Source organism: Glycine max, chromosome 10 (genome assembly GCF_000004515.6).
Source record: "Glycine max cultivar Williams 82 chromosome 10, Glycine_max_v4.0, whole genome shotgun sequence".
Classification (NCBI taxonomy): domain Eukaryota; kingdom Viridiplantae; phylum Streptophyta; class Magnoliopsida; order Fabales; family Fabaceae; genus Glycine; species Glycine max.
In genome coordinates, this window is record NC_038246.2 from 30,669,834 (window position 1) to 30,741,922 (window position 72,089).

Genomic DNA, 72,089 nt, shown 5'->3' on the forward strand with positions numbered 1-72,089 from the left:
CAAGAGAAGACTCAATTAAGATAAGTATTAAAAGAGTTTTTCAAAATATTGAATAACATAATTTTGTTCAAGAGAATTTTTCAAAGAAAAATCTTTTACCAAGAGTTTTACTCTCTGGTAATCGATTACCAGAAGGCAATAATCGATTACCAGTAGCCAACATTCTTTTCAACTGATTTTCAAAGCTGTAATCGATTACCAAAATCATGTAATCGATTACCAATGTTTTAAAATGTTAGATTTCAAATTTCAAGAGTCACAACTTGTGATAAAACATTTTCAAATCATTTCAAACTTGGGTAATCGATTACCAGTGTTTCTAAACGTTGGTTTTCAAATTTAAACATGAAGAGTCACATTTGTTGATGTGTAATCGATTACACTACAATGGTAATCAATTACCAGTGATTTATTTTGAAAATTAAATTACCAAAAGTCATAATTCTTAAAGTGACTAGTTTCTGAAGATTTTTTAAAAGTCACAACCTTTAAAGTGATTAGTTTTCAAAAGAGTCTCAACTTTTAAAGTGACTAGTTTTTAAAAGAGTCACAACTTTTAAAAAGTGACTAGTTTTGAAGAAATTGCCAAGAGTTATAAACTTTTAACTTGAGTCATCAAATGACTATAAATATGTGACCATGGCATGAATTTTAAAGTGACAACTTTCATATTTCTTTCATTCACTCAAAGCATTCTTCTAAAAGTTTTTTGTTCAAAACTTTCTTTATTCAAGAAAAGTTCATTGGCCAAAAACTTGTGTTATTCTTCTTCTTCATTCCTTCTCTCTCTTGCCAGAAGAATTCAAAGGACTAACCGCTTGAAAATTCTTTTGATTCTTCCTTCTCTCTCTTACCAAAAGATTCAAAGGACTAACCGCTTGAGAATTATTTTGTTTCTTCCTTCTCCCTCTTGCCAAAAGATTCAAAGGACTAACCGCCTGAGAATTCTCTTGATTCTTCCTCTTCCCTTTAAACAAAAGATTTCAAAGGACTAACCGCCTGAGATATCTTTTGTTTCCCCTTACAAAGATTCAAGGGACTAACCGCCTAAGAATTCTTTGTCTTAACACGTTGGAGGGTACATCCTTTGTAGTACAAGTAGAGGGTACATCTACTTGGGTTGTAATACTGAGAACAAGAGAGGATACATCTCTTGTGGATCAGTTCAAGTGGAGGGTACATTCACTTGGTTGTTCAAAGAAAACAAGGAAGGGTACATCCCTTATGGATCTTTGCTTGTAAAGAATTTTACAAGGTTATTGGAAATCTCAAGAATCGGTGGTTGCTTAGGGACTGGACGTAGGCACAGGTTGTGGCCGAACCAGTATAAATCTTGTATTTGTCTTCTTCTTCCCTACACTCTTTATCTTTCCACTATGTACTTTTTATTTCCGCTTTACTTTTGTCTAAGTTATTGTTTCTGCTCTTTACTTTCTCATAAATTAGTAGTAAAACTTAATTGAATCTAGTAACATTAAGAAGGATAAATTTTTAATTAGTCAAGACACATTCATAATTAATTCAACCCCCCTTCTTAATTATTCTGAGGCCACTTGATTCAACACATGTGTATTGAGATATTGTACGCATTGAGTTGTGAGATATGAATTGTACAATCACACAACTATAAGACCCTTTAAGAACGACTAGTTTTATGATGGGTTCCACTGTGGGAACCCAACAAGTCAAATCACTTTGAGGCGCGACAAGTTAAAATAATTTTGAAAACAATTGAGTAGTTGTGTGTATTGCATAGTTCACAGGTAAAGTCTGTGTTTGTGCCATGTATATATTAATATTGTGTGATGTGTATATGATTTGTGAGGTGTGATAACATGTTGCTTTGGGATTATAATATTGTGATTGAGATTGAGTGTGTGTGATAAATTGAATGTGTTGAATTGTAAGATACATGTGTATTAAGATATTGTATGCATTGAGTTGTGAGCTATAAATTACACAATCACACAACTGTAAGACCCTTTAAGGACGATGAGTTAATGCGCAACGAGTATTATGATGGGAACCACTGTGGGAACCCAACAAATTGAATTACTTTGAGGTGCGACGAGTTAAAATTATTTTGAGAAGAATTGAGGAGTCATGTGTTTTGTATAATTCATAGATAAAATCTGTGTATTAAAATGTTTTTTGGGTTGAACCTGAATTAGGAGGGATAGGCCCTAACAGACTCTTCGGAGTCTAGACCTTGGTGGTAAATACACTCGGTTTGAGTGCTCTTCTAAGCCCATGTTGATCTCATATGGTTGGAGGATTCTTGCAAAACAACATAGCACTGACTGGTCTCCCTATGATTTCACCTAGTGAAAGTGATCTGACTTCCAATGTGTGGTCCATCTTGTCATATACTTCTAGGCACCCCGTGAAGTTTTTCATTGACATTGTACCTCATTGCATATAGGATTGAGTCTTAGTATATCTGTTGCATAACGTCTGTGTAATGATTATTGTGACTTGTTATGTGATAGTGTGTAATGAATTGTGTAAGTGTGGAATGCGGTATTGTATTTCAAATGTGTTGTCTTGAATATGTCATCGTGAAGGCATGAAATGTGATTAAATTCTAGGACAAGTGATGTTACATGATGAGTGTTGAAATGATGAAAATTATGCAAAAGTTGACCCTTATTATACCTATATTGTTGTTATAATTATATTATTGTTATATTTATATCATACTTGTATGCTTTCGTTTATCTCTATTCGTGGAGAAATGTGATGATTCCTCGTGTGGTTTTTGTATTTGGATCCTGTGATGATATTGAACTTTATGTTTGTGGAAGCAAATGGCTAGGTGAATTGCTTTAAGGAACCCGTACTGGAGGACAATGAGACACAATGCTCTGATAGGATGTGAGATTGGGGGCATGAGTTTTTGTTTTAATGGCACGATGTTTCGAACATGTTATTTTACTTTATTTTATTTTGTTGCTTAATTTGGAGTGAATAGACATTTTGGTCCCTGTCTTTGTAACCATTTTGCAAATTAGTCCCTATCTTTTTTAAATGTAAAAAATAGTCCCTATCTTTACATCCGTTATGCAAATAAGTCCCTATTGTTAAAATTCAATTTCCACTGATAGTCATATGTCTATGTGGCAAGTAGCCACTTACCACTTACCACCACGTGTAGTAGTGGGGTCATTGGTGATCCACGTGAGTAAAGCCTCATTTCAACTTCCAGAAACCAACCCAAACCCAAGTTCCTTACTTTTTTGGGTGATTTTCAATTTTCAAAGGTTTGGATTTGCAGACGTTGTTGTTGTTTGTTCAAAACTGAAAGAGTGATGATGGGTATGGATTTTCACGGCATGAAAAGGAAGAGGCTGCAGGCTTTGTGCAAGAAACATGACATCCCTTCAAAGACATAAATGTGGAAATGATTGATTTGGTGACTCCTGGCCCGGGTTTAGAGAAAATGAGTGTTGTTTCAGTTAAGAATTTGAAAAGTTCAGAGATTGAAAGGTTGGAGTTTGAAACAAATTTTTCCCGGGAAATAACAAGGGGAGATTTTGGAATTTGTAGAGTTGAGGAAGACATGAAAAGTGGACTCAATGAGGAACAAGTTGTTAACAATCAAGGAGGTTTGCATTCAGCACCAGTTGTAGTTGTTGTAGAGGAATTTAACAACCCTCTGGTGGAGGGAGAAGGCGAGCATTTGGGTGGTGAAAATAATCTTCTTGAAGATGTTTGTGAAAATGGAAAGGAAAGAGATGAAGTTGTAGAACAAGGAAACCACAATAGCCCTCAAGGGTCAAACATGAAAGATGCCAACAATACACCTCACTAATGGGCGTTACTTTCAAATTTAACAAGGACTATTTTGTAACACTTATGCAAAGATAAGGATTATTTTTTACATTTAAAAAAGATAGGGACTAATTTGCAAAATGGTTACAAAGACAGGGACCAAAATGCCTATTCACTCCTTAATTTGAGTTCTTTTGTAAACTTTAGCGACCTTGTTGTGAATCGGAAATGTTTCTGATAAATTTTATTTGGTAACAGTGAAACAAATGTTGACCTTTTTTCCACGTGGATTTACTTACAATTTTATTAAATAAAATTAATTTTGATTAGATTCCGCATCTTATGTGTTTTTTTTCATTTATATGCATGTTGGGATACATGGTGTCACACATAACATAATGCTTTTGCATATGAGGTGTTTCAATGTTCATAAGTGTATCTTGACCATTTATAATTGGTTTTCAAACTTATATATGAAAATATTATTTTATTTATTTTATTATTATTATTATCCATTATTATAGTACAATCATATCAATACTGTTGGATGTATATTTTATATTAGTTTAAGAAAATTATTAATATTGATTAGATGTTTATTCTCGAAAATTGTATGCTCATTATTTTCATTATAATTTTGAGCAATTATAATTCTAAATTTAAATATTTGAAAGATTATGAATATATTTTGAGATATATTATTCAAAAAAAATTGATTAGTATTTTCATACCTTTAATGTGCTCCCATAGTAGAAATATCAAGGAAAAATAACTTACGAAACATTTGAAGTTTATTTCTTATATACTCGTGAAAAAAGCTATAAAATTTATATGAAAAATCATATCACTACTTTATTCTTATTCGTTATTATTATTATAGATGTAATTAACAATGATTATTTATAATTTAAATATTTTATATGGATTACTTTCGGATGACTTTATATTCACGCTTATTTTCACATTATGATTTGATTCATTCTTTTGTCAGAAGACATATTATTTGACTTAAAAGATTTGTAAATTCAGGTAATCAATAGCGTATGTATGTGTATATGAATTTTATACACATGTTTTTGAAAAGTTTTTCTTTGAATTGGTTTGTAAACTAATGTATAAAATGTGATGCTTTTAACTGTGATCGAGATTCAAATTATTTTGTGCTTATATATGATTGTCCGTGCTATTTATAATCCAAAATAAAATTTTGTCATCTTTATATTTAGAAGTGCATTCAGTGAGTTATCATAATTAGTTTTGTTTCACACGAACATGATTAATTATATATTAAAAGAAATATGAATTTGATTTAAAGTTGTATTTTGCGCATGATTGATTTCATATAGGTTGAATGCTTTTCTTTGAATGACATTATTGATTTATAAATATGTATGCATGATATGCACTGTGTCTTTTATATAGAACAATGTCAAGAAAAATAAGAAATAACTTGAGATATATTTTGTCTATCTCAATGGTATAATGACTCACAAGACAAGATACCAATGTTAAAATTGTACTACACATTTATCGGTACAATTGGAAAACATATGATTATAAACCAAAAATTTACAAGACAAAATAAGTTTGTTATTTGGAATGACCAATTGAGCCATTCCAATTTATTATGATGCAAAAAGTAGTTAAAAAATTGATGTGAACACCCATTGAAGAGTCAAAAGAATCTTCAGTTTAATGATTTCTGATGTATTACTTATTTCCAAGAGAAGTTAATAATAAAACCATCACATGATAATGCTAGTGTGTTTACATCTCATGATTTTATTGAGTATTGTATGACTATTAGAATTTATATTGCACAAAATGAACTTGCAAAATCACTTACTAAAGATTTAAAATTGATTGCAAGACCATTGCTCATTAGATCAAAACTATGAATGTCTTATTGGGGAAATGCAATCCTGCATATTGCAATATTAATTAGCATCGAGCTAATAAGTTATAGTTAGTTCTCATCTCTTGAAATTGATTTTCGGTTAGCAACCTTATATTTTCAATTTAATATATGTCTTTTCTTCAGATGTATTATATATGTTGTAAATATGAGTCTAATTATTTGATCACAACACATTGAGATGAGTCCTCAAAGAAGGTTGCAAATATATGTTGGGTATGAATCTTCATATGCAATAAAATATGTTGAATCATCAACAATAGGTTTATTTACAACTCAGTTTATCGATTGTTATTTTGAATTAGTTTTTCCAACATGAGAGGGAGATAGTAGGAAGTTGGAAAAATGAGATTAGTTTAAATGGATTGTCATTATCTTGATGCTTGTGAATCAAAAATTCAAAAGATAATTCATTTACAAAGTTTAGTAAAAAAAATGACTAAATCGTAGGTATCAACTGCTAATGCTCCAATAAAGTTTGATGTCCTTGTTGGACATGATAATATTAAAAAACAAGTCTTAGATACACATGAAGCATAATAGATCATTGGTTTCAAAGATAAAAATTCTCAATTAAGAAAGTAAACTAGAAGTAATATGACCAAATTGAGGTTATGAGGATGTTAAAAGATTCCTCAGACATATTTATATATTTTAGTTCTAAAAGGACTCAGTTACTTGAAATTAGTGAAATTAAAGAAATCTCATATTGTGTCATGAGTGAAATATGATGGAATGAAAATAAAATCAACTTTGACAATATATTTGCATATAATGTAGTGTTCAATGAAATACATGATAATGATAATGATAATGAGGAATAAGAGTAAGTTTAAAAAAGATTATAGACAAAGAAATGATTAACCAAAATAGAAAAATTCAATTGAGGAAAAATTAGACTCATTTTCCAAAGTGAATGATTTTTGGACCTATAGTCAATACACTTGAAGATGTGAAACACAATTAGGTTTTTGGACATGTAGTCCATAAACCTGAAAATGAAAAACTAGTTAGATTTTTGGACATGTAGCCCATATACTTGAAGATGTAAAATCAATTAAGTTTTTGGACTCGTAGATTATACACTTGAAGGTGTAAAAATAATTAAGTTTTTGGACTTATAGGTTATGCACTTGAAGATGTAAAACCAATTGGATGTAAATAAATTTTTGTGCAAAACGAGAATGATGAAATTGTGAGATATAAAACATGATTTGTTGCTCAAGAATTTTCACAAAGACCTAACATTATCTTTGAATACACATATTCACCTGTAGTGGATGTGAAACTTAATCAATCTAGTTACACATGAAAGGTTTAATTTACATCTAATGAATATTGTTACAGCCTATTTTGTATTGGTATATTGATAATGACATTTGTATGGAACTTATTAGTGGATATAATTTGCCCAGTAGTGCAAATTATTGAAAAGATTATCCTATCAAATTGATCAAGTCAATGTACGAACTAAAACAATCTAGATTATGAAGAACTCCTATAGGATTTAATCTTCTCAATAATATTTGATAAAAGAATGACATAAAATCATCTCGTTTGTCTATGTATTTTTACTAAAAGCATGAAAATAAATTTGACGTAATTATTTTATATGAAGATGACATAAATACTTTTGGAACTTTTGAAGAACTTTCAAAGCTATAAATTGATTAAACAAAGAGTTTGAGATGAAAGACCAAGGAAACACAAAGTTTTGTTTGAGAAATTGGATACTTGAAGAATAAAAAATTTTGTGCATCGGTAAGCTTTTATAGCAAAGGTGCTTAAAAGATTTTACATGGGAAAATTACATTCATTGTACACTCCAATGATTGTAAGGTCTCTAAATATTAACTATGATTCTTTTAGATATTGAGAAAAGAATCAAGAAGTATTTAGTTCTGAAGTACCATGTCTTAGTGTATCTTACTATGCATACATGACCTGATATATCATTTTCCACTAATTCACTAACAAAATATAATTATTCACCAGTACAAAGACATTTATGCATGCACTTTTTTATTTTAGAGGTTATTTATGTTGAACCAGCAGCCTCAATAACTTAAGAAGGATAGACTTAGAATGCAGAAGAAGCAACAATCAATTTAATAATGTTCTTTAAACATGTAAGACAAAATTGATTGCAACAAAATAAATGAGATAAGAGAAGAGAGAATGCAAACACAGTTTTATACTGGTTCGACAAAGTCCGTGCCTACATCCAGTACTCAAGCAACCCACTTGAGATTTTCCACTCCCTTTGTAAAAATCCATTTACAAAGTCTGAACCACACAGGGACAACCCATCCCTTGTGTTCAGGAATTCTTACAACTTAAAGATCCTCAATCCCTTAATCAATCTCTTTGAATGAAAAGAAAGAAAGAAGAATTCTCTCTTGAAGAGAAAGATATTACAATTGAAGTCCATGGAGAAACTCTTAATGAATTTGCAAGTGTTTGCCCAAGAGTTTCTTTTGAGAGAAAATTTGGCAATGAAGTTCTTTTGGAATTTTTCTCATTTCCTTTTGAGAGGATAAAACATTTTGAACAAGCAAAACTCTCTCTTTAAAATTCGTGCCCAAGTCACTTATTTATAGGCCTTTGATGACCATTCACAAATCCAATCAAAAGATGTGACTATTGACAGATTTTCTGAAAACTCTCTACTGGTAATCGATTACAATGTTTGTGTAATCAGTTACACAGCTATAATTTGAAGGGTCATGACTTTTGAATTTGAATTTCAGGAATTTCGTTGCTGGTAATTGATTACAGACATATGATAATCGATTACATGTTCAAAATTTAAATTCAAAACCCTTTTCAACAACTCTTTTTATTCTCCCCTTCTGGTAATCGATTACACTTCCTGGTAATCGATTACCAAAGCCTTGCATGACTTTGAAACCCTTTGTTTTGAAGCAAGGCTTGGTCTTGAAGAAATCTTGAATCAAGGCTTTGTTTGTTGAAGAAATCTTATATTAATCTTGAAGCAAATGTAATAGCCTTGTTTGATTCTTCTTTGACATCATCAAAATCATGTATACATATATTCACAATTTATTAGATCCTTACAATGATATATCATAAGTTTACATGAGGTGTTACAATAATTCCATAATAATACGTGAAACAAGCCAAAATATGCACATCAGCTAACCATGTAGAAAATTTAGCTCAACATAAGGAAAAATGACATCAACGATCACATGTGAAGACAATGTTACATGTATTGCTTAGTTGAAAAAAATGATACATGAAAGGAGATAAAATAAAACATATTTTACCCAAGTTATTTTTCACCCATGATCTCCAAAAGAATGGTGATATAAATGTTCAACAAGTTTGTTCGCGAGAAAATCTAGAAGATCTCGCTACAAATCCATTGACAAGGAAAACCTTTGAGCAACTTGTTAACAAGATTGAACTTCCTGGCAAGGTTTTCAATGAGATAGGTGATAACGTACTCAAGAATGATGTACTTTTTTCCTTCACTAGATTTTTATCCCACATGATTTTTTCTAATAAGGTTTTAACGAGGTACATTTTCAAATTAATGGGCATCCAAGGGAGAGTGTTATGAATAATCTTTTGTGGATGTCATTATCTTCCCTTATCCTTATTTGTATATATCTTTATTTGTATTTATCTTTTGTAATGGTTCAAATACCTTTTGTATCTATAAATAGGTTACTTCTTTTAGAATGAATACACACAATTATCATTCTCTCTAAACTATCTTCTCTGCTTTCTCTCTATTTCTTCATGTTATATTTAACCACTTTTAAAATAATTATAAATTTCAATAACCTTTTAATATTTTTTTTACAACCTTATCATATATTAAGTCTATGATCGAATCTACATATTGAATAACAATTTTTTTATATTTTTAAAATATTATAATTAAGTTTTATGGAAAATTAAATTTATATAATTTTATGTAATTTATTTGCATTCGTTCGGATATTATTCAAGTTTGATCTTTGTCGAAAATAATTATTGATCAGATTTTACTTACCTTTTGACTAAACTTCAAATTAGTCTGAGTTTATTTTTCCTAATGAACTAGAGGGTTAAAACATTTTTTTTTCTTTGCATCAAAATTATTTTATATCCTATTTGGTTTAAATTCTCCCTTCTCAAGTAAAGCCTCCATGCAATCACATAAAAAAAAACCTCCATGCAAATATTATTTGTTTTAAAAAATTTCTCTTATTCTTCTCTTATATTCTTATTTAAATTCCTTCATTTCTTTACTTGATTCTTTCATATCTCCCCTAATTTCTTCTTCTCTTTCTTATCCAATTTTATAGAGATTTTCTCTAATTTTCTAGGATAAATTAATTATTCTTATATATTATAACCTGCATACTAATTTAAATTTCTTTATATCATATTAATTTATCTTTTTTCTCTATTTAAACTATATTGCCTTTCTCATCTTTGATGTGTTCAACAAATATCCTCCTCTTTTACTATCATTTCATTCATTTAAATAAATATTTACATGAATCATTTTATATATATTTTCTTTAATTATATAATATGGACAAATTTTTCTCTTTATGATATATAATTATAATAAAAAATTATATATTAGATTTGTCTTGTACATTGCACACTAAAATACTAGTTATAAGTTAATAAATGTATTTAAAATAATGTATTTATGGCGTTTATCATAAATTAAAATTAGAATACACAACTTATAAAAAGTGGAACTTTCACATTCCTCACTATTCTTACTATTCTTAATATTTTTTTTCTTTAAAATGTGCTTATGTTTAAGTGTCCGATTGATTCTCTATCAAACAATGCTATAAGGGAGATATTCATAGAAGAAGAAAACACAACTACTAAAGTCAGTTATTTCAAACTACATTATTTTTATATTTATTTATATATTTAGTTTTTCTTAATTGGCTACTTTTTTCATTATATTCTATTTCTAAATTAAACTTTAATAATTTTTAAAAATACCAACAATTAATTTTTATATTACAACTAAAATAACTCATTATAAATTTAACATATAATTTATATATTCAGAATTTTTTTTATCTAGACCACAAATATTTTGAAAGTATTTAACATAGATTCCATACCTGTATAATCTTTTTAATAAATATTCTTTTTAAGTATTTAATTCAGATCCCACACTATCCGCGTGATCGTGGTATTCAAAATATTTATTTATTATAAAATTTTAATTATATAAAAACAATTTTTGATTGAAAAAAGAAACTATCCAAAAAACCCTTTTAGCACACGTTCGTACACCGCATTGGGGTTTATTGTGACGAAATTCCTGAAACGTCCTATTCTTCCGTGCGCGAGCGAGCAACCCTTCTCACTAAAAAAGTCACGGTTTTTGCTTCTTCACATTGCTCACTCTCACTCACTAAATATATATACACTCTCTTACACTCCAATTTTTTCTTTGTCTATGAATTTCTTTCTTTTCTGCGTCTTTTCCTTCTTTCAGCACAACAATGACTCTCATGACTCCTCCTCCAATGGATGTAATCGATTCTTTCTTTCTTTTTCTTTCTTTTCTGCCTCAACTGAATTCGATTGCATTCACCGTACACCGTTCTTGCATTTGATCTTTTTTTTTTCTTTCTTTTTTTCTGCGATTTTTCTATTGCGCGATTGCTAGGGTTTTTGATGTTTTTGATTTTGTTGTGTTGTGTGCAGCAGCAACAGCAGCAGCAGGAGCACGATGAGATGCTGGTTCCTCGCTCTGACCTGCCTGAAGGTCCTCAACCTATGGAAGGTAATTGTTGAATTTCGGTAATGCTTGTTGTTGGAGACTCTGAATGATCGTGTAAACTTCTATTGAATTTAGATTTTTTTTTAATTATACGTGAATTTAGTTTTTTTGTTTAAAGTTTATCGGAGGTGGCTGGTGCAAGTTTTTATGAATGTTTGGAAATAGGAATTGAAGTGAAAAACTGAAAATCAAGTGAAATTTTTGTAATTATCAGTGAAAACAGAAACTATATTTTGTCTTTGAACCGAATAGGTCCTCAGATAGTGGGGCCATGAGGGCAAGGGATTGAAAGCTAGGGAGCCTGTGGGAAAGGAATTCTCAGAATATCATATTTGATGATTAAACATGAAAAATGAGTACAACATTGCTCTTATTTATTGTGAATGATGAACACAAGAGTGAACAACTGATTGCCAACATTATTAATATCTCTGTTAACTTGTTTATAGGGTTGGTTGTGTTAAATGAATGAATTCAATAGAAATGCAAGCAATGGGGGATGGTGATGTTCTTGTCTTTTGTTCATTTTGTTGGGATTAATGTTATGTGTTGTCAAGAAGCATGAGTTTCTATGGTTATTGGGGTCGAGTTGAAGCTTTATTTGAAGTGGTGCTTCATTTTGATTGGGATAGATGGGTAATTTGAATATTGGGATTCTTTCTTTGGTTCTTCCAAGTGGTGTGTGAAAGTGACAATGATTTTTTTTCTTTTTTTGGTGAAGATGATTTAACACTGCTCTGATTTTTTTATATTTGGCATAACTGAGTAATGGTTAGGTTTCTTTTTATTGTTTTGCTTCTTGGTTTTTTATCCTTTCGATTTCAACAGCAGCCCAAGCAGAAATCCCAAGTACAGTGGATGCTCCAACAGTGGATGCTCCAACAGTGGATGATACACCAACTGCAAAATTCACTTGGACCATTGACAATTTTTCTAGTATTTCCCAAAAACTATTTTCTGACATTTTCTGTGTAGGGGGCTATAAGTGGTATGTCTATTTCTACCTCTATACATCAATGTCTAATGTTAATTAATTATGTGTATGGGTATCAAGTTATCTTTGTTACAAATGTTGGTCCTGACTAACATTAATTGAAATGAGCAGGCGGATACTTATATTTCCAAAGGGAAATGGTGCTGGCCATCTGTCAATGTATATAGATGTTGCAGATTCAGCTACATTGCCCTATGGTTGGAGTAGATATGCCCACTTCAACTTGACTGTTGTTAATCAAATTCATAGTAAATATTCAATAAGAAAAGGTAATTTCGTTGCAGCTGTTATTCATTGAAAGCTTTTCTCTTTACCAAGTTGAATAAGTAACAGAGGAATTATATTTCTTTTTTATATGGGTTGTTATATGTTTGAGAGAACCAATATAATGATTCTGTTTGTGGACATTAAATAATTTAAGCTAGGTACTAATGACCCAATATGATAGGAACCCAACCCTCAAGGTCCCTAAACCTCTTTAGGTTTACACTTGAAAGCCCAAGAATAACTAAGGCCCATAATTGACTGTATGCGAGAAGGTAGTGTGGGGAGTGGGGACATACTATGAGTAGACCTATGGAGTCCTAATAATTTACACTGTTTCCATACTATGTGTAGACCTATGGAGTCCTAATACAAGCTATATTGCAAGAATTAGGCATCCATAGGTCTGGATTTGTCTAGATACCCCTCCACAAAAAGTAACCTATAGAGCAATTCCCCCGAGTACAAAACCCGACCCTATATTACTAGCCCATGAATGAAAAGGGATGTCAAATCCTTTTTCCAAATTTTTGAGCCATATCTAGCAGAAAAAAAAATGGTGTCATCCATCAGCTTTTGACCGTTGAAACTTTCATTTGAGAAAACAATCTTGTTCCTATGATACCATATGCACCAAGTCAAGGAAATCCACCATGTTTGCCATCTCTGAATTCTGATACCCTTGAGATAACTGTGAGAATGTTGAAGGAAGTGATCTTTGGGCGCTTCCGGGGAAACACCAATTTTTTTTTTATCAGCAAAGATATTATATATATTGATAAATTGAGTACCAGAGGTACTAAAGTAAGCTATTTAAATACCCTTACTCTGGTTCCAATACAGACTAAATGGAGTCTAGTGAGGAACCACAGCCAGGCCATACTATGGTATTAAATTCTACTATTAATCTATGATTATATCCTCTACTGATACATAAACCCTTCTCTAAGATTACTAGACCAATGATTAAAATGAGTTACAAAATCCTTCTCCAAATTTCTGAGCCATGTCCACATGAGGAAAGCTGTCTCATCCATCAATTTGTTGTTGTCGAAAGAGTCATTGGAGAATATTATGTCATTCCTTTTCTTCCAAATAGTCCAAGTCACAGCCAACCACCAACATCTCCACCTATTAATCCTTAATCCATCAGCCGCTATCGATCCATGTTGGAGGAAATGTTGTCTTGGATCTTGTGGGAAAACTCCCACATTGTTCACCCAAGACAAGGATTCCCACCCAAGACAAGGACTCCCACAATGTTTAACCAAGAAAGCGCTTCCCACAAGATTTTATCACAGCTGAAGAAAAGGTGGGACATGTCCTCCTTGCTAGTTCTACAAAATGGGCAATATACGCCATTCAGATTCACATTCCTCCTCCTCAAATTGACCTTTGTTGGTAGTCTATCCCGAATCAACCTCCTAGCAAAGTGTGACGCTTTACTTGGGACTTTGAGCTTCCATAATTCATTGAACACGCCATCATTATTTTCATTTGACGAATGTCTACTGAGCAGTTTGTAAGCGCTGCCCACTATGTATCTCTTGCTAGGATCCACCCCCCAACACCAACTATCTTGCTTGTTAGTTTGCATTACCACCCCCTCGATGTCCTCCATGAATTTGGCAGCTATGTCTATCTCCGCTTCCCTAAATAATCTCCTCCAATATAGTTGCCATTCCTGTCTTCCGACTGATGCGACACCCAATTGCTAGACAAATTGATTTTGTTGTTGAGACATGCTATACATGAGCGAATATTTCTCCATCAACAAAAACCCTCCATCCTAGTCATCCATCTTCCCAAAACTGCACCTTTGACCCACATCTGATTTTGCATTTTATTCTACTTCTGAACCATCTCCCTTCCTCAAATGAATTGCAAACAATACTTAAATCCCACCACCAAATAGAATCTCTACTATTCCTTCTGGGTTCATCCAAACACCTCCAACTTCTATATCTGGAGTCCAATACTTTTGCCCACAATTTTCCCTGATGGTGGAAGAGGTTCCATCATTTTCCAAGTAAAGCATTGTTGAATTTTACTAAATCCCACACGCCCAATCCACCATTCTCCTTTTGAAGACAGATTTTCTCCCAGTTCACCCAGGCGATCTTCTACTAATCTGAATTTCCCCCTCACAGGAACCACCATTGCAGCCTCACCAACCTCTCGACCACCTTCTTTGGAACCCTGAAAAAAGAAAAGAAGAAAATAAGGATTGAATTTAGGATTGACTTTATCAGAGTTACCTTTCTCCCAAAAGATAGGTATCTTTGATTCCATTTTGATAGTTTTCTCTCACATCTCTGGACTATAGAATCCCATGTCTCATTACACCAATAGGGATACCCAAATACGAAAAGGGTACGGACAACAATCTGCAACTTAGATAATTGGCTGCATTTTGTATCCAATGATTAGACATTCCAATTGTCCCGAATTTGCTTTTGGCAAAGTGTATCTTCAATCCCAACACTAACTCAGCTTCTCTGCATGACCTTAATTGCTTTTACATTCGCTAGCGACGTTTTCCCAAAGAATATTGTGTCATCAGCATATACTATGATAAGCTGATTTCCACCTCATTCCTCCCTACCTTAAACCCTTCAAAGAAATTCTTTTCCTGAGCTTCTCTCATCAATCCAGTTAGACCCTCAGTTACAATATTGAACAAGAATGGGGCTAGTTGCCTGAGACCTCTCTGAGGAGAAAACTCGTCTGTGCGGCTCCCGTTTACCAATATAGATAATGAGACTGACTTTGAGCAACCCTCAATCCACTTAACCCATTTGGTGCAAAATTCCATCCGATTCATCATATATAAAAGAAAATCTCAGCACACTCCTTTTCGTAGTCAACTTTGAACACTAGACAACTTTTATTGCATCTCTTTGCTTCTTCAACGATTTCTTTAGCTATAACCGTGATGTGCAGCAAATGTCTACCCTCCATGTAAGCAGATTGACGTTCATCTATTATACAAGGCAACACCTTCTTAAGTCTTCTAGATAGCAATTTAGCCACAATTTTGTACATACAACCTATTAATGAGATAGGTCTGTAACTATTGAGGCCTTATGGATCATGTCCCATTTGGTCTGTATCAAGTAAATTTTTGCCCCACACTAGGCATGTCCTCAACCTCCAAGTCGCCAATCCAGTCATTAAATTCCTTCAAGCTACCCCCGCCCTGTATCCATGACACACACTCCCACTCTTTATGAAGGCCTTCTAATACAATTAAAGTCTCCTAAAACCTGCTTCTCCATTTTGAAAGTTTTGTCACTCCAAATACAGAATAATCCCCCAACACTATTAATTGCTTGTTGCATTTCCCATCTGACTTCAACATCTCCCCACAAAGCTTGACATAGAGCCTTGTCTATCACTTCCTTCTTAGTCTCTTGTAGACATAGCATATCTACATGTTCCTTCCTCATCAATTTTTTGATTGGAGTCCATTTTAACCCCCACCCTGGACCCCTTATATTGTAGGTAACAATCTTCATCAAACACTGGCACTGCTTCCCTTCCTCTGAATTATACCCTTGTCCCTTTCCTCCAGGTTGACTAGTTTAGTTATAATTGTTTCCTCCTGCTTGCTGAAATTTACTCCCAAATATTTTGCCATTTCCCAATTGCTTGCTGCCTCTTTCACCATCTCACAGCTTTTGGGTGTTGAAACAGAGCCCTGCATTACCTTGTATTTTCCTTCCCACGTGACAACCTCCTTCAGCCCACTGCCTCCATTTTGTTTAGGAGATGCTGCCTGAGTGTAATTCTTTGGGACTCTACTTATTTCCTTTTTTTCTTTACTGTCTAAGTGCGTTTTTTGTCCCTCGTGCTAGTCTATTTTTTCAATGGGCTCAATCTGCTTTTTACACCCCTTGTTTCTTGTATAAACCTTCCATGTGTGACTGGGCCCATTCAGTTTGAGGCCCAAATCATTGAACTTCTCTACTGTTTTTCCATCAGCTACTTTTACAGTGGGACCCGATAATGGGTTGTCCTTTTCCCACTCTTGTGTTAAATCACGTGCCTCCCTATACAGTTCCTTTAATTCAAATTTTGTCTTCAGGTGTGGGTCCCTTTCTTCCCCACTTTTACCCTTTTTGTTATTCCTTTCTCCCTCATTAGAAGGGGTAGCATCTGCCTCCTCTACATACTCAACCTTTTCTGTCTGGCCTTGCTTTGTATTATCGTCCCTGTCCCCATCGCAGTGATTTTCTTCAAAGATTATTAGCTGACTTCCACCTAAAGCATCGATCTCGTCAGCTTTTTGTTCAGTTCTTTCCTCACCTAACCCAAACTGAGTGGGGTCACCATTTAGTGAGTATGACCTCCTGGCATAATTGTTGATCATGGTTACATAGTTTGTGTAATAACCAGCGGGCAATTGCTGCAACCCAATGTTTCTTTCAGGTTCGTCTCCTTCTGCACCCGTTGCTGTGTTGGTTCCTGGAAGCTTGCCGTCAACCTGTGCTTCCTTAGACAGAATATCCATCCTGACCTCACTCCCTTCTCCCCCTCTGTTACAGTTGCATCCCGACCCCATTAATGGACGCGGTTACAGTGCGGTTAATTGTAGGAGGCCATGGTGTTTTGATTAAAACTCGTGCCCTATCCAACCTTTTTTGAAGATCATCTACGTCTTCGTCCACATCAACCATCTCCCTGATCCCTTCCACGATCTTTGTGATGTTTTCCGCATCCCATGCGTGTAACAGAATCCCCCAGCACATCACCCACATCAACCTGAAACCAGGCCTCAAACTTGGACTCCATTTCTCCAGAGTATGGAACATAGATAAACCACTTTCTACTCCTTCTCTACGCAACTCTTCTGCTCTTGTGTCATTGAGCCCCATGAGAAGCACCATGTCATCGCCAATGTATTTTGGTTTAATCTCTTCACCTCCATCCCTCATAAGTTCTTCTTAAAGTCTATCAAATGCAATGTTGTTAATGACGGATGGCGGACAAAAACATATATGCATATATATATATATATATATATATATATATTATATATATGTATAAATATAAACAAAACAATAGATAAAAAATAACTATAAATAAAAAATTAAAAAAACAATGGATTGCATTCAAATAAACTAAAAAAGTTTCATGAGTTCACACAATAACCAACACCAAATAAACTCATTCAAGAGTTCAAAATAACAAAAGGATAAAAGCATAATGTGTGATGATGGTTTAGCCATTGTAATTAGTAGAAAAGGGCTGAACAGAAACAAAAAAAACAGAACCAAAAATTAAAAAGAGTGTCAAACAGAAACAAAAAAAGCAGAACAAAAAAAAAACAGAACCAGGGTGTTGTCGTCGCCGTACGTTGCTTGCGTGCGTGGTGTGTGGTGCTCGCGTGGTGCTGTCGTCGACTTCGGGTGAGACCGTGAGAGAACTCGCGCTGGTGCGTGGTGCTTGTGTGGTGTCGGCATCGACTTCGGGTGAGATCGTGAGAGAACTCGCCTGGTGGTGGTGCCGTCATCGACTTAAGGAGTTTGGGAGTTCGGGTGGTGCTCGTGTTGGTGCGTGCTGCTCATCCCATTTTGATTCCAAAAACTGGGTTTAGGGTTGGGTCGGGTCAGCCTAAGACGGCCCACTCTGTCATTTAGGGAATTTTTTTTTAAAAAAAAGTTTCTTTATCGCCATTCCGCCACCATTGTTAAACCTATGGAGGCTGCCATTTGAAACCCGCAATGCCATTGCTATTTGGTGGCGTTTTTTCAAAAATCCACCACGCCATGGCGCCGTCATAACCGCCATTTGACAACACTGATCAAATGCCATTAGGTTCCTCAGTCTACCTATCCAAGCTTTGGTTAGCCATGTCATCTTATTCGTTGATCTTGTTATAGTTGGATAGATGAGCAAGAGGTCATATTTGATGCTACGCATACTTCGGTGTCCACCGTTTTGCCACATGCTTACTGCCTGCTGCAATCATATTTGCATACGATCTGAAAGCTGTCGCTCGTTGGGGATTCTGCTGCTGTAATCCTGTATTCAGTGTCATATGTTCTGCTGTCCCCTTTCCTTTACCTTTGTCTCTCTCTTCCACCTTCTCTATGGCTACCTCCTCCTTTTGCTGGTGTTTCTTGTTGACTGTCTTTGTCGGATTCTATTCCCTTCCATGCTTCAGGAGATTCATGTGTAGCTTCAATCCTCCAAGAACTAGGTTATCCAGTTGTCTCTTTAGTTTCCTTGCATTATCAACCCATTTGAATCTCACGAAGCCATATCTACGGCCACTCTTATTTTGATTCCTTGCGATGAATACCTCCCTAATGTCACCCCACTTCTTGAACTCAATCCATAGTTCTTTTTCTCTCATGTCTTCTGGGAACCTTGTGAAGCAAAATGATAGTATGTCCGATGCATCCCTCTATTTTTTGCTCCTTCCTTTCCCCCATCTTGTGGCTGTTGCCGTTGCACCATGTTGCACGTACCCCTTCTCGGTGTAGTTGAGGCAGGGCCTATCACTCACGCTCTCTCTGTTTCTCTCTCTACCTCACTCTCTCATCTCTACCCCGGTACTGAATACTGGGTTGCCAAAAATGATGGCTGGGAAAGGGGAGAGTGGGTTCAGCTGTTCAGAGAAGAGAAGAACAAAAATGTAAGAGAAAGAAGAGAGCATTGATGACTTTTCTCTTCTAAAAAGCCCATAGGCTGCGAAAAAACAAAAAGCCCTTAACCTGCCCTTTGCAATGTGCAAACTTTTAGGTTGTTTTGAAGCTTTTGGGGCCACCTCCCCTGGTGTGGGCTGTAGCATGTGTCAGGTGTGATTGTGGTTGTTATAACTGCACCATCAATCTGTGACGTGTCGGCTGGAGAATCGTGGAGACCCTCTGCTTTGCCCTGCACTGTTGCTTTAGAGCTCACATCATAGGTGTGATTACACTTGAGTTTTTCTATTTGGACCCTTAACAATGAAGTTGTACACAACTCAGCAGCATTTTTAGGTTTTTAATTTTTTTGTGAGGACTTTCGTTTTTGTTAGGACCTTTTTAAACCTTTTAAAACTTCAGTAAACACTTGTGCAAGTTGTGCTGGACCTGAGTTCAGTCCACATTTTTGCCCCATCATTATCATACCAATTGACTATTCTTCAGGTAGCCATTACGGAAACTGAACTATTCTTTTCAGTCATCACCTCCACCATTCCTCCTTTCATGTCTGACAACTTAGTCTCTCAGATAACATTCTATTACTTTTTTAGTTCTTTCTTTTTTCTTTAATCTCTTTAATTTTCCATTTTTTTACCCTTGTTTCTTCCAAAATTTTGAGTTTTGTTTTTCTTATTTTTTTTTCTTCCCATTCCCTTTTTATATAATTATTTGCTCTCTACAAATTTATCCTATGTTTTTGTAATTTTTTTCTCTAATTGTTCTTCCTCTAATTTTCTCATTCTCTCTTTATACACACACACACCCACATTAACAGCTATGCGACTTCCTCTATTTGTCTGTGACACTATTTTCTATACGACATAGCGGGTTTTAGCTTTTCGATTTTCCAAACACACTTATTGTTTCTCTACAAGATTTCCCTCTGATATTCATGGAGGTTAGACAGTTTATGTTAGATTTTGTCGCATTGGTTCTCTACTTTAATTTCACTTGTTTCTGTTTTTGATATTATCTTATCATCCTCTCTAGGTGCATTTCTTCTCGCTCCCTCCCCCTCTTCTTTTCTATTCAGAAAAATAAATTTGATTGCCTTTTCTTATTCCAGATTCACAACATCAGTTCAATGCACGTGAGAGCGACTGGGGTTTCATTAATTTCATGCCACTTGCTGAATTGTATGATCCTGCTAGAGGTTATCTTGTGAATGATACATGCATAGTTGAAGCTGACATTTCTGTGCGTAAAGATATGGATTGGTCATATGATTCAAAAAAGGAAACTGGTTATGTTGGACTGAAAAATCAAGGAGCTACATGTTATATGAATTCTCTGCTTCAAACATTGTACCACATTTCTTATTTCCGAAAGGTTACCCAGTAGCATATAAACTTTGTAAGGTCTTATTTTTTTATAAGGAAATAGCTCATGTATAAATTTTTTTGTTCAGGCTGTGTACCATATGCCCACGACTGAAAATGATATGCCATCAGTGAGCATCCCTCTGGCATTACAAAGTTTGTTTTACAAATTGCAGTATAGTGACACTAGTGTGGCAACGAAAGAGTTAACAACGTCTTTTGGATGGGATACATATGATTCGTTCATGCAGCATGATGTCCAAGAGCTTAATAGGGTTCTTTGTGAAAAGCTAGAAGGCAAAATGAAGGTACTGGTTTTTCATGATGGCTCTTATTGTCTTCTTAAAATAGCTTTTACTCTAGATACTTGTGTATTTTTATGATGTCTTGAAAGATTATTTGTTGGGGTTTCATCTTGGCCAGGGAACTGTTGTGGAAGGCACTATACAGCAATTGTTTGAAGGACACCATATGAACTATATTGAATGCATAAATGTGGATTATAAATCAACAAGGAAAGAATCATTTTATGGTATGCATTTTTGCCTTTAGGATTGTTTACTACATTATTGCATATCTTGAACCTTATAGAATATTGGATATTTTATTATAGATCTTCAGCTTGATGTCAAAGGCTGTAAGGACGTATATGCTTCTTTTGATAAGTATGTGGAAGTGGAACAACTTGAGGGTGATAACAAGTATCATGCTGAGCACTATGGTTTACAGGTAAAACCTGAACATGTGTTTTTGCTTTTTTGTTGTCAGGCTAACCTTCAGTATGTGCGTTATTTTTTGTTAATTGTTTGATTATCTTTTTACATCACTTTTGTTGGTTGTTGTTGTTAAATTCGTATTTTAGAATGATTATTTTCCTAGAACGTGATTATGATTACCCTTTCAGGATGCTAGGAAGGGTATGTTGTTCATTGATTTCCCACCTGTTCTTCAGCTTCAGTTAAAACGGTTTGAGTACGATTGTACGCGAGACACTATGGTAAAGGTTAGTATTAAATTCAAGAATCAATAAAATATCCTTTGCATTGTGAACTTCTCTTACATTTAAACTTTTTTTTCCCCGCATTATTATTATATTTTATTCAGATCAGAAAGGAAGGCTGTTTTTTTGCTGATTGCAGTTATCCTTTTTTCTTTTATGAAGTTAAAGATATTTTGCTTATTATTAAACATACGATGCACTACATTTACTGCTAATTTTTTAAATTTCTGAGAGTAAATGTTCGTTTTGGGGTTGTCTTTTATTTTTATCAAGTAATCTTTGTTTCTCCCAAGATTTCTATTCTTATTTTGGGGGTTGTCTCTTGCTCTGATCTAGGAACTTTTGTCCTATATTGTTGAAATAGGAGCATTTGACATCAAGCTTAGTTTAGTTAGTGTTTAGCTTAGTTCAATGTACCTCAGGATGTTGTGACGTTTTAATTGTTCTCTTGAAAATATTAGTAGTTATTAATTATCTTTGTAACCATTCTTATTATAAATAAATCAATATGCTGAGTGGAGAATACACTCACGCACATTCAGAAAACTTTCTCTCATATATCCTGTTGTATACTTTGTTTAGAACTTAAAACGAAGTGATTATAACTTGCAATTACTTGAAATTTGAAACATACAATATAGTTGTTTTCTGTCTTAGTATATGTGTATTTATTTTCTGTTTTGCCTTGATTATTTTTTTGCCATTAGATACTTTTATGATAATTTTTTTCTTGGTTTATTATTCCATTTGTAATATTTTCTTTTACTTTTTGACACATCTATTTGGCTTGGCCATTAACTTGATTGGCATCAGATCAATGACCGCTATGAGTTCCCCTTGCAACTAGATCTTGATATGGATAATGGGAAATATCTATCTCCTGACGCAGACAGAAGTATTCGCAATTTTTATACACTTCACAGGTATCTTAAATAATGTATCTACTATGTCACCAATCTTTTCTAGGCAATGCCTGATTTGGAACTGCATGCTATGCTGCGTCATTGAAAACTATGGTTATGCTTCTGCTTGAATTGGTGAAAATGGGAAGGTAGAAGATTTGAAAAGAAAAGCCACTTCATACTCCCATAAAAATTTAGATGTTTGAAAGTGGAGCACAATTCACTTTCACTCTACCCCACAAGGTTTTACTAAATCCTAAACAAGACAGTATAACAATGTCTTAATGAGTGAAAATCAAAAACTACCTACCAAACTAAAATAAAATGTGTTGAAATGGGAAATGGGAGAGTGGAAGAAAATGTGTTGAAATGATACATTTATCTATCAACCAGCTACCAACAAAAGGATGTAAAATCATTTAACATTATACATTTTATTTCCTCTCATTTTTCTTCCCAACCAAACAAAAAGAAAAATAATCAGTTCCTCTCTTTTTTCTGTTCTCCCAAACAAAAAAAAACTTCGTACCCCATTGCCCAGAGACTCTTCGCTATGCGAAACAAAAGAAGAGAAAATATTTTTTTTCTTTATCTTTTCTTATACTTTCTTCACATCCAATCAAAGCATAAGTGCGTACTTAGCAGTGTTTTAGAAAAAAGGTTGGGAGAATTAAATTTAAAGATGCATGCAATCATGTGTTGCTGAAGTGGGTGTTTTGTGGTATTTTTCTCCCTCTTTAGTATTGAGGATTTTTATTAATATTTTTGATAGTTTGCTCAAATTGTTGTCATATTCCTTATTAACCATAATTTCATTTAGAAATTTTGGTTCCTGTGTGATAAATACCCGGACTAAATTTATAAATTGATCTATTTGCATAAGATTGAAAATTTGAAATTGAATTTACTTGTTATATTATATGAGTAATTGCATTATTTCATGAGGTGGGGTAGCCATGAACTGTGCTGCAGCTTGCTGTTACTAATAGTTTTACTTCAAATTGCTAATATCCATGTGGACCTTGTGTTCACTATTTGTTTGCAGTGTTTTGGTTCACAGTAGTGGGGTGCATGGCGGACACTACTATGCTTACATTAGGCCAACACTATCAAATCAGTGGTACACTCTTTTTAAACCTTTCAGTAATGTTCATCTTACTATTCATTGTACACTTGTTTATTTGTTATGAAACAATTAATGTGATGAAATTGATTATTGAGGAGAATATTGGCCACTATGAAACAGGCAAAATCAGAGTAATATCTATTGATGTGCTACAGAGCTAGTAAACATCACTAGTTAATTACTCTGACTGAATCAATTTCATTGCTATCAAATTTATTCTATTGTAATTTTATCATGTTTATTATATTCAATAGATAGAAGGTTTGGAGGTACAGAGGATAATAAGGCTTGGAAATTGATAAAAAATCTATTTCCGGAGATATAGAGGTTTCTTTAGGTTTTGTAAGATTATTTAGATGATTTGTTGGGTATCATTAATCAATATTTTATTTATCTGTGATATGGTATATGAGAGGGCATTGTTATTTGATTTCCCTTGTATTTTGTTCATTCTTCATTTCTGTTTTAATTAATCTCTGGCTAATATTGGAATGTCAGTCACAGTAGTGGATACAGTCACAATTTAAATATTCTCTTTTGTAATGACTTTTTTTTCTCCTCAACCAAATCAAGATCACACAGTTCCAACGTCAGTGTTTATGGCTTAGCAATATAATGCTGTGTAAAGCTGTCCTTGTACCTTGTTTAGTTGGTAAAGGTTTCGTTAACAGTGTTTATGGTTTTGGGATGCCTGTGTGAAAGTGTCAGTATATCTCTACCACACACTGATGTATTTATGTTCTTATATTTTAATATCCCCATCTTGTCACTGATTTAAAATTTGTAAGGAAAGCATAACTTGCTTGTATGTTGATCCAACTTTCCCAAAATGTCTAAGCTGTTAGGCAACACTTGTTTCAGGTTTAAATTTGACGATGAGCGAGTAACAAAAGAAGAATCCAAGAGGGCTTTGGAAGAACAGTATGGTGGTGAAGAAGAGGTAATACTCAGTAAGCATTTGTTGGGCTTGTCTCTTATGTTTTTTCTTCATATTTGTTGACTTGGTAAAGATTTTCTTTTGGACATCATCATGGTCTTTTTTGTTTACTTCATTTTATTTTTATTTTGTTAACAGTTACCTTGTATAAATCCTGGCTTCGACCACTCTCCTTTTAGATTTACAAAACACTCGAATGCATATATGCTTGTCTATGTACGTGAGAGTGACAAGGATAAAATAATTTGTAATGTGGACGAGAAGGACATTGCTGAACACCTTAGAGTAAGACGTTTGAATCATTGATGTCATATTCTTTTTTGGCTTAATTGAATTTTTGTTCACTTAATATTGTCATTTGGTAAATTCCCCCTCACCCCCACCCCCACCTCCATCTTTTTTTGTTAGTTTAACCACTTACTATTTTAATTTGACATCCAATATTTAATAGAAATTTGACTGACATTGCAGTAGAGTGCCCTGTTAGCATGTATGTGCTGATGTAATAGCATAATAGTGTTATGTAAGCATTTTTGTTAAATATTGGGTGTCATGTTAATGGAGGAACCCAAATTGCACTATTAAAGTAGTGGGAGAATCAAATTTGCGAAAAAAGAGAATGGAGGGACCAAATTTGTGAAACGACAATAGTAGAGGGACTCAAGTGCAATTAAGCCTATTTTTTAAAAACATATTTTGAATATAAAAATCCTTCCCTTTAAAGTTTCAACTGTATATATTAGATGAGATTAAAGAAAGAACAAGACGAAAAAGAGCTGAAGAGGAAGGAGAAGGCTGAGGCTCACTTGTACACCACCATAAAGGTTGTAACTCTATCTTTCTTTTACTTTGACCCCTTTACTTTGTATGATATTGGTATGCATAATTGATAAGTTGAGATTCAATATTATGTTATTGATTCATTGGTCCCAGGTTGCTTGTGATGAAGATCTACGTGAACAGATTGGAAATAATATACACTTTGATCTTGTGGATTATGATAAAGTACGAAGTTTTCGTGTTCAAATAAACATGCCTTTTATGGTTTTCAAGGTATGAGATTTGGTTTTATCATGTAGTAACCAATTGGTACTATCTTTAATTTGTTTGACTATATATGTTTCAATTCTTTCCATTTGGGACTCTTGTTAGGTAAAATGATATAATAAAACTGGACCAGAATGTGAGAAGATTGAATAATCATTATTGCAAGCTATCAATCCATGTACTATTGTTAGGATAAAACCATGAGACTTGAAACAGAAATTTTATTTCTGAATGATCTCTGAAATAGGGGAGGGTTTCCTCAGCAAGAAACAGACGCAACACTACTGTGACTGAAAAATATAGATGGGAAATGGAGCACTGCTCCTTAAGACATTGGGAAATTAAAAAATAAGAAATATGAGTTGTATGTAATTATGTAATTTAGGGTATGTTATTTATTGTATTTATTACTCATTAAAAATAAGAGCTTCCACTGGGTAAATCACATGGATTTCATCACATGTCTCTCGATTTCTCTTAACATTTTTGTTTCCTTTTCTGTCTCAGCTAACCATGTGACTATCACCCATTTGATAGGTTTATGTTACCGCATTTGACAAAAGTTTAGGAGTGACATATATAATCATTGAATGTGTTCTATACTGTTGGCTCCACACTTGATTCTTAAATATATCTCTTCTATGTTCATTGTGTACTTTCTCATCTAAGTGATATTGTTGATTGACCTATTTAGCTTCTGATACGCTATAAAACTATTTTGAATTTACCTCTTATTTTTCCGACAAAATCTTTTATCAGGAAGAAGTTGCCAAAGAGTTCGGCATACCCATCCAGTATCAACGTTTTTGGTTGTGGGCAAAGCGCCAAAACAACACATATAGGCCAAATAGAACACTGACACCTCAGGAAGAAGCACAATCAGTAAGTACATGAAAGAACTTCCAATGCACCGTGTTTCATAAATAGCAGGGTTCTTAATAAGCTTGATATTAAGTATAATAACTTCATTAACCTTAATTATTTGTGATTTTGAAGACCAATGTGTCTGTTTTATTCAATGTTGTGGTTGCTCATTTTGCATATTTTAATGAACACGTGTCCCCAACATGCCTTGTGTTCGCAAACATGAAATGTGGATATTTTTTCTGATTTCTGATAATATAGAATAGGATAGTCTCGTTATCAATAAATGGTGTGCTAAAGTTGTTGAGTGACCTTACACTGCTGCAGGACTTCTGTTGTGTCATGTTTTTCAGCTGTGGCAGTAGCAACAGTTATCTTGGCAAATTTTCAATATCACAGCTGTTACCTTAATCAGAAAATCCCATCTTTACCCACCTGTTTGTTTTTCTTTTTGATGATTTGTGATTTGCCTTGTTTTTGCATCAGAAACTTCTAGGGTTTGAGTTATGATGCAAAACATGCCAGGAGACCTCTATTTCGTTTTCGGCTATTGATCCAGCTTCCCGTGTCATTATTGGGCCAACCCTGGCATTTTTCAACACACCCACCACTCTCTGCCTCTCTGGCATTCAAATCTCTGTTCTCCCTTTGGTCTCTGTTCATGCATCGTAGCACACTTAATTTGGTCTCTGTCCATGCATCGCAACACATTTTGTTTGGTTTCTGACTCCGTTTTATTTATTTTTTATTGTGTCCTTGATGTTTTATTTATATATATGCACAGTATAAATTGGTTATCTCATATCTACAATCTTCAGTGTAAAAACTATACACTGCTCTGTGGGGTTGAAAAACTATTCAGTGTTATTATGTTTTAACCTAATTTGTTGTTTAGTACTTTTTTTAAAAAAAATATTATGGAGCTTTGGACTATGATTCTTGGGATGTAGTATTATGAATGTAGACTACTTATCATATAAGACAGATGCTTTTCTATCTTTTTTGAAGTTCCAACCAATTGTATTCTTTCTTTCAAAATTTCATTTGAATATAAAAAGATAATTGTGTTCAATAACAGTAGATAATAAAACTGATGTCTACTAATAAAAAATGAACGAAAGATAGTGAGAGTGTAAGTTTCATTTTTTAAAGTGTTTTCTCCCGTATCCAGTATATCTTGTGATTATTTTTTCTAATAATGATTTGTGTGATATGTTTGTGCTGTGGCAAATGTAGGTTGGACTGCTAAGAGAAGTTTCCACTAAAGCAAATAATGCAGCGCTGAAGTTATTTTTGGAACTAGAAATGGGGCAGGTAATAATTTTCTGAGTAATTTAATCTTTCTGGATAGTATGGTTGTGACCATTAAAACGTATATACTCTTCCCGCCCCTTCTAAGTGAGTCACAACTGACATGGATTTGTTACTTATACCTTGCTCAATGAATCAGGATTTGCGGCCTATTCCTCCTCCAGAGAAGTCAAAAGAGAATCTCTTGCTTTTCCTTAAACTTTATGAGCCTTCAAATGAGAAGCTTCGGTACTTGCTCTGCCTAATACTTATCAGAGGTGAATCTGCATTTTATTAACCAAATGTATTTTCCTCTGTTTTCTCAGGTATGTTGGGCGGCTTTTTGTGAATAGTAGTGGGAAGCCAGAAGATATACTGGTAAAACTAAATGAAATGGCCGGATATGATCCTGATCAAGATATAGACATGTTTGAGGTTAGTCCATCTGCATCTCATGTACAATTATGTTCCATGTTTGCAATATCAATAAAGTGCAATAATGCTTACATTCTGTTATGCACGCTCAGGAGATCAAGTTTGTGCCTAATGTCATGTGTGAACGGGTTGACAAGAAATCCACATTCCGTGAGAGTCAGGTATACATTATGAGTGTCTATCATTATATTGGTTTTCCATTGCTATCAAGTATGTTTTTAGTACTTTATATTTCTTATTCCGACTTCATGCACTTACATTGTTTTAAGTTTATAATAATAAATAAATATTCCCACCTATGGTTGTGACTTTTGTACTTTTGTAATTTGAGCAGCTTGAGGATGGTGATATTATTTGCTTCCAAAAGTCCTCCCCCCAAACTGGAAGCGGAGAGCGATATCGCTATCCAGATGTTCCTTCTTTCTTGGAATATGTGCATAACCGTTTGGTATGAATTGTTTAAATTTTCGTATAATTTCTTGTTGGGTGTTGACTGCTATGTAAATTTAAACTGTTGTGTCCTTAATTTCAATATTTCCTGCTATAAGAAGGAATCACACTGCATCAATTATGAAATGAGTTCTTATCCTTGGGTTCCCCTGATGTGTTAATTTTCCCTTGAAAAGTTGGTTTCTCATCTAAGTGATCATAATGTTATTAATCCCCTTTGCATATATAATTTAATCATCTGTAACTATAATATGTAATATAAAAATAGAAGTAATATGTACACAATAAAATATAGTTGTATTAACTATTAATTAATAAATTATGAGATTGCATATTTTATCAGGTAAGATAAATTGATATTAGTTTTTTAAATTTGTAAAGACTCATTTTTAATTAAGTAAATTTTTTGATAAAATTATATTTATTAAATAAGTTAATATGTAATTGTAAATTATATTCATTAAAGTTTATTTTAATTTTGATTAGATGTATATATTTGTGTATGTAAATAGTAAAAAAAAGAAAAAGAGTTGTAACTTATTTGAATAGCAACAAGAGTAAAAGAATTTTAATGAAAAGAAAAGAAACAGAAAAAATGTTACTGTAGATGGATGGGTAATATTCCCTAGGAGCTGACACGTGTCCAAGAAAACCTTCTTTAATTAGATAGATTAATTAGTAGATGGCTTCATTCAACTTGTAAACCAGAGATTTGGCTTGCTTTTCAAAACTAGGAGGTTGAGTCATGTAAACCTCTTCCTCAAGAAGCCAATTGAGGAAAGCATTGTTGACACCTAGATGGAGTGGTCACTTATAAGTTAAGAGCAAGGGTTAAAATGGTGTGAACAGTAACTGGCTTGATGACTGGAGAAAAGGTCTTGGTGTAGTCATAGCCGAACTGTTGATTAAATTATTTTGCCACAAGTTAGGCCTTGTATCTATTTAATTTATCATCAGGGTTTTTTTTATTCGAAAAATCCATTTATTGCCAATGAGCTGTCTGCCAGGAAGTAAGGGAACAAGGTGCCACATGTTACATAAGGCAGGGAGAAAAATTTCTGGGCATTAGCGTTCGTACCCTGGTTTGGATACCATGTTGAATTTCAGAGGTATAGAGAGAGAATTGTAACTTAAACTAACAGAATATTAACTGAATTAATTATGAATTGATTGAATCATTACAGGAGGTTGAGTCATCTATATATAAGATGAATAAATGATGTAGGACAGCTAACTAACTAGGCCCAAGGCTCAAACAGTTGATACTAGAACACCAGTACAAAATAGAGAAGGTACATGTCATACAACTAACTGTAATACTTTAGAACCATGTGTAGGAATTCTCTTTAAAGACTAAGCTATAAGATGAAGGCTTATGGTAGTTTTATATCTTCAACACTCGTCGATAGGATGCTGTCTAGACTCCATACCAAAAAATCCTTTTTGGTGTTCAAGTTGTAGTTTGCTTTCTCCTAATAAAATCACATGTTTTGTTGATATTCAGCTTGCGGTTTATTTTGGGGAAGTCACTGATGGTTGTTTCTGTACACGTTGGATGTTGTGTTGAATTTTAAATTGGACTTGATATATTTTTCTTCAATTCTATGTGCCAAATGGTTTGTTTTGATCTTTCCTCATTTTTTTTCCAATTATGAAAGACATATAAAGCAAAAAAATTCATAGTTTAATTGATTTCATTAGACTTGCACCTGTAAAAGTTAAAACATTCAATATAGTGTCGGTCTCAGTTGCAGCTAAAGATCCTGCTACGTGGACATTATTTCTGTACGATAAAGTATTTTGACCTATTCAATTAGTTATTTTGCTTTGATATGCAGGTTGTTCGCTTTAGGACTTTGGAGAAACCAAAGGAGGATGAATTTAGTCTTGAGCTGTTAGTTTCTTTTAAATCTACTATTCTCTTTCTATTATAAATGATTAAAGTATATCTGGTAGTTCAATTTTGCTCTTTGATCATCTAGGTCAAAGCTTGACTCCTATGACAATGTTGTTGAAGAAGTTGCTCAACATATTGGTTTGCATGATCCTTCTAAAATTAGACTCACATCTCATAACTGCTACTCCCAGCAACCTAAAGCACAGTCTATCAAGTTCCGAGGAATGGAACATTTGACAGACATGCTAATTCACTCTAATCAGGTCTGTTGTTTCACAGAGCAAAATTTTTGCAATCGATTTTGTTACATTCTATTTGCATAATGTTGCATGGGCTTGAAGTTGTTTTTTATTTTTTTTTTTAATTTTTGTAAGCTTCCAATATGCTAAACTGTTGTCTTTTGGTTTTGCTTCTAGACTTCTGATATTCTATACTATGAAGTATTGGATATCCCTCTGCCAGAATTGCAATGCCTAAAAACTCTTAAAATTACTTTCCATCATGCTACCAAGGATGAAGTAAGCTTTGTCAGTCACCACTTTCAATTTTTACACAATAAATTTCCATCAGTGTTATACTTCTAACCGAGTTATCCTTGTTCAGGTTGTGATTCATACTATTAGATTACCGAGACATAGTACTGTGTCAGATGTAATTAATGATCTTAAATCAAAGGTATGATGGTAAACCCACACAATCAAAGTTGATAAATTTTGTTGAGGCACATGGATTATAGACACATTCTGTAGACACAATCAAAGTTTATAATTTTGTTGAGGCCTTTTGGCTTTCCTGCCTATTTATTTTTTATTATTTTGTATTAGAGAGTTTTTAAGACAGATAGTAATTTACCATTGATAATTTGTGTGAAGGCAATTCAATTTTAGAACTTTTCATATGCTTATAGTGTTTGACTTTAGTGCAACACATGCCAAAAACTGGAAGTCTAATGCTATAAAGCTTTTACTATGTGAATGGTTTTGGGATGGGTCAATACCCAAGACTCCTCCTCGTCTGCAACACATATAACACATTACTTAAATTTTGTATACAGAAACTCACTAAATTTATAGGTTATCTCTTCCTCTCTCCATTGCATATGGAATAATGGAAGAACAGGAAAAGAATTGGAAATTGTTGAAATTTTGGAGTTACAGGCATTGACGGGTAGAGAACAGAGAAAGACACTGTATGATATTCTATTATGTAATCAAATGTATTACAGTCTGTTAATGTGTGTATTAAACGTAGAGCTCTAACCTGTATCTATTCTAATTGTTATTGTCATTATATTTCCTTAAGTCTTATCTAAATGTTTTACAAAGGGTTCTCCTAACTAGTTAGAATTATGATTAGTATAAATAAGGCTTTGTGTTTTAGGTTTTATGAACATCATCAACCCATTGTAATAATTATATTATATTTATATCAGTTCATCAATTAGTGTTTCATTTTCTTTAATCCCTGTACCTCCCCATACCTAAAATCACATAACTTCAACATTGGCAACAGAGTATTGCCATCTGCTGCGACATGTCCCATAGTTTCTTTCAGGGTGTAGAAGTCCAAAGATAAGAGACACTTGCTGCTATTACAAACACAAACTATTATTATAACTTATACTACAGGGGATCAGTATTTTGGACATGCAAAGAGATTGGAGAGCTCTTTTACTCTGATTACAGATTACTTTTATAGCACTGTTGTTGCTAGTGTATTTGTTGTGGTTTTTTTCTGGTCTGTGGATTCCTTAATCATTAATCTCTCTACCTTTTCTTTCAAATTCTAATTGGAATTTTATGTGTAAAAAATGATATATGGTTTTGGGTCACATTTTGGTGGTAATGTATGCTATGCAGTTGTGATTTCTGCTTTATGGTAAATTTGTTAACATTTTTTGTTTTGTGAGACAGGTAGATCTATCACATCCTGATGCAGAACTTAGATTGCTTGAAGTTTTCTATCACAAGATTTATAAGGTGTGGAGAATATAGTTTTTTAATCTCACTTTCAGATACTCGTATTATCCTATTAGTAGTGAAAATGATTTCCCTTGCTCTTCATGAGGTGAAAAGTGAATTCATATGGTATTCTTGAAAATGTGATCAGGTGCTCAGGTGTTTCTGGCTTATCATTGAAGCAATACAGCTAGTGCATAAAAGAAAATTGCAAACTTAATTCAAATAACACAAACATGGTTTTTAAAAGTAATGCCAATATTTTGTAAAAAGAAAAGTGCCAATATTTTAAAAATGATAGAAAGAGAGCATACAGAATGATTAAAAATGTGAAGTGACTCTGAATAACTGTATCCACTGGTTTGTTAGTTGTACTTTTCAGTCAATTATAACTGTCACTGTCAGATATTGTAACTGTCACATCAGTTGAGCTTCTGTAGCATATATTAGGGCTGTTTAGAACCAAACCAAACCGACCCAAAAAACCGCAAACCACAGAAAAACTGAAGGGCATCGCTTTGGTTTGGTTTTTCTATTTCCCAAACCGAGAGGTTTGGTTCGGTTTTTGGTTTGGCATGCGAAAACTCAACCAAACCGAACCGCACTCACTAGTTTAATTATCATAGGACTCATATACGTGTACAACGTTAAGTTTAAGCTTTTGTGAAAAGACACTTAGATACAGTCATACACTAAGACTAAAACGCCAAACTTAACACTTAACACTGAGTCTCTCTCTCTCCTCTAACGCCTAAAATCACCCTCCATGCGGCCCTCTCTGAGTTTGCAGCGGCGTCTCTCTTCCATGCATGCCTCGACTCTCTGTTTTAATGGTTTTTTTTTTTAAGTTTAGTCGTTGCAACTTGAACTAGTTATTATTCAAGTTTTGTCCAATTATAACAAACTTTATAAGCATTTTTTTTATTACTCACTAGCAGAATTTTTAACCCGCCAAAATTGAATCAAACCAAACTGCATAAGATTGGTTTGGTTTGGTTTGAATTTCATAAATAATTTAAACCGAACCAAATCGCACCACACTTCATTTTCTTGTTTGGTTTGGACTAATTTTAAGCTAAAATCGCACCAAACCACACTGCCCTAGTATATATGATGTTGTCAACAGAAGCTCTCTTCCCTTTTGTAATAACTCAGATCAATCTCATTCTTCATTCTCTGTTTTCTCTCTATAGTAAGTGCAGTTAATAAAATGCAAAATTGAATTACGGTGTCATGAGTAACAAAGTACTAATGCATAAAATAATAAAATAAAGCAAAGTCCCAAGAGAAGTATACAAATGGCTTCTCTTTCATTCTAAAACTTTACCCAAAGACATGAGCAAAGAATGAAGCAACATTGATTGGCTATAAATAATTGATTTGTCTGTAAATTTTTTTATATCTTTCCCTCTTATTAGTTATTGGTTGAGAACGCATCTGGCAGAATGAAACTGCTGTGCCTTGTCTACGAGTTTTGGTAGTTAATTTACAAGTCATTTTTATATGAATACTCTTTTCAAAGTAGTATGCTTGAGTGTAATCTTGCATTGGAATGCTGAATGTGTTATTGGGTGAGGCTTGAATTAGAATTCAACTTGTCCTAGTATAAATGGGGTTTTGAGTGTTATGTATGCTCAAAGTAATTAGTATAATATTGTTTTCTTTATCTGTATCTGCTCCTGGGAAAAATAATGAAATCCTTAACTCATGACACCTTGTAGACCATATGCTTGAGCTGTCTGAAATTCTGAATGAGCACATCAAATATAATCCTAGCTTGATCTAATCATCTCATTTAATATTGAATTTTTCAAGGTTTATTTTTGTTATCTCAATGCATTGACAAAATATTACATTGCTAATGGTAGCCTTTTAATTTAGCCATTTCAACCTGCTTAACGTAATACCTATTTCTTTCTTTCTTAACTATGAGAAAATATTCCAAATTCTGGGTAGTTTTGTTCATAGTCTTGCGATCTATCTTTTGCAGATTTTCCGTGTCAATGAAAAGATTGAGAACATTAATGATCAATATTGTGCACTTCGAGCAGAGGAGGTAAATATTTGTATATATGCTGTTTTTTAATAAAATAGTCTTTAAATTTTTAATAGTTTGGATAAGTTGTTATCTATTAGTATTTTAGCTAACCACATATATGCTAGAAAGAAGCCCGGGTTTAAGTCTGAATGAGTAGAAATGGGAACTATCATTATAACAGAATAATGAGAAATGGTGATGAGCAAGATAGGATTATATTTTGCTGTCAGTTGTATAACAGAATGCAAGAATAAGATAGAGTTATGTTCTGTTATAACAGAATGTTTCAAGTCTGAATGAGTAGGAATGGGGACAACATTGAGTAGATAAGGGAGTTTGTATTTGGGTAGTTAGTTAAATGTAGAGGGGAAGGCTAAGGGAAGGGGGATAAAGAGGTATTTTAGTTTGGAAGGGGGTTGCAGTCCCTTGAAATGCTCTGCTTATCCTGTATTCTCGTTTCTTTTTTATTCCATTATCAATTCCTTCCTTGTATTGGTCTAGTTCGTCCATTGTTCATGAAATATTAGTGGAAATAAGGGGGTTTTGCTATAATTAATAATAATAACTTCAGTAAGATATCAATTTTCTTGTGTTAACGTATTTGAATACAGATATTGAAATGACATAGCCCGCTCATTGAGCTTGTTAAAAGCCATCATTTTTATAGGCTACATTCCATTTGATTTGGTTTTCTTACTTGAGAGAAGGAGCTGGAAGCATAAAGGTGGGGGAGGAAAATCAGGGAAACAGTAAAGATCTTTAACAAAATATTATAAAGATAAGGACCTGGAATTACATGGTAACAAGAAAAACATTAGGACCATTTTTTGAAAGACCATCCTCTTTCTGATATACTGTTATACTTGAGATAAGGACCTGGAGTTACATGGTAACAAGAAAAACATAAGGATGTGGAGGGAGGAAACAAAATAATAAAGATCTTTAACAAAATATTATAAAGATAAAGGAAATTGAAGACTAGGAAAGTGATGAGAATTTTTTCAGACAACCATTCTGTTTTTTGTTGAGGACCAATGATACTACTCATTACCGGTTAACTGTTTGCCAAATGGGAGAAGCTACTTGTAGTATGCATTGACAATTTGACATCCTTGTTGGTCCTTGGTTTATATGTTTGAAAATTGCATATATTATCATTATTTTTTAATAGATTTATTTATGGTCACTTTATTGGTTCCATAATTAGTTAGGAAACCCTATTAAGAGGGTCTATTTTAGTGGGGGAGGGCCCAAGTCTCTTGAATTACCAGGAAAATTTGTACTGTTCTTTTCTTTGTTAAATTTAAGTTTCTTCTATTCTCCTTTTCTGATTCTGTTTGTATCAAACTAGTATAAGTGCTCCGTCTATTAGAGAGGTAGAGGGTTGGACTGTGGACAAAGACGCATGAGATTTGGTTCAACCTGAAAAACACCCATCATAAAAAATTAGTGGAAATTATGGGAAAAATGGGTGACTCAAAGAAGGTGGAGATGTATTCTTGTTGATTTCCAAAAGATCTCGAGTTTGGGAGGATTCCTATCCAGACTCCATTCATTACTAGATAATTTGTTAGGGAATATGAAAATCACCACTCCCATGATAGATTTGTGACAAAATGACTTTCTTTTCTGATAGAATTTAAGGAATTGAAGCCTGCCATCATAGCTATTTCAATTTGGCAGTTCCAAAATTTCCAAACCTTTTGTCTTCAATGTCATTTTCTGTCTATGGTGTTATACATTTTTTCGTGGCACATTATTCATTTTTCAAGTTTCATCTTCAATTTCCTATTGCTGCAGATTCCTGAAGAAGAGAAAAACCTTGGCTCGCATGATCGGTTGATCCATGTTTATCATTTCTTGAAAGACACAACTCAAAATCAGGTGCTTTGCTACTAAATCTGTCTTGATATAATAATATTTTTCTTCTCTCTAAAATTACTACCTTAATTTTTCTTAACATTTGCACTTTCTTTTCTTTTGTGTTTATGTTCTTTGAAAACAACAGCAAGTTCAGAATTTTGGACATCCTTTTTTATTGGTTATCCGTGAGGGTGAGACATTGGCTGAAGTCAAATTGCGAATACAGAAAAAGTTGCAAGTTCCAGATGAGGAGTTTTCAAAGGTAAATATTACTAACGTGATTGAATTATGTGCTCCTGCTTTTAGGCATTTTGTTTCTGTTAGTCGTATCAAATGGACTATTAATTTCTCGAAGTTCTGTCTAGTTGATTTTTGAAACACATTTCTGACTTCACAATATAATTTTGAGCTTGTTAAATTTTATGTGCGGATAGTCATTTTTCTGTGATATTGAAGCATGTTACTTAGTGGTATTTTGAAACATTATTGTGCCCTTGCCAAATAGGTATAAGTATCATTTGAATTGTTATTACATAATAAAATATAATTCCAAGTGATCTATGTGCATAACTTTATTACATGCTTCATAGTGCATCAAATCTAAGTAAGACGGACATAGGTTTGTATATTTACAAATATTGTCTAGTTATTGAATTTTAAAGTACTTTGTAAAATGTTCCAATATTGTATAACTGCATAGGTTCGATCAAATCTTTTGGGCGTAAACATTTTAGAGCTTTTCTAAAATGTTTAAATATTTCTTCTCTTGCTTGTTTCTTCAGTGGAAGTTTGCATTTTTGTCGTTTGGTCGTCCTGAGTACCTTCAAGATTCAGATATTGTATCCACTCGGTTTCAGGTCTGTCAATCTTCTCTCCTCTGTGATTTTACCTTTTGGTTGTGATTGGTTGATTGTTTGAGTTTTAGGCTGTCAATGTAACTCAATTTTTTTTTCCTTTTATGCAAAATTAAGTTATATTGTTTTATTGTTTAGAGAAGGGATATCTATGGTGCATGGGAGCAATATCTCGGACTGGAACACATCGACAGTGCTTCAAAAAGGTCGAACACAGCCAATCAGGTATATAATATTATCATGAAGCTAGCTCCTCATTTCTGAGGAATGGGTGGTGGGGGTGGGTTTGTTTGCCCCATCATAAAATGTGTATATCATATGGTGGATGATGAGTCAGTGAGGAGGAAATTTATTACAGAAACTTTAAATTTGAAAATTTTAAATAAAAATATGTACTTAGTAGAAAAGGAAGAGCTCATCTGAACTCATGTTCTAGACATGAATCCTATTTCATGATAGATCTTTGCTCCTAACTACCCGCCACCCACAAATGGCAATGGGAAAAATAGCTAGATGGTTGTAATGTCACTGTAATTTTATTGCGGGTTTCAGAAGCCTACAATGATTATTTCTTAATTTTTGCAGAATCGTCACGAGAAGGCTGTAAAAATCTATGATTAGAAAATCATTTCATCTTGACCAGTCGTCAATTTAATAGTACCATATGCAGCTGCACTTGAAGCGTTCTGAAGGTAACAACGAGAGTGGTGAAGCTACCAATCTTCTAAAGGGTAGTCTGTTGAAAACCATAATTTTTTTAGCTGAGGTGGTGGGGGTGGTGTATAGCCTTCAATAGTGATTTAAACTCGTCTTTTGAGCAAACAAATCTTTTGATGGTTAGGAGATTGAATTTGAAATTCCCATTTTGGGGTTGGGTTTTGTATAGAAGATATAGAAATGTAGGTATACTTAACTCTTTTCTATGGCCCACTTCACCATTGTGGGATTTTTATTTGCTTCAGTTGGTGAAGCTTTTTCCATAGGATGGGGAAGTGTGTAATGCTTCTACAGGTTCTAACATGTAAATTTCCCTTGCGCCTTTCTTAATCATAGTTTTTGTTACCGTAAAGGAAAACATTATTTTTCCTTATGTGTATCATCGTCGAATTACCTTTGATCATGCTGATTTGCTTTCTTGCTCTTTCGCCTTGTGTTATAAACGTCTGGTTTGATTGCTTCAGGAAAAACACCATAGCGAAACTTTATATTACAATTAGGCAAGCAATTACATTCCATAAGTGCGTTTATTTTAAGGATTATAAAGTTATTCTTCAGAAAGTTAACTAAAGAACATGACATTTTCATGTTTCGCACAGGTTTTTAAAATTATTTTTGAACATTGTTGATTCTCGAGAATGTGATATTTTCATGTTTGCTTGATTTTTAATCTCATGAATCGCAACTTGCGAGTTTTTTTTTCCAAGAAAAATGACGTTATCTTGTAACTCAGCTATGTAGGGGTGTTAGCAGGTTTGTTTGATTTGTCTTTAGAGTAAAGTAATCCCTGCAATATTTCAATCCTCACTAATTTTATTGTTTTGATTATATTTTGTAATACTCCAAATTATATTAGTGATGTTTGTTTCAAAGTTCGTGCTAATTGCAGATTTGTTGCTAGTCAAATAACTTATAAATATAAAACTTAATCAAGAAACATAATTGAATAATAGATAAAATATTTTTTCTTTGGTGTGAAGGAAGATCAACGGTCACAACAAAAAATTACGAACGTGGTATAACTAGTTCCATTACATTTTTAAATAACAAATGAGAACACTCCTTATAAATGAGCATATGACTAACTAATAGTAGAAGTGAATTCAATAATTTTGGCTTTTGGTCATATTAGTGTATTAAGTAAGTTTTATTGTGATTTAGTTAGGACAACTATTAGAAAAATTATGATTCACTTAGGACAGTTGTTAGAACAATAATGGTTCAGTTAGGACAATTGTGATTTGTTATTTTTGTTAGTTTGTTAGAAGCTGTTATTTTTGTTAGAGTTGTAACTAACTTTGGTTAGTTAATTGCCTTGGTTAGGTTATGTGTCATCATATATGTTCTCTCTATACATAGAGATACAGAATTAGTTTGTAACTAACATTTCAATTCTAACTAAATAATAATATCTTTCAACTTTCTTCTTTTCTCTCTCAAACTTTATGATGGTATCTCGAGCTTGAGGTCTATCCATGACGACTAATTAGAATTTCGCTTTTGCTACTCCTTCTTTTCATTCGATTTCTTAGAAGTTGGATGATTCTAACTTCCTGCTATGGAGGCAACAAGTAGAACCTGTCATCAAGGCTCACAAACTTCAGCATTTCGTGGCAAGTCCTCATATCCCAATGCGCTTTCTCACAGGCAGATTGTGAAGCTGAAAATGAAAATCTAGCATACACCGATTGGGAACAAGAAGATAAGATTCTTTTATCATGGCTCCAATCGACTCTTTCAGTTTCCATCCTATCTCGAATTTGGATGTGTTCATTCATATAAGCTTTGGGAGCAGATCCATGAGTATTTTCAAAAGCAAACTTGTGCAAAAGCTAGGATTCTTCGTACAGAACTCAGAATTACAATGCTTGAGCAAAAAACAATGCGTGCGTTTCTTCTGTGCATCAAATGCATAGTCGATGCGCTTGGATCGTGTGGAGATCCTGTTCTTCTGTGTGAACATCTTGACGCAATTCTTGAAGGCGTGCCAGAGGAGTATGGTCTAGTGATTTCAGTGGTCGAAAATAAGTTTGAACCACTTTCGATTGGAGAAGTAGAGGCGTTGCTGCTCGCACATGAGGCACACATGAAAAAGTTTCAGAAGCGCTTTACTGATTCACCATCGATTAATGTTGCTCGAGGTTACAATTCATCCTCGAATAATTTCAATTCAGAAAATTGATCCAATTATTTTGGAAATCGTGGTGACTTCAATTGTGACAGTGGCTATAGTCGTGGAGGCGGTTTGGCTGTGCTAGAGGTCATCATGGTGACGATAGAGGCCACTGTCGTTATGCTAATTTTTAGTGCCGAGTTTGCTTCAAATTTGGTTACACAACAGTAGTGTGTCATTTTCACTATGATTCTGATTTTCAGCCAAACACATCTCTCACGCTGAAGGAACTAGTGTTTCAAAGCAATTTTTCAAACACCTTCGGTTCAGAACAAAATCAGTGAACTAATTCTCACAAAGACTCCCAACCTAGTGCAATGCTGGTTAATTCTAAAAATCAAGATCCTAACTCTACTACTTGGATACTAATTCCACGATTGGAGAGTCTCAAAACATCCAGCACCTTGGTCCATTTGAGGGACCAGATCAAATATACATAGGTAATGGCCAAGGCCTTTCTATTAAGTCTTCTGGTTGCACAAAGTCTGTTTCCCCTATTAATCCTAGAGTCAGTTTGTCCTTAAAACAATTATTACATGTACCTGCCATCACTAAAAACTTAATCAGTGTCAACAAATTTTCTAAGGAAAACAATATTTTCTTTGAACTTTATCCTAATCATTGTGTTGTGAAATCACAGGGAACCAATGAAGTCCTACTTTAAGGTTCACTAGGTCCTGATGGCCTCTACATATTTCCACATCTTGCACTTAAAGATTCTGCCTCAGCCACTTGCTTACTTTCAAATTCCAGTGTTAATTTTGTTGTTACTTTTGTTTTTAGTGGTTCTAATACAAAAATTTCTGATTCCTTTGTAAATACTGTTTTTGATGTTAAAACAACACCTAACATTAGCTCTCAAACTATATGACACCTTAGATTGGGCCATCCTAATGCTAATGTACTAAGGCTTGTGCTTAATCATTGTAATATACCCATAGTTAATAAAACTATGTTCGAATTTTGTGCTGCTTGTTGTGTTGAAAAGTCACATAGACTACCATCTTCTCTATCTCAAATTGTATATTCTGCGCCTCTTGAACTTATATATAGTGATTTGTGGGGACCATTTTATATTTCATCCTCAAATGGTTTCTCTTATTATATAAGCTTTGTTGATGCCTATTCTAAGTTCACTTGGTTCTATTTTCTTAAAAATAAATCAGAAACATTTTTTGTTTTTCAGCAATTTAAAACTACAATTGAATCATAACTGTTCTAACAATTGTCCTAACTGAATCACAAAGTAAAACTTACTTAATACACTAATGAGTCATAAGTTCTAACTTAGTCTCCTCCAATCATGAAAGGAGGTTAGGATGGTCCTAGCCTAACACTAACTAATAGTATATGCGATTCCAATAATTTTGACGTTCTAACCTAGTCTTTTTCCATCGGGGAAGGAGGCTAAAATGGTCCTAGCCTAGCCTCTTCCAATTGGGAAAGGAGTCTAGGAGTAAAGTCAAAATTATTGGATTCGCTTATGCTATTAGTTATTGATTGACATACAATATGCCAAAGGAGAAAAAAGTGATTTAGATATGATTTTAACTGTAGATTAATAAGACGGGAAACATGGTTTGTGTTACTTTTCATTTTCAATTAGTATAAAGAATGGTGCTACATAGTAGTAGGAAGGAATGTTACATGAATCCAACTGTTAAAAAGGAAGCTGCGAATGTTAGACAAAAGCCTTTTGACTCACATAGAACACTGAATCATCAGTGTTTCCACTGTACCAATTACAATGTTATTTGTAGTCACTGTATAACATGTTAGATGCTATTTTTTCAAAAATATTTTTTCTAATAATTATTAAAAATAAATACATATAAAAAGACAATGATCTAGCCAGAATTTATCCTAATTTGGGGGAAATTAATAAAATTTTCTTTGAAATCTTGAGAAAATACATGGTGAGGTAATTAGGTTGGCTTTGCAATATTACCTTTGAAATCACACTATTATAAAGTAGTAAAACTTAGATGAATCATCATCATCTATGACAGAAAGTGCACTAGGCACTACTATACAAGTAAGAAAATTATGTAACAACCACAAGATAAGATTTTTCTCATCATAAATTACACCACTTATTTTAATTTATATATATACTCGATAGTGTATACTCAGCAATTGGTTGGCATTGGGGAGCCACAACTGTCACTAACCATCTTGGCATTGGAAGTGTTGATGAACTTCTCAAGTGTTGGGTCTTTCATGTACTGGCAAATGCATGATCTTGGTTGCTCTCTGAGTCTTTGACAGCACTCTGGTGAGGGCGGGGTTGAGGTGGTGAAGGCAGCAGCACATGGAACCAACTCCATTACGTTGCAACACTCTGCCACTGGAGCTGGTGCTGGTGCTGGTGCTGGTGCTGGTGCTGACACGTCTGCTTCAATTAGAAAAAGACTAAGAAGCATAATGCACAGCATCACACATTGAATCTTCATTTTGAAACAAGGCACTAGTATTGTGACTTTTTGAGTGAGGGAAACTTGAATCTCTTTATTGTTTATAAGGGGCAAGAAGTTAGGGGATTTGAGCTCACTCACAAAATATATGTATTTTTTCCATTTGAAACAAATTTAGTGAGTTGGGTCTTGGGGGTCCACCAAGATGATGACAGATCTCAGGATTCAAAGAACACTTACAAATGTACTTAGATATTACCTATCAATAAGATTCTCAAGGTTCACAACAGGAGTGGAACTCGGGACATGAGTTCGTTCCTTACCGATTAGACCAACCTTTGTTGATACGAAATATAGTTTTAGTTCTTATAAAATAGTGAGTAATAATTTTTATTTCAATAACTTCTATACTTTTAAAATCTAAAATAATCATTTTCGGTTCTTAATGTTCATTCTAAGCTATATAAGTAATATTTATTTAGAGATCTAAAAAAATTGAGGTATCACGTATTGACATGCTACCATACATACCATTAGATGTCACGTAAAATATGCACACAAATCGTTAACGAATATAACATAATTACCGGTATAAAAACAAGAAGTTTGTTTTTTATGGATAAAAATCAAAGAAAAAACCTTGACTTAAATAAAAGTTTACTCATGAATAACTACATTTAACCCACGCAAAATTGTGCATATATCACTCCAATCTTGTGTGTAAAAGCTACTATTATGGCTTAAAAAATTGTGCTGCAGTGTAAAAAGCTACTAATGTGTGCCTTGTGAAGGATTTGAAGAGCCATTTACACCTTTTTTTACTTCCGCCCTTTGCTTTATTACGTGGTCTTATTTTCTTGATCTTAGAATAACGCATGTGGGGGAGGAAATAATATCACCCCTTTATTGTCTGTAAAAGCCATTAGTGATTATGTCTTCTGTGAATATTTTTTTTGCTAGAAGTTTGTGTGCCTTGTGAAGGATTTGGGAGCTGTTGACTTTGATTTTTCTTCCCCACCCTGCTTCATTATTTGATCAGTTTTTGCTTGATCTTACAGTATCTCAATTGGATTTACCACTACAATTTTGGAAATAGTAAAGCATTTTTATAGTTTCCTACGCTTAAAGAATAATTCATATTTATCTTACAAATGATTTATTATCATGTCTACTTGCTAGTATGTTGAAATAGTCAACATGAACAGTGAACAAATGCAAAGTTCTGACTATAAAAGTGTAGAATTAAATGAAGCTATGTTTGATATTTTTGAGCCTGTACCTTATTGTCTAGTAGCATAGGCAATAGCCACAGCAAAGTGAATAGTGCAAATAAAAAAAAAGACTAAATTCAGAAAATAATTTAGTGAAAAGGATTGCAAAGTTAGTTCATGCCTTATAATTAGAAGCAGCATACTCTAATATTCTACATCCAAGAATAGTTCTACATGTGCAATTGTCCATATGGTGCAGGATCTTGCAAGTCCAGAGGCATGATATGACATATATTGTCCAGCCACATGCAACAATGGTTATGACTCATTAAGAATCAAATGTCTATAAATAAATCACTACAGTATTAGCAAGGTTGGTAAGGCCAAGAATTACAAGCTAAAAAGAGGGGAAAAATTAGCTAGGCAGCTTATAAATATAAAAGTCAAAATTTTATAATATTGTTGGAATGTAAAATACTAACAACACTTATTCCAACATGTTATTTTAAACATATTCTATAATAATATTAGCTGAAATTTATTAAAAACATAAATTTTTGTTGGTCTCACCTTAATTATAATCAATCGCTCTTCTGACTTTATATTTTTCAGTAAATTTAAACGAGTGTGTATTGATAAGGGTATGGTGCTAGGACAATTCTTTCAGAATTATGTGACTAATCTGAATTTACAATGAAAAGATGTTGTAAACTCATGACCAAGTCTGTACGGCGGTCATGCAGGCAGGAGTGAGAACAATACTGATTTTTATAATCGTTTTTATTTCAATATTTGTTTCATAAGTTGAAGACAAATGGAAAAACTTAACTTCAAGATTATCAAAAAGGACACTTAAATTATTATCATTAATTGAAACCAAAGGTAGCGGTAACAACGACAAAGACGGGGTATGGGATATGAGATACGAAACTTTAAAAAATCTAGAATACATATATGATAATGTAAATTTTTAATATATATATATATATATATATATATATATTATAGGAAGGATCAAATTATATTAGTGTAATATTGATAATTATTATATCGTTTTTATAATTTGATATAAAATATGATTTTTAATGATCCAACCATTTAATTATATCTACATAATGTAAAGATTGTCTTTGTCAAATTTTGTCAAAATTGAACTATAACCGAAGAATAATCAAATGATTCATATTTTAGTATATTTTGAAATTTTTATATTACGTCGATTTTAATTTATATGAATGAATTAACAAATAATTTTTGATTAATGTGAAATTTTACATATGTGATATATGTGAAAGGAACTTTCAATCCATCGGTGAATATTATTTAGTTGAAAGTTATAGAATGATACAATAGTTATTAAGATTACACTGTTTTAATTTTGATCTCTCTCCCTATTTATATATGACTGATTTATTATACCAGAATGATTCTCTTGTGTGAAGATGAGAATTGTCATTCTCATCCGTTATGTTAAAACAAAATATTAATATTAAAATATTTTAAATTTAAATTAAAGTCTCATTTAACTATAAAATCTCCAAAAAATTTATCAAACAAAAATCAAAATAAAGATTTAATTTACGTCAAGAACATCACCAACATATTTGATATTCTGTTTAGTAAATATTACATAGATTTTATAATTAAATGAAACAAGCTTTAATTTGAATTTAAAATATTTTAATTTTGACCATTCATTTTAATAACATATTTCATATAAGAGGAGAATTTTTATATAAAACTCTCTCTCTCTCATATACACTTATTTTTTAAGTATGATTGAATATGTTAGCAAATTGCATCATTAATATATTATAAGACAATATATAATAATAATTTGCTATCGCACTTATACTTAAAAACACGTATGTACCTTAGCAAATTCTACTAGCATTTGCTAATGTATAATTTTTTTTAATGTGAGAGTATTAACAAGTTACACCATTGGTATATTAATGTAAGCAATGTTTTTAAAATCAGTCTACTAACCCAGTCAAGACACTAATTCAAAGTTCATTGGTTCAAGTGTGATTAAACCAATAATAATTAAATATTACATAAGATAATATTAGAAATACAATATCCTAATTTTATAGCTTTAAAAGCTAAAATAAAACAACATTTTATAGATTTTTAACATTCAAAATACAAATAAAAATTCAAAGAAAACATATCACAATATTTAAATTTAATTTTTAATAAAATACAATAATATCTATTAACAATATAAATATACATATGTATAAAAAATAAAATTTCAAATTAATATAATATAAAATTATAAACATTAAGATATAAAAAAATTCTAATTATACAAATTGATAAAATTTTAATATTTATTTTGTTTTAAAAAAAAAATTATTTAATAAATAGTTATTGTATTCCACTTATATATATATGAAGAAAATTACATAACTTAAGATGTAAATTATATAAATTTTTATTCTAGTTATAAAAATTAATAAAATTTTAATGTTATTATAAATTTACCTAATTTTATAAATTACATAAATCAGTTATGTAAATATAATATATTAATTTACGTATTTTTTATAATTATAATAATAAGAACAATTTGTATACAAATTTATATTAAAGTAAAATTAAAACAATTTATATAAAATAAATTTATTTATCCGTAAGACAAGAAAAAATTGACTTATATTCAAAACATTTTGATACATGGTAAATATTGTCTATAGCATTAATATTGTGGTAATCATTGGAATAGTTCTCATCAATGCTAATATACCACACATTTAAGTCAACATTTTACTTTGGATGATGGAATTGAGTGTGGATTTTTGGCAATGGGAGATTAATGGGGGGGGGGGGGGGGGGGTGGGAATGGCTTTGTGCACCTAGCATTTTTCATATGCATTCTGTAATTTTTCAAAATTTCAAAAATATCCCTAACTAACTTCTTCTTCTTCCTTTTGCCTTCACGCACCATTCATTTTGTTACTTTCTTCTTTACATTCATTCATTCTCGTGAGAGGTGGCCCTTTGTTGTTGTGTCTGTTTTGGTTAAGACGCATTGGTTACAATGGTTCTTTGACAAGTGGTGGTTGTGATGGTGGTTGGTGTGGCGGTTAACAGTGGATGTAAGGTACGTTGATTTTCTTGTGCAACTTTGATCTAGTTTTATACGAATTTACAATCCGTAAGTTATATAAAAGTTACAAATTGATAATCCTTAAGTTTTATATAACTTACTAACAATCTATATAATTGTTACAGATTGACAATCCGTATGTTTCTTACGAATTGACAATCCGTAAGAACCATATATATTGACAATCCACAAGATTCTTACATATTGGTAATCCGTATGAATCTTACGGGTTGATAATTTGTAAAAACTTTTTTTTTAATTTTTAAAAAATTTGTTTTATTGTTTTTTAATATAATTAGTTTTATTATTTCAAATATTTTTAAATACGTATAGTTTCATAATTTGTATCTTTTAGTTTTTATATTTTGAAAGTGATATTTATTTTAAAATAATTTAGACTTTTTATTTTATTTTAGTCTTTTTATTTTAAAATGGTTTTTTTTAGTTCTTATAATTTTATGAATTACAATTAATTACAAAAATATTAACAACACATTCGTAAGTAATTTATCACAATATAATTTGTAATAAAAAAATTGATATTTATAACTAATTTTTAGGTAATTATTTATGTATATTTATTTTGTAGTAAGGACTAAAAGGTAAGTCCCTAAAAAAGTTGATATTGTTTTTGGTAGCTAGTACTTGATGAGTATTTAAACGTTTATAATATTTGTGTAAATATTATTAAGTTAACTACTTTATGGAAGTCAAAAAATAATTATATTTTGTCATATTAGTTTATGCAAGTCTAAATTTTTAATATATATGGTTATCAATTTTAATGTATTATATTATCAAATGCAATAAAAAAATTAAAAAATTGTGTGATAGTATATGTATGATGTTGTTAGGGGTTGTTTGTTTGTCATTGAATTTTTTTCAATGTTTTGTTAAGATGGACGAAGATCATTGGATTTATGATAACATAATGTTTGAAGAAGTTGATATGAATGAAGAGAAACTTGGTGTGAATGAAGAAAATGTAGAAGAACCTGGTGTGCATCAACATGTTAGTTGTTCTGATGCCTTCAATACTTCTTAGGCATTAATATAATTTTTTTGTTAAAGTAAATGAATTTCATTTGAAGACTAAACATGTATTATCCCTATTGTAGGTATTTGATACCCATGATGATGTTTTGCATTGGGCTCAATCTGTTGTGTATGATATTGGTTTTGTGATGGTGATTATGAGATTAGACACAAATACTGGAGTTAGAGGAAGGACCTTATTTATTTTAATTGGTTGTGAAATGAGTGGAAAATATAGGGATAGGAAGAAAGTTTTAATATGAACAGTTATTGCCAATAGAAAATATGGGTGTCCCTTTAGACGACGAGTGATACCAGTGGTGGGAGGTGAATGATGGATGGTGAAGTTAATATGTGGGAGTCATAATCATGCATTGGCTAAGTCATTAGTTGGACATTCATATGTTGGTCGATTGACTAAGGATGAGAAAATTATTATTGTTGATATGACAAAGTTAATGGTGAAACCAAGAAATATTCTTCTAACATTGAAGGAGCACAATGCCAACAGTTATACTACAATGAAACAAGTATACAATGCAAGATATGCATACAGTTCTTCTATAAGAGGCAGTAATATTGAAATGCAACAACTAATGAAACTTCTTGAACCAAATCAGTATATTCATTGGCATAGATTGAAGGATGAAAATGTTGTACGTAATATATTTTGGAGTCATCCTTATGTAGTGAAATTATTCAATGCTTGTAATTTGGTGTTTCTCATAGATAGTACCTACAAAACAAATAGGTATGAACTGTCGTTACTTGACATTGTTGGTGTGACACCAATAAGGATGACATTTTCAGCTGCTTTTGTCTATTTGGAGGGAAAACGTGTAAACAATATTTTTGGGCTCTATAACGGTTTCGATGTATTTTTCTGAGACGTGATACACTTCCGGAGTCATTGTTACCAACAGAGATTTAGCATTGATGAATGCAGTGAAAACTATTTTCCCTGGGTATACCAATTTGTTGTGTTGGTTTCACATTGATAAGAATGTGAAGGAAAAATGTAAGATCATTGTTGCTCACAAAAATGCATGAGATTATGTCATGGAAGCTTGGGAAAGTCTAGTGGATTGTCCTTCTGAGCAAGAGTTTGATGACTACCTTATGAAGTTTGAAATTGCTTGCTCACCATCAGTGGCGGACCTACACTATGGTGAGGGTGTGCACTTGCACCCCCTCATTTTTTAAAATTCACCAATAAATTTTCTTTTAAATTAAAAATTGTAAATAAAATCTTATATTTTTGTATTTTATTCCATATATATTTATATAGTTGAACCCACTGATTTTATTTTTTATAATTTGTCCCTACTGACTTAGGGTCTTGGGTCTGCCAGTGCTCACCATGGCAAATGTTTGTTAACAATGTGAAACAAACATGGTTGATTCCCATAAAGAAAGATTTGTTAAAGCCTGGATGAATAAGGTGATGTATTTAGGAAACATAACAACTAACATGTATGAAAATTGGAAATATTTTGGTGTTAGGGTTTAGGGTCTAATGGATAAAAATAATTGTTTTTGTTTACTTGTTTGTGTATTTGAAATGTAGGGTTGAGTCTACTCATTGGGCCTTAATGAGACTACTGTAAAATAGTCTTGGAGACCTATAAAGTGTTTGTTTGGGAAGCCATGAACAACATGATCACGCTGCAACACACTGAAATTAAGACATCTTTTGAGACAAGTACACATGTGGTTGGGCATGTTTTTAAAGTTACCTTATACAAGAAACTACTTGGCATGGTATCAAGGTATGCTTTAAGCAAGATTGCTACTAATTTTAAGTGTGTACATTATGTTGGCAAAAATCCTTCTCGTTGTGGATATATAATGAGAACTAATCACAGTCTTCCATGTGCATGTGAAGTAGCTAAATATGTTGTTGATATCATACCACTTGACACAATCTATATGTTTTGGCAGAGGCTAAGTTTTATAGATCAAAGTTTATCTGAGTCCAAAGTTAGCATAACCGAAGAAATGAAAATCATATCCTAGCGGTTTAAAGAGCTTGATGTATATGGGAAATTGCCTACCTTGATGTAAATTCTCTGTGTGCTCCCCCATAAAAGGTGAAAACAAAAGGTGCTCAAAAGAAACCAATGACCAAACATCAAAGATCAACAAAGTGTGATCCATCTTACTAGGAGTATGTGGATGCATTACATTCTATGTAAAATAGCAATTCTTCAGTCAAACGGGCTGCATCATCACCTGAACAACCAAAACCAAGAAGGAACATGCCCATGTTGGATCAATTTCATCCATGCATGCATGATTTCATTGAAAACATTATCGATGTCAAACCTAATGGTAATTATGGATATCGTACAATTGTTGCCTTATTAGGTACGAGTGAAGATTCATGGTCTTTGGTTCGTAACCATTTGCTTAAAGAACTTGCAAAATGGTCTGATGAGTATATCAACTCGCTTGGTGACATAGATAGATATGAGGAGTTAAAGCAATCGCTACTTGTTGATGAATTATCCATAGTATGCAAGTTTTTTGTTATGTTGTAATGGGTTAATTTAGCTTTAAGTCAAATGTAATTAAAATTGTTATGTGCAAGTTACCATGGATAAGTGGGTGCCACATGATGAACATATTCCGTCAAAATTGATGTATCATGGGGTTCGCTTGGAAAACCTTGGGCATCAGCACATGCATCATCAGTAACTGCCTCCTGAGACTGCTCATGAACCTCATCAGCTGCATGATGCATATGCTCAACATCCTCAGCAACAAGTGTAACTACCCGATGTCTATGTGCAAATGCTATTGGCCTTCGACGCTGGGGCTTCATCCATATCACCACAAACTTGTGTCCCAAGAAATCATCATTTAAGTAGTAGTAACAATTAATGTCATTGTTCAAATAATAGTTGACTTTCATAAACTAACTAACAAATTGGATAATAAATAAATTTAATTTAGAATATTGGATAAATTAATATTTAATAATTCATAAATAAATATTTAATCATTTTTAATTAACTTTTTAAATACTTTTATATATTAAAAAATCAATATAGAAATTCTTTTTAAAAATTTATAGACTTCAGATCACTAATTCTAGTAAACTTAAATATATGATCAAAATTTGAGTACAATTTTGTTTTTTTATTTCTAATAAATGACTATTTTTTTTTATAAATTAGTATTTGAATACTTTTAAATATTTATAAACAAATGAAGAAATTTTAATTTTATAATTCTAAATACTATTTATATAAATATTTAATACTATTAGTGTAATACTATTTATATGACTATATCAATAAAAAAATTTGTCATTTACAAATTTATATTTTCTTGTTAAACTAATTTATACAATATATACCTATAAAATTTTTGAACTAATGATATTTAATGATTTTATAAATAACTATTTTAAATATCAAATATAATTAAATTCCTTATATTTTAAAAATAAATAAATAAAAATAATATTTATACATTCATTTTTAATAAAAAAATTCTTAAATTATTTACTTATTGAATAAATTAATTATTAAAAATAAACTTAAAAAAAATTTCAATTAATTAAATTAAAACACATTAAAAATATAAAACAATATTTATTTATAAATTAATTAATTTTTTAATAAGAAAAATTATTCTTATTTTATTAATTAATAAATTAAAAAAAATTATATGGATTAGAAATCCGTATAATTCATATGGATTGACAATTCGTATGTATTATACGGATTAGCAATCCGTATGAATTATACGAATTGACAATTCGTATAGTTCTTATGGATTGACAATTCATATAATCTATACGGATTGTGAATCCATATGGATTATAATACGGATTTGCAGTCCGTATGGATTATAAGGAATGTTAATCCGTATAATCCAGACAATTTGATAATTCATATGCATTATACATAGTTCAAATCCATATAAATGTCAAATTCGTATGCAGTTTTGTCAGATGCACTAAGGAAAACCTGGTGTTGGTTCATTAGAGTGCATATGTTAGGTGTTGGTTAATGGGTTAGAGTTTTAGGTACACCCAAATTAGTTTACATTGTAATTATAATGCAATGTAATTAAAAGAAACAAACCCTTTGCCTTGTTCAAGAAAAAAACCTTCACTTAAAAGAAACAAACACGATGTAATTTTATAGTCTGTAATTATATCGCAAATTTAGTGTCTTTCCACTTTCCTCTTTCTGGAACAAACCCTTCGCTTAAATCTTTTGATTCACAGACAAAACTTTAAAAGAAAGAATTAAATTCACATGCAACTTTAGCATAAAATAAATAAATTCAAGTAACATGCAAATAATTTAATTAATTAAAAAAACAGTAATAAATATTTAAATAAAAACTACAGACAACTTAGATACAGACAACCAGTATTTAATTTAATTTTAAAGTAGACAATGATATATATGATTTGTACTTTTTTTCTACTTAACCATTATTATGAAATACTCATTTATTTATTTTCCATCATTTCCTTAATTTCTCAATTAATCACCAATTACATTTAATTACACAAGTCACACCTTTTTTATTTTAAACAAATTAAACTCAACTAAATCAAAAGCAAATCGCTTAAGTACGTACCTAATTGGTATAATTTCATGGGTGTTACAAACTCTGAAGATTGTTTGAAAGAATACTTGGATAGTGCCTATAGAGGCCTAAAAAATATTGGGGTGAAACACAAAGAGACTTTATGAAAGAATAGTTAAAAATAACTCATAAAGGCTTAGAGAATACCAATTGTTATAGGAGCATATGGAGGGTTTGAAAAAGAAACAATACTGAGTACTTGATCTTGGTGGAAAGCCTACACTGAACGTAGTCCAGGTTGAGAGATGAACTAATATAATTTTTTGGTATGTTGTTTTTCTACTTGACTGCTTGTTTAATATTTGTTGTTGCATGCTTAAAATATGTTTTTGGAAAAACCATGTTTTAAAAGCTTAATATTGATCTTTGATCAAAATATTTTTATAAAACTATTTTATCATTCAAAAGCAACACCTACTCTTTGCAAGAATAATTATAATCAAAATTTTTATTTAACATATGTGGTTTATGAAGAGTAGGTTTTGAAGCAATGAACAACAAGATTACTAGGAGGATTTTACTAGAAAATATTCTTACATCCACAAGTATTTGTAAAGGAAACATGTTATTCTTGTAAGTCTTTTGATTTTCCAAGCAAAAGTTGAGAAGAAAAATTAGAAATAAAGTGTGCTCGGCGAAAAATAACCAAATCAATTGTTGGATAACTATTCAACCCTCGTTTTAAAGTTCTAGTGACCATTCACTTCACATATATTAGAGTAAAACTAGTTTAATAAGCTGAAGATGTTACGAATACTAATTATTATGGTGGACGATGTCCATTGGCTTTCCATCTCCTAAATTTATTTATCCTTGATGGTCTTAAATATTTGGTAACCTTTGTCCTAAATATTTCTCAACTTAAGTTTATAATTTCATGGCACAAGAAAGAGTGGATCATATGTATTTCTTACTTTACCCATCTTTGCACCCTCTGATAGCACTACAAAGGATTCTACTGCATGAAAATCATGAACATAATAAACTGCATTCCTAAGATGTTTTCAAACACACACTTAACTTTTGATAGAATTGATTTTGATAAATCTAAATTTATAACTTGTTAATACTATTTCAAACACGTAAGGATATATCATTAACATACTCATATATGCATGACCTGATACCTATTTCAACCGAGGCTACAAGTTGAATAATACAAAATACTTAAATTTGTCCATCGATCCAGATTACTCTAATATTGGTAATTTACATGTCAAACATATTTTACTTGATATCAAGGGATGATTTCCAATTAATTTTATATATGTTTTTAATGTCTAGGTAGATTCATTTGCTTGCAACAAATTGAAAGTAGGATTGAAGTAACTTTGAAATCTCTTTAATATTCTGATACATTTTAGTTATAAGATGAGATCTCTCAATTTCACAAACAAATTAATTGCCAAAGTAATCAAATAGGTCCTGTGATTTCATATACCAATTACAACAAGAGATGGGAGACACCCTAATGACACCATTCTCACTCACAAATGATCAGTTGATTTTGCTCTTGTAAGGCTAGAAGCATCAAAGGAAGCAACAGAGTTCTCTGAATTGGTCACCGGAAATTTTTCATGCCCTGACATTTGAAAGATACCATCTTCAGCGGCTATTTGAATGGCACGAACACATCTCCAGCTAGACCTGAATTATTGTCAATCCTGTGAGCCATTGGAGAGGAGCAAATGAGCTAGTCAATGGAAGATCAAAAGTTTCACACATGCAAGTGAACTGAAAGAAAATCCATCTAATTCATTGAACATATCATCTTAAAGAACAAGTACGTACATGTACTTTGGTTTAGGCCATCTTTTAATCCGACAAAGTTGATGAAGTCTAAGCTTGGCATCTATAATAACAGAGGTACCATCCTCGTTTGTGTAGAAGCTTAGCTTCATATTAGTAGGAGACTTAATATTAGAAGGGACCCAATATCCAAGTTTATGCAGGGCAATCTTGGAGGCTTCCAGATTTGGAAGAGACTACCCAGCAGAGGCAGATGCAACAATTTTTTTTTGGTTTAAATATTTTTTTTTTTGTATTTACTTCCGAACAAATTTTTGTTTTGTGACGAGTTTTCAATAAAATAACAATTTTATTTTTGGTCATTGACACTTACTTTTAATCTCTAATAAATTAATAAATTTTATGTTTGTTCCATGATAAATATTTTTTATTTGCTATTAATACAAACTAAAATATTTTTTTTTAATTTATTATGAAGCAAAAATAAAATTTTTTAATTTATCTGGAGCTAAAACAAAATAGCAAAGATAAAAAATAAAAATATTATTTTATTAGAGACTCAATGTAAAAAATAAACACAAAAACTGAATATTAATTAAGAATAAAAAAATATATTTAAACTTTTTTTTTTCTATAAAGACATTAACAATACTTACTTCATTCCTCCATTGTTTTATATCAAAGTGCATTCCCTTCTTTTGGTAAATCTCAAACAACGGAGTGACCGGCCGGTTGAGGTTGTTGCCCTAAATCAATTGGTGTCACCATCGGCTCCAAGACATGCTTAATTACTTACCGCAATTACAATTGACTAGAAATTTTTCATCATATTGAATTATACAAAGATGTAAAAAATTGTCCACTGCCTCAATTTTAACAACTTTAAGGATTTTGGAGTCACCACAACAGGAGGATTGCAATTTAAAACCTTATCACAAAATCACTTACAATATTTATTATCATTCATTATGATCACACTGAATAAAAAACAATAATTTATAGTTATATATATATATATATATATATATATATATATATATATATATATATATATATATATATATATATATATATTTTATATGATCCCAATGGATTTACTTTCGTGGTGATGAATTGATAAAAAAAAGGTAACAAATAAAGAAGTGGTTGGTGATGGTGACTCTTAGCATGTTGCACTATTAAAAAAATGGGTTTTTTTCGATACATCTTTTAAGACAATTCCCCTAAAACCGTTTTAAAATGTCAGGCGAAATTTTTTGTAAATAACAAGAAATGTATGACAACGATTTTATAAAAATCATCTTAGAAATTAAATGTTCAAAGACGATTTTATTAAAATCGTCTTAAAAATCATATATTCAAAGACGGTTTTATTAAAACAGTAAAAAATCGTCTTTCAAATTAATCTCATCCTAACGCAAAGTTCTCCTCATACACCCTTTTTATATCTGCCCTAGCCTCACTCAAAATATATTCTTCCATCGTTTTCGTCTTCTCCTTTCACAAGCGATAACGACAAGGAGATGTGAGAGCTCCTCTAGAGCGGCAGTGAGATGTCAACACTCCTTTAGATTCCGACGTTCCCTCTTTTGGTTCTGAAGTTCCCTCGACATCCTTCACAAAGTTTGTGGCATCTATTCGAGGTGCGTTTTTATTTATGCGTTCAGACTTCATAGCTTCTTGTTCTGCTTTCATGGATTATTTTTTTAAGTTTCACGAAAGAACATAGCATATTTTGTTTTTGCTTTTATTCCAGATTTTTGCTTTTATTTCATGCTCTGTTACTTCTCTTAATTATTTTTTATTTTATGATTTACTGATTCCTTTTAATTGTTGCCCATGGCTTACTCTGAAGAATATGAATAACATAATGCGTTAGAGATATTAATGTTAGATATGAAGTACCTAATCTTCTCAAAGGCATTATTTTCCTTACCACATCGCTCACCCAATGTTTTTGCAATAAATTTTAAGTTATTTTAGATTTGAAAATTCCAGGGGATGTGGTATTTTGAAAATTCCTTCATCTAGTGTCTTCTGTGAGGGATTCTGTAAGAGATATAAAATCAATCTTGAGTCTTCGCCTAACAGCTTAACTTTTAGAAGAATTAATCCTTGACACCCCTAAACAGTCATGACAACCCTCTTCTAGAGAAAAATGAATTCAAAATTTGCTTCTAACTTCATTTACCATTTAGGCTGATGAAAATAACTATCTGTGAAGGTTAAATATTGGTGGTTTCTATCATAGTTGCTCTTTTTATTCCCTCGGAGGTATGCATTTTATGATTTTTTTTGTTTTTTTTTTTGTGTTCATATGTTACAGAAGCAGTAAAATGTTGACGAAGGTTATTCAGTAAAAACTTTTTCCGGAAGAAGCTCTTTCGGAAACTTCTTCCGGAAGAAGTTCTTCCGGAAGTTGATGCTACTTATTCCGGAAGAAGTTCTTCCGCAATAAGGTGTGTCAGCTTCCGGAAGAACTTCTTCCGGAAGATGTTTCCAGTAGTGCACACTGCTTCTTCTGGAAGAAGTTCTTCCGGAAACTGTATTTTTTTAATTTTTTTGGAATTGTGTTTTTAAATTTGTGAAAAAATTAATATATATGTATTTGATATTTTTTTAAATTGTGGATAATTGGTTTAATTAGGTATAATAATTTAGGTATATTATTAAATGATTTTGATAAAATAATTGTATTTTGTTGCTGTAGTAAAATGTTTTATTAGTTGTTAGTTATAGTGTTAACTTTAGTTTAAGTAAATAATTTAGTTTTAACTTTTGTATTACTTGTGTATGATGCATAATTTAATAATATATCGTTAAGATGGACGAAGATCAATGGACGTATGACTATACGATGTCACAAGAAGTTCATATGAATTATGATAATGAAGAAGAATGTGGTGTGAATGAACCACATGTTGATTGTTTGAATGCTTTTAATACCTGTCAGGTAATCATGTTCATTAGTTTGAGTCATTTGGTTGAACTTATGTTTCGTATAAAAATGAATATGTCAGAGTTGCGTTGTAGGTCTTTGGTACTCGAGATGATGTTTTGTAGTGGGCTCGAGCAGTTGCCCATGAAAATGAATTTGTTGCAGTGGTTATGAGGTCTGACACAAATACTGGTAGCAGAGAAAGAAGTTCATTTGTGTTAATTGGGTGTGAAAGGAGTGGTCTGTACAAGTGTAGGAATAAAGAATTTGTTAGAAGAGACACTGGGAGTAGGAAATGTGGTTATCCCTTCAGGCTTCGTGGGAAATCAATGCATAGAGGGGAAGGTTGGATGGTGAAGTTGATCTCTGGGATTCACAATCATGAATTGGCCAAGTCCTTAGTTGGACATCCATATGTTGGGTGATTGACTAAGGATGAAATGAAAATTATTGATGATATGACAAAGTTGATGGTGAAACCAAAAAACATCTTGCTAACGTTGAAGGAGCACAATGCCAATAGTTGCACCATGATCAAGCAAATTTACAATGCAAGAAGTGCATATCATTCTTCAATAAGAGGAGCTGATACTGAAATGCAACATCTGATGAAGCTTCTCGAACGTGATCAATACATTCATTGGCATAGATTGAAGGATGAAGTTGTGGTGCGTGATCTGTTTTGGTATCACCCAGATGCAATAAAGTTATGCAATGCATGTCATCTGGCGTTTTTTATAGATAGTACCTACAAAACAAACAGGTACAGACTCCCACTACTTGACTTTGTTGGGGTGACACCAACAGTGATAACATTCTCTACTGGGTTTGCATATCTGGAGGGTGAGCGTGTTAATAATATTGTATGGACTTTGGAACGGTTTCGAGGTGTATTTTTAAGAAATGATCATCTCCCTATTGTTATTGTCACTGATAGAGACCTAGCACTAATGAATGCAGTGAAAACTGTGTTCCTGGAGTGTACAAACTTGTTGTGCAGGTTTCACATCGATAAGAATGTCAAGGCGAAGTGAAAATCTTTAATCGGTAAAAAAAATGTCTGGGACTATGTGATGGATAACTGGGGTACTTTGGTTGATTGTCCGTCCGAACAACAATTCGCTGAGTCCCTTCAGAAGTTTCAAATTGTTTGTTTACCTTGGCCAATGTATGTTGACTATGTTAACGACACATGGATTATCTCTCACAAGGAAAAATTTATTACAGTCTGAACGAATAAGGTCATGCACCTAGGCAACACAACAACAAACAAATATTAAAATCTTATTTTTTTCTTGTAAGGATTATTAACAAATGGTATTTAATTGTTGTATATTTTTCATGTTTGTTGTGTATTTTAAATGTAGGGTTGAATAAGCTCATTGGACTCTAAAAAGAGTATTATAAAATAGCCTTGGAGACCTGTGTAGTGTTTGGGATGCCATGAACAACATGATCACGCTGCAACACGTTGAAATTAAAGCATCCTTTGAAACCAGTACGCATGTGGTTGGACATGTATTTAAAAAAACCTTATACAAGAGGCTCGTTGGAATGGTTTCAAGGAACACTTTAAATGAGATTGTTGCCAAGGTTGAGCGTCTACGTTATCTCGGCAATGATCCCTCTTCTTGTGGTTCTGTGATGAGAAGCACGCTCGGTCTTCCTTGTGCATGTGAGCTTTCTAGGTATGCTGCTGGCAGCATCACAGTGGATTCAGTCCATATGTTCTGGAGTAGACTTTGCTTTTTAGACCAAGGGTTATGTGAGGCCGAAGTCAGCATCAAGGAAGAGATTGAGACCATATCTAAAAGATTTGAGGAACTTGATGTGTGTGGCAAACTAACTCTCAAGAGTAAACTTCGAGATATTGCATACCCTGATCATAACTCTATGTGCCCTCCTCCGTCAAAGGTCAACACTAAAGGTCAATACTAAAGGTGCACCGAAGAAACCGATGAAAAGAAGTCAAAGATCCACAAAGCGTGACCGTCTTACTGGGATTATGTTGATGCTTTTCATTCTGTTCAAAGCAGCAAATCTTCAATGAAACGTACTGCATCATCTTCTGAACCGCTGAAGCCAACAAGGATCATCCCGATGTTGGATCAATTTGCGTCATTTATACTGGATTTCATTCACAACGTTGTGGATGTGAAAGCGGACGGTAACTGTGGATATCGGTCCATTGTCGGTTTATTAGGTATGGGGGAAGATTCTTGGCTGTTGGTGCGCAACGAATTGATTAAAGAACTTGACAGATGGTCTCATGACTACACTAACCTCTTCAGTGGCACAGAGAGATTTGAACAATTAAGGCTATCCCTACTTGTTGATGGGTTTTCCAAGGTATGTTTTTAGGTTTTTTTTTTAAGAACAACAAATCGCTAACAGGCGGCAGAGGGATCATGTCTGGGTTGGTCACCTGCCTGGGTCGGTATCATGAATGGGTGAAATGTCTGGAAAAACCACTCCATGTAATCTTTAGATACCTGCCCAAGCACTACACAAAGGTCACTCACAACTACTACGTGGTCTGAGAAATGCATCCACCTGTCATCTATATCATCATATGACAACGAAGCGCTATCAGGCGGTGGAGGGATGCTCTGAATGTACCCAAACTGGCGTAGCACCCTCTCCGGTCGAACTGTGAGCACCATAGGACCCCATCTCAGCTGACCCTAGAACGATGAAATCAGCTCAAACCTCCTAACCCCTCGATGGTCACTGTAAGGCAACCAGCACACGTCTGTGACTGTCAAAGCATCACAACGTGCCCGGTACAACGCTCCTGTAATTCCCTTCATATGAGCCTTCATCGTCAGCCACCGGGAGGCACGAGAGGACGTCTCCTCATACGCATCATTGATGATGCACTGATGCACACTTGAAAAATGCTCATAGATCCAGCACTACAAAAAAAAAAAAAATTAGGTTAACATAACATAAAAACATGTTTACATCATAATCCAATGTAACATATTACGAACACAAAATTTACTTGTAATAAAGTAAGGTACCCCCCCAATCTGCCATGTCATGGTTCTAGAAACTTCATCTAACTGATCATACATATGAACCAGGGCCGCAGCTCCCCAGGCATAGCCCCCACTCTGACCCATGTCGCGAAAAGCCTCTAGATGCACCACATGAACATTTGTTGCACTCTTGTTAGAAAAAAGAGTGCAACTGACCAGGTGCAGGATATAAGCACGAGCTGCTATAATCCATCGTCATGCTTGACATCTCATCTCATAGATCTCCCGAACCCATGAGAGGTGTACATATGCCCCGCGCGCTCGTACTGTCTCGGCTCTAGCCTCCTCACCGGACACTTCAAGCAACTCAATCAACAAAAATATCGTCTCGTCCACGGAAAGAGCCTCGAAGTTGTGCAAGGCACCACTGATAGGGAGATGGAGGAGTGACGACACATCATATAGTGTGATCGTCAACTCTCCTACTGGAAGGTGGAAGGTGCTAGTCTCCCTGTGCCACCTCTCCACAAATGCGGATATAAGTCCAGGATCGTCAGTTACAACTGAACACTCGATCAATGGACTTAATCCTGTGGTGACAACCAACCCTTCAATCGCAGGCACTGGCTTCCCAATTAATGCCACCTTCCTCCTGTGCGACACCAACTTTAGCTCAGGACGCTCCTGAATTGAAGTACAAATCATTCGAAATACATAAATATCAATTTTTTTTTAATGAAAAACAAATCAAGAAGAAAACAGTAAGAAATTATAATACCTATCCAGTCCAAATGGCATGTGCGACATGCTCCGCAAATGAAGTCAGAACTGATGGGTCACAGGGCCCACCAGGGAATCCCTCATCAGCATGTGACCCCTCAGCACCATCACGACCTAAGTCCTCTGCAACAGTCGCATCTATGTCCACAGTCATCTGAGGCGCATTTTCACTCATCTAAGCAACATCGTCAGCCATATGAGGGACATCCTCATTCACCTGAGGAACATCCTCAGTCACCTGAGGAACACCCTTATCAACCGTAATATGTACTCGTCGCCTACGGGTTGATGCAGTAGGCCTACGCCTCTGGGGAACATCGACTGCATCATGCTCATCCTGTCTACCTCTGCCTATAACCCTAGCTAAAACATGACCTAAACCTCGTGTTCTAACCATGATCTGCAAATCATGAAGAACACGTATTTTTTTGGGTTAACTAAACTATTCATATAATTAAAAACCTACATATATTTACATAAATCTTTAGTCTTACGTTATAAACCCTAATCACACTACCCTAAGCATTGTTGACTACCCTAAACTAAACCCTACACACTCAACGACTAAACATATATCTTACACTCAACTAGGTCCTAACCCTAATACCAAATTTTTTATGCAAATACAAAAAAAAAACAAAAATTTAACCTAATATATAATATTTAATTAATTTTTTTTACTTACCACCATGAAAGCATAAATATTTGAATTATTATAAAACAAAATTTATATAAAAAAACAACTTCATTTATAAAAAAAATACTAATTTTGGAAAAAATAATTCTTTCTTCCAGAAGAAGGTTCTTCCGGAGAAGTTACCGGAAGAACTTCTTCCGGAAGCTTCTCCGGAAGAACTTTTGTTCTACTGGAAGAACCTTCTTCCAGAGAAGTTATCGGAAGAAGTTCTTCCGGGAGTATCGGAACGGTTGCTCTTCTCCATTTTGAGGCGATTTCCATGTCTTCTACCCTAAAGTCATCATCTCCTAAACTAACTAAACAGTTAACCTACGAGAGGAGGGGAGATAGGGGTTACTAACCTCGACGACAGAAACGTAGCAACAGCACCGCGGAAGCTTCGCAGCAACGCAACAATGGCAGCTTCAGGCGTAGAGGAAGAAGGAATGAAGAAAAGAAGAAAGAAGCCAGAAAGGTGGGGAAGAAAAGAAAGATACCTAACGCGTTTTGTTTTTAAATTTTAAGTTAAGGACAATTTTGTCCATTCAAAAAATTACTGGGTGCACCAACAACATTGTTGGGTGCACCTAGCATGTCCCAAAGAAGTATAATGGACATGGCATGGTTAGTGGACATGCACGGAAATGTCTTATGTGTGAGATCAAGCTGTAACACAACATTTAGGGGCCCACATACACGTTGGTCTTTCATATGGCATCTTCAATCCTTCACAAAACCAGTAACCAAATCAAAACTTTTGTATGTCATTAATTATTAATTATTATTGTTAGTAGTTGTCATCAATTCTTTCATATTAATAATTTTTTACCGATAAATATTTTTTTAACTTTTTACTAATATTTTATGGCACTTGTTAATAGTTGTCATTAATTATTAATTATTATTGCCAGTACTCATTTTGACGTGATAAAGCTCAATGAATCTTTTTACATTTTATTATTTTATATTTAAATTTTTTTACATGTTTTTGTAATGCAAAAATTATATCTAATTATATAATGTGACATAAAATAAAAAATATTTAATTAGATATATATGAATTATTTTTATTTTTAAATAAGTAAAAAATGATGAATTCTTAAATTTGATGTAGCATGGTAGATTTCACGAAAGTAAATTAGGCAGCTCTAGGTCAAAGGAGGAAGTTCAATTTTTTTAATATCTTTTTAAAAAATATATTTTAAGACGGTTCTATGAGAAAACCATCTTAGTATTCTCAATATTTTTTATTTTAAAAAAAAATATTTTAAGACGGTTCTTACATTCTAAGACAGTTTTCTCATAAAACCGTCTTAGAATCCTAAATTTATTTATTTTTTTTTTAAAATTATATTCTAAGAGGATTCTTAAAAAACTGTCTTAAAAAAGCTGCACATTCTAAGACGATTTTTAGCAAAATAATCGTCTTAGAATGTACAACTTTTCTAAGATGATTTTTTAAAAATCGTTATAAAAAGTTTTAACTTTCTACGATGTTAACTACAAAGACGATTCAAAACCGTAGTTAAAAGTACCTTAGAACCGATGTAGAATGACCATTTTGTAGTAGTAATGGTAACGCGAGCAAGCTTCTTGGTGCAGATGTTGGCCAAGCTTGAAAAAAGGGTAAAGAATAAAGAGGCAGTCGGTGAAGGTAGCACTCAAGATGCTATTTCCAATGAACTCGAGGCGCTTATAGGAGACAACTTTGGTGAAGGAGGGATGGGTGAGAGCTTCTTCTAAAAGCTTTTTGTTTCTAAATTTGTAGCCTAGGATCATCTCCACCTTCTTGAGCAAACACAAATCCATCTTCGTAGATATGGCAGTGACACAAACACGGTGCAAATATTTCAACACTTTGTCTTTGCCATGTCTTGTATGTGCCTCGAACACTAACAATGCATAATTGCAAGTGAGAAACACGACTTATACAAGCTCCTTTGGATTTTTTTTTTAATTACCAGAATAAATTTTGAATATTTTTTCTTCCAAAAGAAGATATTACATAATTGCACATGCCACTCCTAGTAGGAGTAAAAAAATAAATATTTTTTTACTCCTAGTAGAAGTAAAAAAAAAAATATTTTTTTATCATCAAATGACGTAGTATCTTTTAAGAGACACGTCCACGTGTCATGCCACGTCATCCTTTAGTGTCACGTTCGATAGTTCATGCGACACTAAAATTAACCTCAGTAACAGCGTTACTTTAAAATTTAACCGAAGAACTATTTTGCAATATTTATGCAAAGATAGAGACTATTTTGCATTTCACATTAAGTTAGGGACTAATATGCAAAATTGGTATAATCTCAGGGACTAAATTGCATATTCACTCTATTTTATAATAAATTGGAATTTTATAAAAAAAAAAGTAAAATACTATATAAAACATGTTTGAAAAAAAATTTAAATGTATATTAACATAATATATCGAGTTTGGAAACATATAATCTATAACTTATATAAAATTTATACCTGAAAAATAAAACTAATATAGCATTTAAAGTTATTAGTATAATATTTAGTCAAGTATACAAAAAACTAGATTTTTAACCTATGCATTGCCCATGCTTGTTTAAATTAAATATTTTTACATTTGCTTTTAGTATATTTTTTTAAAATATATGTACATACAAAAAGTTATAACTTTTAAATTATTATTTTGAAAGGAATTATCTTTTAAAATATTTAGAATTATATTAATATAATTACATTAAATTAAATATGACTAATTACCTTTTTACTTGAATAAATCTTTTTTTTTAAAATAATCAGGTCCAGTCATGTTTTTAATCCAGATAATTAGGAGAACTTATAATTTCAATAAAATATTAAATAAAAATTATTTAATATTGACGGTTACAAACATGAAAAAATTATAATTGACAATTATAAATGAAAGTGAATTATTATTACTACTACTACTATTATTTTTTTTCTCTTACATTTAAAATAATATTTAATATTACATGAAAATAAAATAATAAACATTAAATATGTTTTCTTTTCAAAACTAATTTTTGTTAAGCTAAAACTAATATTATATTATATTATCCATAATAGCATTTAAGATTTGAATTAAACAAACCAATAAACAATAAAGATATTTTCAGTTGAAAACTATTCATTGGTGAGAGAAGCCAATAATATTTAAGATTTATAAAGGTAAAAAGTTATCATTTATTTTTTTTAAAATGTTTCTTATATAAAAATTGAATAAATTTAAGATACATTAATTTCAGGATTTGTTTTCCCACCTTATTTTGGATATGCATGAACTTTATTTAAAACTATATATATATATATATATATATATATATATATATATATATATGTTAATGTTAATAAAAACTCATGTTTATTTCCTATTTATATCGTTAGTTATTTATTAAAATAAATATACGAAAATTAATTTTTAGATTTAAGTGTTTATAATATTACTAATTTTGATATATATTTGACTTTTTTATGTGTATCAAATATTAAAATAATTAATTTTATATGATAATATATTTTAAATATAGAGATTCTAATGAGAATTCATATATTTAATTAATACAATAATTAATATGGTTACCCAAAAAATAATATTTAATGTTAATATATTTCATAAAACATTAATATACTATATTTAATGTTGCTCAAGTAAATTTTAAGTAAAAACATACATAAGTAGACTGTTTCCTTTATAGTATTTTTTTTGTTAATTAATGAAAATTCAAAAAGAAAACAGTTCAGAAAATTTGTTTTGAAAACCAAAAAAAATGAAAACCAGTTCAATTTTTTTTTCTATTATCATATAGAGGAATCAATAAAAGTATATAATAATAATATTTTATCTCTCAATCTTATCATTAAATATTATCTTAAATAAATTACAATAAATTGTTCTCAAGTATTATACATATTTAAAATATCCACATTTTTATTATTATTTATATAATATATTTTAAAGCGATGACATTAAAATTCATATTAATATAATTTTAAATTTATTTAAAACTTCATTACTTGTCAACAATTAATTTTGAAAAATTAATTTTTACATATGGTATTTTTTATGTATATAATGTATTAAGTTGAATTTTATTTGTTAAAAATAACCAAACTAACAATAAAAACCATAGATAATATGAAATTAATGGGATATTTTGTGTAGCCGTGTATTATAAAAAATAAATAAAAAATGGTTTAAAATAATTTATTTTACAAATCTTCAATGGAAAACTAAAAAAAATATTATATAAAATGTAGGCTTAAATATATTTTTAATTCTTGATAAATACTCATTTTTTGTGTTTGATCCTTAATAAAATTTTACTTCAGATCGGGTCCCTCATATTTGAATTTTTTTTTTCAGGTCACTTGTCAATAGACGAGATCTATTATTTGCCTACTTACGTGACTGTTAACCGGTCCCATTGACATGGGACCTGGTGATATCACATGTACCCATTGCTCACTAGGATTACACTTACTATGAAATTAATGGGATATTTTATGTAGCTGGTGTATTATAAAATATAAATAACACAATGGTTTAAAATAATTTATTTTACAAGTCTTGAATGGAAAACCAAAAAAATACTATATAAAATTTATTTTAAAAAAATTCATGAGATTTTTTTTATCGATTGTTAGTTTTGTTAAAAATAAATTCAAATATGCAATCTTTTTTTCCATCTTTCTTTTTGGTTCTCCCTTGATTCTCAAGCTACTTTCTCAACCACTAGATCAACATTTATATCCCCACGATCGATGTAGCTTATTAACAACAGAATTTAAAGTTGTAGGCATCTGAAGCAAATGTAACTAAATATGATATGATACCAACACTACATATTAATTTTTGGTCTTCAAAGCTTGCAGACAAAAACACTAAGCTACTTCAAGTCATAAAATTCAATGTTTATATATATTTTTCAATCTTGCAAAGGTTTCCGTTTCTGAATTTGTCGAAGAGACATTTTCTCCGGTACACTTCATTGACAAAATATTAAAAAGTTTCTTTATTCACTATCTTTTAACAAGGTCATTTGAACTCAAAAGTTTATGTAGACTCATAGAGTTTCATAAATTCGACCCATAAACTTAACTAGTAAATTTGTAAGAGTTCATTTCATACAAAAATAATAACAAAATATCTATAAATAACAGTAATTAAATATTTCAACTATATAATTAAGTAAAATAGTAAATCATAAATTTCATAATAATTAAATAATCAAGTCTAGTAATGTATCACTACTAGATAATAACTTGCAGATGTTATAGTAGTGATATATCATTCTTATCGAAAATTTGATGTTATTAGAGAATAAGAGTTTGATGTTATTAAAGGTGAAAATTTTTGTATTTGAGAATAATACTAAATAAAGGTATGTTGAACACTAAACCGACAAAAATAACCCAAAATGACTTATATTTTGGTCTAATTTTTTAACTTGTTGACTCATTAACTCGATGATAAACTAGGAAGTCTACCGAGTTTACTTAGAGTTTATAGAGTCTACTAAAAAAAGAATTTACTCAAGAGTCAACTCACAAAAGATAAATAAACAAAGAGTTAATGAATTAACTTAGAAAGTTTGATAACCATTATCTATATATTGAAAACCAATAAGCCAAATTAATTCACCAAGTTGCAACCTCCTTAAATAGATTTCCATGAGTCCATATCCAACAACAATAATTGAGTTTGAGTCCTTGGGTACTTGCAATAGCCTGCTATATATGGTTACAAAAGGCTTTAATTAAATTGTGATCGTAGTTATAATTTTGTTACATTTCTTGATATTGAAGAAAAATATGGCGAATTTGATCACAATTATGGTCACAAATATTTTATATATTTTGACGTAATGGTCGAAATTACCATTAGGGACTGTTTTTTAAAACCTACATTACATGCATACGGATACGGAACTAGTATCAAATACCAGTTTTTGGGGTGAGATATGTGATTTTTCATAAATCTAGAGTACGGCTGCATTAATATAAATTAAAAAAATGTATATGTTTATATATAAAAATAGAATTTAATATAAACATGCATAACTAAAATTATATATATATATATATATATATATATATATATATATATATATATATATATATATATATATATATATATATATATATATATATATATATATATATATAAGATTATGCACTGACTTGTAAATTAGTTTTACTGTCACTTATTCATAGACTTTAAGATAAGTTTATTTTTAAAAATCATATCAATAATAATTTTAATTATTTAATAGTGTAAAAGTTTCTATACTAATAATACGTAACTATTAAAACTCAATTTATAAATGATATAAAAAAACATAAATAAGAATAATTTATATATAGTAAAATAGGAAGATTTTTGTATCTATAAAAATTAAATCTTCAACTCTCTAAGTCTTGGGGTTGAACTTGTTTCTTTGCAAGGAATAAATAAAAGAATATGTACCTTCTGTTTCTCTTGGAACAAATAAAACTTGGATACAGATTTGATACCTATTCAAAAATATCCAATTTTAAAAAAAAATGCACATACATACCCAAGAATATCCAATGAATCCTACAACATAATTTTTTAGAAGTACCTATACTTCAGAGTTTAAAATCTTACCGTTCTAAATTATTCTATTTAATCACGTCTTGTTACCAAAGGAGTAGCTTCAGCAAGAGGAGTTGAAAGAGGAGATGGCAATGGCGAATTTCGACACATGGGGCATGAGAGGTTCACCTGCAACCACCTATCAATGCATTCTCTATGAAACAAGTGACCACAATTAGAAAGAAGCTTCACACAGTCCGTGTCCTTGTAATCTGCCAAGCATATTGAGCAACATGATGATGTCATTGTTTCTGAATCAGGCCTATGATGCTTGGCTTCGGAGAACAACAACACTGGATAATTGTTCACAAAAGAGTTTTGCTGATGAACTTGGATAGTTAAGGCAGAATCAAGCTCCATGCTGGTGTTGGCAGTGACACTTACTTGGCTGTTTTGCAAGCTTCTATGGCTACAGTAAAAGGAAATGAGACTTATGAGAGCGATCATTAGGAGAATCCCTAGAGATAACCCTACCGAGTAATATGCGTATGATCCATTATGCTCCTCAGAAGGGTTGTTCATGCCATGATCAGAATTGGAAGTGTTGTTCATGATCCTTTTAAGTCAATTTCCCTGCACACGGATGGAATGAGGGATAAGAAATTAACTTCAAAAGCAATCCAAGGCAAAGTTTCAATATATGGAGTGGACAAAACCTTAATTAAAATTCAAGTTCCTTATATTCTTGTCTTCAAGTTCTTAAATTAGATAATAACACGTGGGTATACTTTTTTTTTTCTAACGTTAATTAGCCTCTATTTAAAATATACTGGGGGAGATTTTAAAAAATTCACTTGAGTATTTGATATAAAGTTGGGTTAATTAAGTTTTTTTCCTCAAATTATATGGGGTTTTGAATTTTTGGCTCCTAAACTATTTTTTTAAAAAAAGTTGGTCCCTAAAGAATTTGTTATTATTAAAAATAGTTTTTGTCGTTAATATTTTCTATTAAGTAATGAAATATTATGAAATAAGACAGATTAAGTGCCACATGTATGTCACATACATGACATATAAGCTTTATTATATTTAAGTAAATAATTAGAATATTATATTATTAAAATGCAAAAAGGAAAGAAAAGAGTCATTGTTGAACTCTAGCGCTCTAAGCACGCATGAACATACAAAACTATAAATTTTGCAGGGGTTTTGATGATGTCAAAAAAGAATTTTCTTAATAATAAGTGTCATCATAAAAAGGGGGAGGGGGGGGGGGGAATGTGAATCGTGCATGTTTTGATTATGCTGAAAAGAAATCACTTGATAATGATTGTCATCATAAAAAAGGGGGAGAATGTGAATGTATGGATACATAATTTTGATGATGCCAAAGAAGAATCAAACAAGGTTGTTTCAAAGGATAAACATTACTTTAAAATTAATACAAGGTTGTTTCAACAAACAAAGTTTTGCTTCAAGATTAACTCAAGATCAAGTCTTTCCTCAAAACAAAGTGTTTCCAAGACATCCAAGGCTCTGGTATTCGATTACCAGGCAGTGTAATCGATTATCAGAAGACAATTTTGAAAAATAACTGTTAAAAATGATTTTGAATTTGAATTTTGAACCTGTAATCGATTATCAGCAACAGATCTCTTAAAATTCAAATTTAAAAGTCATGACCCTTCAAAATATAACTGTATAATCGATTATCAGAAACCTATAATCGATTACCAGTGGAAAAATTAAGAAAAAACTTTTTGAAAAGACACATCTTCAAACCATTTTAAAAAGGTACAAAGGACCTATATATATGTGTATCTGATTTCAAAAAGCAAGAGAGAGATATTCCAAGAGAACTTCGTTATCAAATGCTCTCTCAACAACTCTTGAGCAAATACTTGCAAATCTATTGAGAGTCCATCTAGGAACTTCAAATTGTATTATCCACTCTAAAGGAGAGAAATTTTTATGTTCTTCTCAGAAAGTCAATTGTAATCAAGAGACTGGTTGTCTCTTGAATTGTGAGTTTCCTGAACACAAGGGAAAGAGATTCCTTGGGTGTTCAAAAGTTATAAAAAGGATTTTTACAAAGATAGTGAAAAATCTCAAGTGGGTTGCTTGAGGACTGGAAGTAAGCACGGGAAGTGGCCGAACTAGTATAAATTGAGTTTGCATTTCTCTCTTCCCTTATCTCATTTATGTTATTGCAATCAATTTTGTCTTGCATGTTTAAAGAACATTAGTAAATTGATTATTATTTCTTCTTCTGCATTCTGAGCCTATCATTTAGAAGGGGGTTAAAAGTTTGTAAGTGAGAAATTTTGAAACTTAATTCACCCCCTCTAAGTTATTGAGGCCACTTGTCTAACAAAAACTACCCATGAGGTGATATGGGATGCAGAGCAGCAATTCATCCTTCTCATCTACAAATTATTGATAAGGACTATTTATATTAACGAAAAATTATTTAAGGACCAAATATTTTAAAAAAATAATTTAGGAATAAAAAATTCAAAATTCCTCTAATTTAAGGACTAAAAACTTAATTAACCCTATAAAAATTTTCACATTAAGTTCCTATAATTAAAGCGAACAACTCACTTCACATGATGAAGTATTCAATCTCGATAATTCAGCAAAAAAAAGTATTCAATCTCAACTGTTTTCCACAATTAATATTACGTAAATATTTATAACAAATGAGAAATTCAATGATTTTATCATCATCAAAGACTAAATTATTTACTTTACCTAACACGCTTTAGGGTCGTACCCAAATCCATATTATCCTTATTTTGTAATAGCATACCATATGAGGTTGAGTTTCTTTTCCATAATATTGATGTCAACTTAGAGTTTTATTTTTTAGTATTTGGAATGGAAAGGGAGGTTATATCGAGTGAATGATATAAGAACATGTGAGCAGTTGTTACCTGTGATCATATTCATGGACAAAAGGAATAAGATGGCAACTAGTGGGGGAGTTATTATGTGGAGGTGGTAGTGTATATACATATTATCCATACTATAGTAGTTGCGTACTAACTGGCGAAGGCCAAACATGTCTGTCATTTAAGTCAAGGATACCTAGGAAGAGACGTCACGTTAAGAGAAAAAGAAAAAAAAAAGTACTAGGTGTGACTATTAAATTAATTGATGCACATATAATTAAGATTGTCATATCATATGTATGTTTCTCTAATCTACGAAATAGTACATGATTGGTGTTAATGTCATTATATTTGACAAATAATTAAGAAAATCAAGAATCAAAATGTGGAGCTTTGTGGTGCCGTATTTTGTATGAAATTTTTATTACTGGATGTACGTGTGCATGCTTCATTATTTGCTGCAAATTTTGACTTCGGCTCGTTATCGTATGTGTCATCCATCGCTTTGAAATGAGAAAATCAAATTTGAAAGGTTAAATTACAATTTTCATTTTCTTTTAATTTTTCATTAATTTGTGATGTATAACTGCTTGTGTTAAGACTTTGTATTAAGTTTTAGGTTTAAATATATTTTTCATATACGTAAAATAGTTCATTTTGGTTTTACTACCTAAATTATCTTTTTTATTTATTTACTACTTAACATTTTTTATGTTCAATTCTGGTACCTACCATCATTTAGGATATGTTAAGTTATGATGCAGACACTTTGTTAGTCTTTCACATCACCACTTAATATCACTGAAACACGGGAGGTAAGCATGGGTTCGGGTCCCCCTCC

At 32.2% G+C, this 72,089-nt stretch overlaps 2 protein-coding genes across 4 annotated transcripts; one reads left to right on the forward strand and one right to left on the reverse strand.

The window, feature by feature from the left end:
* The first annotated feature begins 10,938 nt into the window (after nucleotides 1-10,938).
* Nucleotides 10,939-38,467, forward strand: LOC100337654 (ubiquitin specific protease 12). Of its 3 annotated transcripts, none has more exons than XM_041006357.1 (32): nucleotides 10,939-11,214; nucleotides 11,390-11,468; nucleotides 12,297-12,453; nucleotides 12,571-12,728; nucleotides 20,485-20,747; nucleotides 20,827-21,045; nucleotides 21,161-21,269; nucleotides 21,351-21,466; nucleotides 21,642-21,740; nucleotides 22,551-22,660; nucleotides 23,685-23,759; nucleotides 24,627-24,705; nucleotides 24,841-24,987; nucleotides 25,446-25,526; nucleotides 25,636-25,755; nucleotides 26,509-26,631; nucleotides 27,850-27,927; nucleotides 28,064-28,152; nucleotides 28,230-28,338; nucleotides 28,431-28,499; nucleotides 28,673-28,786; nucleotides 30,627-30,682; nucleotides 30,771-30,948; nucleotides 31,102-31,203; nucleotides 31,289-31,360; nucleotides 32,599-32,664; nucleotides 34,634-34,699; nucleotides 36,482-36,565; nucleotides 36,690-36,806; nucleotides 37,327-37,401; nucleotides 37,537-37,623; nucleotides 37,984-38,467. In XM_041006357.1, exons 1-32 carry the CDS (start codon nucleotides 11,185-11,187, stop codon nucleotides 38,017-38,019), a joined length of 3,363 nt encoding a protein of 1,120 aa, XP_040862291.1. In that variant the 5' UTR covers nucleotides 10,939-11,184; the 3' UTR covers nucleotides 38,020-38,467. The 3 variants fall into 3 exon arrangements, with proteins under 3 accessions (XP_040862291.1, XP_003535946.1, XP_006589036.1); XM_003535898.4 differs by having other exon boundaries at nucleotides 10,979-11,214; nucleotides 12,294-12,453; XM_006588973.3 differs by having other exon boundaries at nucleotides 10,979-11,214; nucleotides 11,393-11,468; nucleotides 12,294-12,453.
* Nucleotides 38,468-68,444: 29,977 nt separating this feature from the next.
* On the reverse strand, nucleotides 68,445-68,966 carry LOC102670414 (RING-H2 finger protein ATL70). The gene has a single exon (XM_006588975.3). The coding sequence runs from the start codon at nucleotides 68,964-68,966 to the stop codon at nucleotides 68,445-68,447; it is 522 nt and encodes a 173-aa protein (XP_006589038.1).
* Nucleotides 68,967-72,089: the final 3,123 nt, after the last annotated feature.

What these genes read in the sequence shown, in the direction of transcription:
- LOC100337654 (XM_003535898.4), top strand. Translation starts at nt 11,185, where the DNA reads ATGACTCTCATGACTCCTCCTCCAATGGAT. An exon ending in TGGAACTAGAAATGGGGCAG is followed by an intron (nt 27,928 to 28,063) that starts GTAATAATTTTC and finishes TCAATGAATCAG; the next exon opens with GATTTGCGGCCTATTCCTCC. An exon ending in CCACATTCCGTGAGAGTCAG is followed by an intron (nt 28,500 to 28,672) that starts GTATACATTATG and finishes TAATTTGAGCAG; the next exon opens with CTTGAGGATGGTGATATTAT.
- LOC102670414 (XM_006588975.3), bottom strand. Translation starts at nt 68,966, where the DNA reads ATGAACAACACTTCCAATTCTGATCATGGCATGAACAACCCTTCTGAG.